A 72,089-nucleotide genomic window follows, 5' to 3' on the forward strand; every position below is an offset into this window, starting at 1 on the left:
ACGGCAAAGGCATTGTCTTCATTATTGCTGGTTTCTCAACAGGAACTAAACACTTTGAGTCACATTGATAGCCATCATAATATATAGTAAATATAAGTTAATTGCATTACAAACGTATATGTTTAACATTCTATGGTAGTGCTTTTTCCATTGATTCCTATAAAATCCATTTATGGTCTTCATAGTACTGAATTCCAGTCTCTGAGTATTGTGGTAGATCCATGGGTGTAAACATGATAAATGCTACCACACGAACAACACCAAAAGTGGAAATGCCACATTTACCACTACTTAGTAGTTGCCACATTTCATTGAAAAAATGTATACAAGAAAAGAATTGTTGCATGTAGGCAGTTCTTATCTCAAATAATAAAAACCAAAAACTCCAAAGGGCTTGTGCTATATTAATAAAATACAAAGGTAAATTTCAGCGTTTACCTATAGCAATGACGTAAATTGCATCAGTAATAATCATATTTCTTATTTTAAAAGGGTGTATATTTGTAAGTACTCAAGTGAATGCTACCTATTCCACCTTATAAAATTTGCATTTAGCTTATATATGACAATTTTTAGCAATACTACAGAAATATAATCAGAGATCTTTAACAATACTACAGAAATCTAATCACAGGTTTTTCTGGCAACAAAGAACTCTATGAACCAGGAACATGGTAGGGAATTCATCATAAACTGCAGTCTTGTGTATACCTAACAATTACTTAAGGTATTTGATATTTCACAGAGCTGGTAAAAAGGTTTGCTTCCTTTCTTTCTCTCATTTGTTTCATTCTATCCCTGAATGAAGCCAGCTCCCCAGAAGTCAAAACTTGGCAGGGCATACACATAATCTTTTATCTTGTCTCAATTTTCAGAAATGCTCTTTTTACATTAATAGTTAATACTATATCCTCTGTTTTTTACAGAAAGCAGAATGAATCAGAATGATTGCAAAACTACAGTCAAAGATATATTATTTATTTATTTATTTATTTTTGATTAATATTAAATCATAGCTGTGTACATTAATGCGATCATGGGGCACCATACACTGGTTTTATAAACAGTTTGACACATTTTCTTCACACTGATTAACATAGCCTTCCTGGCATTTTCTTAGTTATTGTGTTAAAACAATTATATTCTACATTTACTAAGTTTCACATGTACCCTTGTAAGATGCACCGCAGGTATAATCCCACCAATCACCCTCCCTCTGCCCATCCTCCCCCCTCCCTCCCCTCCCTCTCCCCCTTCCCCATATTCTTAGGTTATAACTGGGTTATAGCTTTCATGTGAAAGCCATAAATTAGTTTCATAGTAGGTCCGAGTACATTGGATACTTTTTCTTCCATTTTTGAGATACTTTACTAAGAAGAATATGTTCCAGCTTCATCCATGTAAACATGAGAGAGGTAAAGTCTCCATCTTTCTTTAAGGCTGCATAATATTCCATGGTATACATGTACCACAATTTATTAATGCATTCGTGGATGGATGGGCACTTGGGCTTTTTCCATGACTTAGCAATTATGAATTGGGCTGCAATAAACATTCTGGTACAAATATCTTTGTTATAATGTGATTTTTGGTCTTCTGGGTATATACCTAGTAGAGGAATTATAGGATTGAATGGCAGATCTATTTTTAGATCTCTAAGGGTTCTCCAAACATCTTTTCAAAAAGAATGTATTAGTTTGCATTCCTACCAGCAGTGTAGAAGTGTTCCCTTTTCTTCACATCCATGCCAAGATCTCTGGTCTTGGGATTTTGTGATATGGGCTAATCTTACTGAAGTTGCTGGCACAAAACAGAGAAGTAGATGTCTGGAAAAGAATAGAGAACCAAGAGATGAATCCAGCTACTTACCATTATCTGATCTTTGACAAGCCAATTAAAAATGTTCAGTGGGGAAAATATTTCCTGTTTAACAAATGGTGCTGGGTGAACTGGCTGGCGACCTGTACAAGACTGAAACTGGACCTACACCTTTTACCATTAACTAAGATAGACTCTCCCTGGATTAAAGATGTAAACTTAAGACATGAAACTATAAAAATACTAGAAGAGAGTGCAGGGAAAACCCTTGAAGAAATCAGTCTGGGCGAGTATTTTATGAGGAGGCCCTCCCACCCCACCCCGGCAATTGAAGCAGCTTCAAAAATACACTACTGGGACGTGATCAAACTAAAAAGCTTCTGCACAGCCAAGAACACAGTACATAAAGCAAGCAGACAGCCCTCAGAATGGGAGAAGATATTGGCAGGTATGTCTCCGACAAAGGTTTAATAACCAGAATCCACAGATAACTCAAATGTATAAGCAAGAAAAGATCAAGTGATCCCATCACAGGCTGGGTAAGGGACTTGAAGAGAAACTTCTCTGAAGAAGACAGGCGCACGGCCTACAGACATATGAAAAATGCTCATTGTCTTTAATCATCAGAGAAATGCAAATCAAAATTACCTTGAGATACCATCTAACTCCAAAGATATTTTTAAAAATTTTATTCCATGAGCCTATTAGAAAGATTGATAAGATGTTTATATTTCTTTAAGTGTAATAATGTAAAGTATATATATACTACCAAACCCAGGGCCTAGAATACAGTGGGCACTCATTAAATGGTAGCCTTTATAATTTCCAAAAGTTTCTCTTAAGATTTATAGTCAGAAAAATATTTGAGTCTTCTAAGAAATTTGTTTGCTTTTTAATAAATCAAAAAACAGTTATATTCTCACATGTTTACCTATTTTGTATAACTGAGAAACTCAAAACCAAATTTATTGCTTTACTTCAATAATTATCTTATTCTACATGTATTTCTAGTCACTTCATAGTGGTAAACAATTAGCTGTCTTATTTTATGTGGGTTTCAACATTTTGATTTACTTTAATTGGTTTTGGGAAGGAGGTGAAAATAATTAAAACAGAATAATAACAAGAAATAATGCTGGAAGGACTCAATCTAGACATAGACATTAGGAAACTTCAAATATTAATAAATATAGACTATTTATGCCTTAAAAATAAAACCAATGTATACTTTATTTTTTTTAGAGTTGAATATTTAAAATATAAAAGGAAAAATAGCCTAGATAACATTTATTCCCCATTTACAAACCAAAACACAAAAGTTTAACAAAATTAAACATGATTCCAAAATTAGAATATTTCTAAAGAGAATTCTGAGAGAAGCAAGATTTTACTGTGGCTAAAACTTTATGTCATGTTTTAACACTTGAAAACAGTGTGATACATGAGTATATTATAGGAATTCAACACAACTGTCTCTGATCCTACTGTTTGCTCTGCTAGGTGACCTTTGCAGTTACTCCTTTCTGCCTCTTTCCCAATGTGTAAAATCTTAGAAATAGAACAATTTTGCCATTGCTAGTTGTAAGGATTTATAATAATTAATGCAGCTAGCTTAAGATAAGACTAGTATCTATTGAATATGCCATAATTGGTACCTGTTAAAAACAATACCACCACCAATGATACATGCTTGTGCTAGCATAGGCTGGGTGAGGGGATAAAGTGGGAATGGTTAATGGGTGCAAAAATATATGATAGAATAAACTATTTATAGCACAACGAAGTGACTATAATCAACAATAAGTTAGGGTATATATATATATTTTTTCATTATTATTATTTTTTTTATGGTTGGGGATTCATTGAGGGTACAATAAGCCAGGTTACACTGATTGCAATTGTTAGGTAAAGTCCCTCTTGCAATCATGTCTTGCCCCCATAAAGTGTGACACACACTAAGGTCCCACCCCCCTCCCTCCATCCCTCTTTCTGCTTTCCCCCCCATAACCTTAATTGTCATTAATTGTCTTCATATCAAAATTGAGTACACAGGATTCATGCTTCTCCATTCTTGTGATGCTTTACTAAGAATAAAGTCTTCCACTTCCATCCAGGTTAATACGAAGGATGTAAAGTCTCCATTTTTTTTAATGGCTGAATAGTATTCCATGGTATACATATACCACAGCTTGTTAATCCATTCCTGGTTGGTGGGCATTTAGGCTGTTTCCACATATTGGCGATTGTAAATTGAGCTGCAATAAACAGTGTAGTACAGGTGTCCTTATGATAAAAGGATTTTTTTTCCTTCTGGGTAGATGCCCAGTAATGGGATTGCAGGATCAAATGGGAGGTCTAGCTTGAGTGCTTTGAGGTTTCTCCATACTTCCTTCCAGAAAGGTTGTACTAGTTTGCAGTCCCACCAGCAGTGTAAAAGTGTTCCCTTCTCTCCACATCCACGCCAGCATCTGCAGTTTTGAGATTTTGTGATGTGGGCCATTCTCATTGGGGTTAGATGATATCTCAGGGTTGTTTTGATTTGCCTTTCTCTAATATATAGAGATGATGAACATTTTTTCATGTGTTTGTTAGCCATTCGTCTGTCGTCTTTAGAGAAAGTTCTATTCATGTCTCTTGCCCATTGATATATGGGATTGTTGGCCTTTTTCATGTGGATTAATTTGAGTTCTCTATAGATCCTAGTTATCAAGCTTTTGTCTGGTTGAAAATATGCAAATATCCTTTCCCATTGTGTAGGTTGTCTCTTTGCTTTGGTTATTGTCTCCTTAGCTGTACAGAAGCTTTTCAGTTTAATGAAGTCCCATTTGTTTATTTTTGTTGTTGTTGCAATTGCCATGGCAGTCTTCTTCATAAAGTCTTTCCCCAGGCCAATATCTTCCAGTGTTTTTCCTATGCTTTCTTTGAGGATTTTTATTGTTTCATGCCTTAAATTTAAGTCCTTTATCCATGTTGAATCAATTTTTGTGAGTGGGGAAAGGTGTGGGTCCAGTTTCAGTCTTTTACATGTAGACATCCAGTTCTCCCAACACCATTTATTGAATAGGGAGTCTTTCCCCCAAGGTATGTTCTTGTTTGGTTTATCGAAGATTAGGTGGTTGTAAGATGTTAGTTTCATTTCTTGGTTTTCTATTCGATTCCAAGTGTCTATGTCTCTGTTTTTGTGCCAGTACCATGCTGTCTTGAGCACTATGGCTTTGTAGTACAGACTAAAATCTGGTATGCTGATGCCCCCAGCTTTATTTTTGTTACTAAGAACTGCCTTAGCTATACGGGGTTTTTTCCGGTTCCATACAAAACGCAGAATCATTTTTTCCAAATCTTGAAAGTATAATGTTGGTACTTTGATAGGAATGGCGTTGAATAGGTAGATTGCTTTGGGAAGTATAGACATTTTAACAATGTTGATTCTTCCCATCCATGAGCATGGTATGTTCTTCCATTTGTTAATATCCTCTGCTATTTCCTTTCTGAGGATTTCATAGTTTTCTTTATAGAGGTCCTTCACCTCCTTCGTTAGGTATATTCCTAGGTATTTCATTTTCTTTGAAACTATGGTGAAGGGAGTTGTGTCCTTAATTAGCTTCTCATCTTGACAGTTATTTGAGTATACAAAGGCTACTGATTGTGGACATTGATTTTATATCCTGAAACATTACTGTATTTTTTGATGACTTCTAGGAGTCTTGTGGTTGAGTCTTTGGGGTTCTCTAAGTATAAGATCATGTCGTCAGCAAAGAGGGAGAGTTTGACCTCCTCTGCTCCCATTTGGATTCCCTTTATTTCCTTGTGTTGCCTAATTGCATTGGCTAGAACTTCCAGCACTATGTTGAATAGTAAAGGTGACAGAGGACAACCTTGTCTGGTTCCAGTTCTAAGAGGAAAAGCTTTCAGTTTTACTCCATTCAGTAAAATATTGGCTGTGGGTTTGTCATAGATAGCTTCAATCAGTTTTAGAAATGTGCCACCTATGCCTATACTCTTCAGTGTTCTAATTAGAAAAGGATGCTGGATTTTATCAAATGCTTTTTCTGCATCTATTGAGAGGATCATGTGATCTTTATTTTTGCCTCTGTTAATATGGTGGATAATGTTTATGGACTTGCGTATGTTAAACCAGCCTTGCATCCCTGGGATGAAGCCTACTTGATCATGATGAATGACTTTTTTGATGATAAGCTGTAATCTATTGGCTAGGATTTTGTTGAGAATTTTTGCATCTATATTCATGAGTGAAAGTGGTCTGAAATTCTCCTTTTTGTTTGGGTCTTTTCCTGGTTTTGGTATCAGGGTGATGTTTGCTTCATAGAATGTGTTGGGGAAGATTCCTTCTTCCTCAATTTTTTGGAATAATTTCTGCAGTACAGGAATCAGCTCTTCTTTGAAGGTTTGATAGAATTTTGGAGTGAAGCCATCTGGACCAGGGAATTTTTTGGTTGGAAGATTTTTTATTGTTTCTTTGATCTCCATGCTTGAAATTGGTCTGTTTAGGAGGTCTATTTCTTCCTGGCTAAGTCTAGGGAGAGGGTGTGATTCCAAATATTGATCCATTTCCTTCACATTGTCAAATTTCTGGGCATAGAGTTTCTGGTAGTATTCAGAGATGATCTCTTGTATCTCTGTGGGATCAGTTGTTATTTTCCCTTTATCATTTCTGATTGAGGTTACTAGAGATTTTACTTTTCTATTCCTCGTTAGTCTGGCCAATGGTTTATCTATTTTATGTATTTTTTCAAAAAACCAACTCCTTGTTTCATTAATTTTCTGAATGATTCTTTTGTTTTCAATTTCATTGATCTCTGATTTGATTTTGGATATTTCTTTTCTTCTACTGAGTTTAGGCTTAGATTGTTCTTCTTTTTCCAATTCCATAATATCTCTTGTAAGATTGTTGATGCGCTCTCTTTCTGTTTTTCGAATGTAGGCATCTAAAGCGATGAATTTTCCTCTCAAAACTGCTTTTGCAGTATCCCACAGGTTTTGGTAGCTTGTGTCTTCATTGTTGTCATGCTCAAGGAAGTTAATGATTTCCCATTTTATTTCTTCCTGCACCCATCTGTTATTCAACAGAATATTGTTTCATTTCCATGCCTTTGGGAGGGGTCGAGTATTTTTATTAGAGTTGAGTTCCACCTTTAGTGCCTTATGGTCTGAGAAGATACAAGGTAAAATTTCAATTCTTTTGATTCTGTTGATATTTGTTTTGTGTCCCAGGACATGATCAATTTTGGAGAATGTTCCATGGGGTGATGAGAAGAATGTATATTCTTTATCTTTGGGGTGGAGTGTTCTATATGCGTCTATCAAGCACAGTTGTTCTAGGGTCTCATTTAAATCTCTTATATCTTTGTTTAATTTCTGTTTAGAGGATCTGTCCAGCTCTGTAAGAGGAGTGTTAAAGTCCCGTGTTATTATGGTATTATCAGATATCATATTGCTCAGACTGAGTAAGGTCTGCTTCAAGAATCTGGGAGCATTTAAATTGGGTGCATAAATATTTAGAATTGAAATGTCTTCTTGTTGTAGTTTTCCCTTGACCAATATAAAGTGACCATCTTTGTCTTTTTTGACTTTAGTTGCTTTAAATCCACATGTATCTGAAAATAAGATTGCAACTCCTCTTTTCTTCTGAATTCCATTTGCCTGAAAAATTGTCTTCCAACCCTTGACTGGGAGTTTTAATTTGTCTTTTGAAGCCAGGTGTGTTTCTTGCAGACAGCAAATGGATGGCTTGTGTTTTTTAACCCAGTCAGCCAATCTATGTCTCTTCAGTGGGGAATTCAAGCCATCAACATTTATGAGATAATTGATAAGTGTGGTAGTATTCTATTCGTCTTATTTGGTGAGAGTCCATTGCTTAGTTTTATCTTTTGCATCCGTGTGGAGGTTAGGTTCTGTCCTTTAATTTCTGAGTTCTTACTTTGCTGCTGATCCATTGTTGTGGTCAGTGTGCAGGACAGGTTGAAATATTTCCTGTAGAGCTGGTCTTGTTGTGGTGAATTTCCTCAATGTTTGTATATCCGTAAATGATTTGATTTCTCCGTCAATTTTGAAGCTTAGCTTAGCAGGGTACAAAATTCTGGGCTGAAAATTGTTCTGTTTAAGTAGATTAAAAGTAGATGACCATTGTCTTCTTGCTTGGAAAGTTTCATTAGAGAAGTCTGTGGTCACTCTGATGGATTTTCCCCTGTAGGTCAACTGGCGCTTACTCCTGGCAGCTTGCAGAATCTTTTCTTTTGTCTTGACTTTGGACAGGTTCATCACAATGTGTCTTGGAGAAGCTCGGTTAGAGTTGAGGCGACCTGGGGTCCGATATCCCTCTCAAAGCTGTGTCAGAATCTTTGGTGATATTTGGGAAATTTTCTTTTATAATATTCTCTAGTTTGGCTTCCATTCCTTTGGGGCATTCTTCTTCCCCTTCTGGAATTCCTATAACTCGTATGTTGGAACGCTTCATAAAGTCCCTTAATTCTGACAGTGAACGTTCTGCTTTCTCTCTCTTCTTTTCTGCCTCTTTTACTGTCTGAGTTATCTCAAGAACTTTGTCTTCTACCTCTGAAATTCTTTCTTCTGCATGGTCTAACCTGTTGCTGATACTTTCCATTGCATCTTTAAGTTCCCTAATTGACTGTTTCAGTTCCTTCAGCTCTGCTATATCCTTTTTATATTCTTCATATCATTCATCTCTTATTTGATTCTGTTTTTGGATTTCCTTTTGGTTATTTTCCACTTTAGTAGCAATTTCCTTCATTGTTTCCATCATTTCTTTCATTGTTTTCAACATGTGTATTCTGAATTCCCTTTCTGTCATTCCTAACATTTCTTTACAGGTGGAATCATCTGAAGTAGCTACCTCATGGTCCCTTGGCGGGGTTGTTCTAGACTGGTTCTTCATGTTGCCTGGAGTTTTCTGCTGATTCTTCCTCATGAGTGATTTCTTTTATCTGTTTCCTTGCCCTAATTTTCCTTTCACTTCCTCTTGCTCTTTAAGTTCTTGTGCCTGTGGACTAAGGGTTACAGGACCATAAGAGTGAGAAGGTTGAAGAGCAAAAAAGGGATGAAAGAAAGGAGGACCAAGTGATAAGAAAAAAAAGAAAAATAGAGGAAGGAGAGCGGATGGGTATAAGGAATATTGACAAAAAGAAGAGAGGCACAGAAAGAGGGAGACAGAGCAATATAGGTGTACAGTAGGGTACTTTGACATAACCTTAAAAAACCCCACCTTCTGGGGGTACCCCATTGGGTGGTTCCCTTGAGGTCAGCAGCTCTTTGCTAACCTGATCAGAGAGAGTACCCCACATCCACGAAGTAGAGAGGAAAGACAAAAATGCTATAAATCAAACCAAAACAAGCAAACAGAAAACTTTACGGGGATAAAATTGGGTGAAAAACCAAATAATAGCGGTAGAAACACTAGCAAAAATGAAGTTCTAGTTATTAAAAAAGGCAGCAATGGGAAATTATAATTAAACTAGAAAAATTGAGAAAGAAAAAGGATCAGTATGGAAAAGGTTGAAATTAAAAAACGAAAGAACAGGGCGGCGCCTGTGGCTCAGTGAGCAGGGCACCGGCCCCATATGCCGAGGGTGGCGGGTTCAAACCCAGCCCCGGCCAAACTGCAACAAAAAAATAGCCGGGCATTGTGGCAGGCGCCTGTAGTCCCAGCTAGTCGGGAGGCTGAGGCAGGAGAATTGCCTAAGCCCAGGAGTTGGAGGTTGCTGTGAGCTGTGTGACGCCATGGCACTCTACCGAGGGCAATAAAGTGAAACTCTGTCTCTACAAAAAAAAAAAAAAAAAAAAAACAAAAATGAAAGAACATCAACAACGTCAAAATAAGCAAACAAACAAACAAAAAAAAACAACCAAACAAACAAACAAACAAACAAAAAACACAACCAAAAACAAAGCAGTATGTATATGTTTTTGAATATTGTCTGGGCAATATGTGGTCTTCTGGGGTTTGAGATGTTAATCACAGTTCTGATACGACTGGAGGCTGCTGATTTCTCAAACCCCAGGAGGTAGACACCCTAAATCTCTCTTCAGCCCACTTAAAAGGCACTTTGAACTTGTAAACTTGCTGAGCAGAAGCTTTCCCAGGAAAGTGCTTGTTGCTGGAATCACTGCTGAAGTGGCTATCCACTTACCCAGTGTGCCAAAACCAGTCTCACTCTGCCCCTGAGGGTTAGGGCTGCAAGGCGGCTCAGACCCCACCCTTAGGCTACTTGGTGGCTGGGTTACCAGCTCCCACCCGATTCCAGCTCTGCAACCCTGAGGGCGGAGCTTGCCGGGGCAGATCACTCACAATGGCTCCCTGTGACCCACAGCCAAACACTATTAGCTCCGTCTGACTCAGCGGCTCAGACTGGGGCCCTAGACAACAGCCAAAGTTCTCCGCACTCCCGCTCAGGCTCTCCTCAAGGCAGTTCAACTCAGTGCCAAGTCCAAAGACACCAAAACAGTTCACAGGTAAGGCCTTTCTGGTTTGCAGTCTCGCTGCTACTGAACTTACAGTTGCGGGCGGGTTTAGACGGATTCAACACACACGACCACTTGCCGTTTTTCCACTGTTTTAGTCCTCCTCCTGGGGTCCAGAAGTCTCTCGCTGACTCCCTGTATCCTCATAGGGGTGATGATAGGCAGATCCCACCAGCCAGAGATGCCTGGAGTCCTATGTCCCCAGACTCATGGTACCCAGATGCAAGGAAGCTGTTACTCGGCCGCCATCTTGCTCCACCTCTAGGGATATATATTTTTAAATAATGAAAAGAGTGGAATAGCGAATATTCTCTTCTCCTCACTGGGTTCTTGGTCTCAGGAATCAAAGAATGGATTCACCAACTACACTCAAGCAGAAGCAGCAGAGTAATAGTTTATTAGAGGATAGTAAAGCTTCTAGTACCATGGAAAGGGTCTGAACACTGTTGCCAGCTGCCTTGTCCCCTGCCCAAACCTTGCTGGCAAATATTGATTGGGTCCTTCAAACCAAGGTGGCTTACATTGATTGGTTTCTTTAAACTGTAACTGACTGGCCTCTGTTGATTGGTCCTCTCTTGGGCCAGGGTGCTTTGTTCACCCAATCCCCTGGGAGGAGTCCCTCCCCCTCTTGGCACGCCTTTCTCAGCAACAGCCAGTGACCAATGGATTCACAGGGTGCCCGAGAGGAGTCCCTCCCCCTTCTTCTCCTGCCATTTCCCAGTGCCTGCTTAAAGCCTTTTGGTTTCTATCACTAGCTCAAAGGAATGTTAAATGCCTGAGGTGGAGAATACCCCAGTTACCCTGACGTGACTAATTCACACCCTATGCCCCTATCAAAACATAACATGTACCCTAAAAAGATATACCAATAATAATAATAATGATAGTATGTAGGACACAAGCCCTCAAAGGACCTTCCGTGATTGAACTGGGCAAGCAGATTAACATCAGAGCAAAGCAAGCTGGTTCTTCCTTCTCAGGTGATACTGGCTTGACTGGCTTTCTCTCTGATCAAGCTAGATGCTAACATGGAAGCGTGATCCTACTTTTAATGGCCAAAATTGTTAAATATTAATTTCTGCTTGTTCGAAATATCAAAAGTGACTTAATACTAAGAAAATAACATCATATTATTGACATAAAGCTACAGTTCACTTTTTTTGGTAAGAAAGAGAAGAAAATAATTACTTATAATAATCATGACTAAACATGTTTTTCAGGCTGTGGGGTTGTTTCCTGTAACACCCTGGAATAATTATTTACTTTGTCCCAAATCCATCCTTGGTTAATTGCATACAATTTCTGTTGATCACCTTCGAGGTATGCTTAAATTCTACAAGCTGAAATTAAACCATAGCACAGTGTTTTTCAACCTTTTTTTTTTTTAATCTCACAGCATACTTGAACCTGTAGTTAAACTTCCGCAGCACACTTAAATTATGTTGATAAAAAAAAAAAAAAGTAAAAAAAAATACTGTTTTCAACTTCTTTCAAAAATAATTTAATTAATATTCTTTAAAAGTTTTCATGGCATACCTAAGACCCTGTCATGACACAACAGTGTGCCATGGCACACCAGTTGAAAATCACTGCATACCACAACACACAGGTTGGATCAGGGAGTTGTTCCTATTGGAGACCAGATTGTGACACAGTGGTGGACAATAGTATAACTACACATGAACTGCCCTTTGATCTTTGAGTTCCTGGTGCCACAATTGTAATTGTTTTTGTGTAAAAGTTACTGAGAGCATGATTCTCAATTTTTCAAGACTGTATAGACTTTTTAACATAATAATTTGATTTTGGCACTTGGCATTTTTCTAACTTCTTGGATTGGTAAAAATAAAGTCAGTAGAGAATGTAGAGTTAATGTTTACTGATTTTGGCCCCTTAACTTTAGTTTTTCTTAGGGAAATATAAAAACAAACAAATAGAAAACTTTACCTGTTAATTGGTGCTCTCTATGAAAATAAAAACAAACAGAATCCATTATACATACTGCCCAGACTCACATTACCCAGGAAGGTAAAGGGAGTATTTTAGTGCAGTGTGCCTGAAAAGTCTAGAAAAATACATGTTTGACTCTGACAAGACACCAAGTCCTGGCTGCCCTTGACATGCTGGAGGAAGGTCCCCTACCTGGAGTGGGCCAACGCAAGTCCTAGCATGGAGGCAGAGAAGTACAAAGTAGAAACAAAAACATAATTAATCTATTCTGCAAGAATCTGGAAACCGTTTCCTCAGACAAATCTTTGCAGAAAATGTTAAAACGAATAGGCTAAAAGAAAGGGAGAAGCAGACCACTGTAAAATCCTCCCAGTTTTGTGAGTGCTCTCTCTCTTATGCAGTCATTTTTATAAGCCCAAGAGAAACGGAAGGGAAACAGCAAGGGCTTTGGAGTCTGGAAGAATTGGGAAGGAATCCTACCTGCATTCCTTTTTGTCTGTGTGACTTTAGTCAAGTGACGCAACCTCTCTGAGCTTCTGTGGGCTGATCTCTGAAATGAGGGATCACTGTTCTTGCAGGTTCCTCCGCCACCTACTGTTAGAGAATTATGGTCCTTTCCATTAGAGCATAAAGCGTGGCAGTGATGATAGGCTCAGTGTCAACTCTCTGTGAGCTCTCTGAGAGCAGGGGCTGTGCTCTTTTGATGTTAGATTGCACTCTTATAGTGGGCACTTGGGCCCTTTGTGTTGAACAGAGGAATGAAGTAATTTTTTTGAGGATTACATGAGATAATTTACACATAGGATTCCTAGAACCTTCCTTACTTCTGTCTCCCCAGTCAAATCCACTCAAATGCCTGAAGTTCTGCTTTTGCTTTGATATTTGCAGGACAAGGTTTAGTTAATAGATGTTTTGTAAATATGTAAAGAAACTGAAAATCCAAATATCAGGTGCTACATATGCATATTTGGATAAAATGCCAATTTCCATTTATTTATTTGAGTATATTGTGCATGCGCGCTTAGGCTATGGCCAAGGAACTATGAGCAGAGGACAGGTGGTTTATTTTGACATAAATAGTCGTCTCTATTTCTATGGTGAGGCTGAACTGATTATCAACAATTGAGATGGATTACATGGATTTATGCCAATTTGGAGCCCCTTTACTGCATCCCAGACAAGAATTGTGTCTGAGCAGGCAGTGGAAAGTGAGGACTGGTGGGCAGCTTATTTCATTTTATCCAATCAACTCCATATTTCAGCTGTATGTGATTTTCTGTCCAAATTATGTAGTTGATTGCTTCAATTTTTTACTTCCTTACGCATGTCTAGACACATCATTAGAATTGACAAAGAAGATGAGAGAATTTAAGAGGCATGCCCATCTCTACAACACAGGGCCTGTGAGAAGGACAGACTTAGGAACTGACTTTCTAAAAACAATTCATATGAAAGAAACTATAAAATTTACTTAAGGAAAACTGCTTAGTTCACCAATAAGTTAATATGGGACAGACTTGACAAATGCAGCTATGTCTTATCGCTGTCACTTTCATGGTAGGCTTAAGGAAAGTTCCAATACCCTTCAAGGAGCCTTTTAGTTTAGTGTGTCGTTTTAAAGACTTGTCTAGGTAAAATATACCAAAAATCTTTTTTTTTTTTTTTTTGTCCTCCAGTCAGTGTAACTTTATTGAAGACCCAGGGCTATGGGGCTTGGGCAGGAGGCTGCCCTGTGGAGAAAGGAGGGGTCTTCTTTGACCTTCTTCTTGGGGTGCAGATGGCTGGTGTGGCCGCACTTCTTCTTAGAGCAGTTGACAGCACAGGGGTGCAGGTGAGCATAACGCTTGTGGCCGATCATCTTATCGCAGTTCTGGGCAAACTGGCCGAGGGAAGGCTCAATGATACTGCCTCTCAGATGAAGCACCAGGTGTGGAGTGGACTCTTTCTGGATATTGTAATCTGAGAGTACGGCCATCCTTGGGCTGTTGGCCTGCAAATATCAGATGCTGCTGGTTAGGTGAGATGCCTCCTTATCCTGGATTTTTGATGGTGTCCCTGAGCTTGACCTCAAGGGTGATGGTCCTGCCCTCCAGGGTCTTCACAAAGATCTGCAGTTCTGCATCTGCCATAGCCACCAGCTACATCACCTCGTTCTAGCCCCCAGATCTTAATGGTTGTTCCATGATATGACCTTAAAGGTCCACAGGGAGTGTGCACAGTTAGTATTGTTCAGAATAGTGTTGTTACTGCCGTTTTCTTGCCTCACAAATACACTGCTCTTTCTGAATCTATCACTCTCAGCTACACTCTTTTAAAGGTCTGAAAGGAAGGATAAAAATTAAAAATATATAAACCCAAATAAAATACCTCTTAAATAATTATTTTACGCATAGACCTCTTAAGAGTGCAAAACACAGGTTATTGCTGACAACCACAAATGCTATTTTAGTTTTGACATATAAGGTTGATGCCACTGTCCTATTTGTGGTGTGTGTGTGTGTGTGCATGCACATTCATTTGTTTTCTTTTTAAATTGTAGGATGAAACTGGCAGAATTAAGGGCCCATATGGTAGTAATCTCTATCTTGCACTCATTGGCACACTAGTTCAAATAGATACACTTATTTTGTAGAGATCACTTGTATCATATGACATGTGAATTCTAACTCTTTTAAACATAGATCAATGTATTAAGATCACCTCTTTTACTCACTGTACTAATTCATGCTCATAATTTAAGATTTACTTTAAAAATATTTCTTGGCAAATAAAATATGTAGAATAAAAGTTTGGAACACTGGACTCTTTCAAGTCCAATATTTTATAACTACATGGGAGGAGGAGGCATTTTCTAATAGAATTAGAAGCATTCCTGAATGGTATCATTCAGAAGCATTTACTGAGTAAATGCTCTTTCCTAGACAGTGGTACTGTGCTGCCAGTTTTAGGAAATAGAAAGCAAAAAAGATGCTTTCCTAGCTCCAGCCTATTGTGAGTGATACAACTGGAGGGGTCATTCTTACACTGTATGCTTGAAAAAGATCAGCCTAATGCTGCCCATCAGTGCCCCATAGAGGTAAATTCTTCACTCGAGGTAAGGATTAACGAGGCTGGTGGATTATCAGTGACTTTAGAGATGAATCATGGGAGTGGGTTAAGAGGGAACAAGAAGGTACATGGTAGTCTGGTAGTGAGTTGCCAGTCCATAGCCCTCCTGATCTGAAATTGTCAAAAGGGAGGCTTCCCTGTGTCCTAGGAAGTATTTACAGCCACGACAGAGAAGAGTTACCATGATGTGGACTTTCTGAAAAGAAAGCAGAAGACTTCTGGATTTCTTGCTATGCCTTTTAGTGCTCCTTTCATACTCTGTTCCATGTTTACACGTGACGTTTTCTTGTACACAGGAATTTAATGTATTTTACCACCCACTAGATTTATATAAAAACAAAAGAAGTAAAAACAACTTGCAAAATCCCAACTACATTGCAAGTGTTCCTGCATGTAGGAACACTTTCCTTCATTCTTTGTTGGTCTTTGTTAGAACACAGAGCAGTTTTTCACAATAGTTTTTTTTTTTTTTTATTAATTACAAAGTCTGGATAGTCTTGTTGTCAACTATGCTGGTCCAAAAGTTTTGAATTTGTCAAATTTGGGTCACCTAATCAAAATCAGGTGAGTCTTCCTATTGTATAACCCACTTATTAATGTATTGTATTATCTGATGATATATGTATTTAAACAAACTTGGGAAGAGAGAGAAAATATTAGAAAATTGCATTGACTGGGAAAATTTCAAAGGCTGAAATCTGAAGATTAAAATAACATCCCTTATAAAAAGCAAAAGACACTGTATGGAGAATAATTTCTTATTCTCTGTCTTTCCCATAAAGAAGAAATAGATTAATTCTATAGGAGAAGGAATGTAGGTAAGAATTCTTGGAGAGCAACTTCCTTTAGAAGGCCAAAAGACAGCGGAACTGGTAAGTGTGGAAATTTCTATAATTTCTTTTTGGCTTTTCAATTAATGTTGACACCCTCCTGATTGTTGGTATAACAGTATCCCTGCTTGAAAGACTAGATGACTCTTGCTTTGGGACCTATTATTACTTCCTTCATCACAGAAAATTTGTTTTATATGTTTAGAGACTTGAATAGGTTGACTAACATTTTCTTTCTGTCTTTCCTCCTCCCTCCCTTCCTTCCTTCCTTTATTTTTTGAGAGAGAGTCTCACTTAGTACACCGGGGTAGAGTGCCATGGCATTGTAGCTCACAGAAACCTCAAACTTTTGGGCTTAAGTGATCCTCTTGCCTTCAGCTTCCTGAGTAGCTGGGATTACAGGTGCCCACCACAACAACCCGCTATGTTTTTTAGAGAACAGGGTCTTGCTCAGAGTGGTCTCAAACTCCTGACCTCAAGCAGTCTTCCTGCCTTGGCCTCTCAGCATGCTAAGATTACAGGCATGAGCCACTGTGCCTGGCTGACCAACTTCTTCAACTCTCTGTTTCTTCTGAAGCAAAATGAGGATAATCATAGCTCCTACATTTCAGATTGTTGTGAGGATTAAGGACAATAATTATAAGGCTCTAACTTAGCAGGAGCCCTGTTTTATAGTAAGCAATCCACAAATGTGAATTATTATCTTATTATTAATAGAGGTGACATTGCTGACTCATCATCGACAGGACATGCTTCCCTAATTTTTCTAACATGAGCTTGCACTTGTCCTCCTTTAGAACACTGGCATACATTGTGAATCTACTGACTGGAGGAAATGGACAAGTTCTACAGGCAAAGAAAGCAAAACTCACTTCTCAGAGGTTAAGAACTGGGGTTTGACCTATTGCATTATCAAAACTCAGACAATAAATAGCACCTCAGAATGTGGTTGTATTTAGGAATTTCATAAAAAGTAGGGTGAGAATTACTGAATTTTTTTTTGTTTCTGATTTTCAAGGGGATATTTATGTGAAAATACCAGTTAGGTGGCTAAATAGCAAATATGCCAGTAGATAATTTATTTTTTTCCCACTTTCTGGAGGTAATTTCTCTCAAACACTTCAAAATTATCTGAAAGTTTTTGGAATAATAATAATAAAAAGACCTCTAAAGAAGGCAGGTTTAAGGCTTTTTGAAGTAATATAATCATGGTGATGAAAATGATAAAAATGAACCAGTTCATGTGCTGCCTACAACAAATTGGCCTTCAATAGAGAAAAAATAGATTAGGAGTAAGAGGATGGAAAAAGATATACCATGATAATTCTAACCAAAGCAAAGCTGGAGTGGCTAGACTAATATCAGACAAAGTAAAAGCTCACAGCAAAGAATATTATCAAGGATAAAGAAGGCCATTCCATGTTGGCACAAAGGTCAATTTATCAAAAGAACATAGCAATCTTAACTAGAGCAGGACCTCCTAGTTGATGATCTCCGTACATTGACTGTTTTCTTAGATTGACCTAATTTTCATAGACCCAACATGTACCATGTGTACATATCAGTACAGCAGGCCTGGTTCCTTATGTTGACCACCTCCGTATATTGACTAGATTGTTACACTCCTTTGGGTAGTCAACTTAAAGAGGTTCTACTGTATTTATACTTCTAAGAAGACAGCTTAAAAATAAACTGGGGAGAATATAATTACAAGGAGAAATAGACAAATCCAAAATTATAATCAGAGATTTTGATATCCAAACTCAATAAGTGATAGAACAATTAGGCAGAAGATAAGGATTTAGAAGGTAAGCATACAAGACTTAAACATTATCAATCAACCTGATCTGATTAACATGTATAGAACATTCCATCTAACAATAGCAGAATAAATATTCAAGGACACATGTATAGTTTATGAAGATGGATCATATTCTGAGCCGTGAAACAAGTCCCAATATGTGTAAGATGATAAAAGTCACACAAAGCATCTTCTCTGACCTTAAGAGAATGAAGTTAGAAATTAATAACAAAAAGGTCTCTAGCAAATCCTCAGATATTTGGAAACTAAATATTATATTGGTCAAAGAAGGAATCAAAGAGAAATTTAAAAATATTTTGAACTAAGTAAAAATAGAAAAACAACATATCAAAATTTGTGGGATATGTCAAAAACAGCAATTAGAGGGAAATTTATAGCACTAAATAGCTCTTTTGGAAAAGAAGAATGGTTTCACATTAATGATCTTAGCTTTTATCTTTAGAAAGTAGAAAAATAAGAGCAAATAAAACCCAAAGTAAGCAGAAGAAATAAATAAAGACCTAAGAGGAAATCAATAAAGTAGAAACAGAAAAATCAATGAAACCAAAACATGATTCTTGAGAAGATCAATAAAAAGGGTATACCTCTTGCCAGACTTCTTACGGGAAAGAAGATCACAGACAAATTATCACTATTAAGAATGAGACAGGTGATATGAGTAGAGATATTAGACAGAAATTAATTCAACAATTTAGATGACAAGATCTTTAAAAGACACTACTGAACTTCACTTAAGAAATATATGTACCAAGAACAAAATGAATTTTCAGTTAAGCATCTTCCCACAAAGAAAACTTTGTCCCAGATGTCTTCTGTGGTGAGTTCTCTCAAACATTTTATGAACTACTATCCATTCTACAAAAAATAACACCCCCTACCCACCCCCAAATAAACTGAAGAGGAATGAACCTTTCCCAAGTCATTTTATACAGGTCGGTCTTATCCTAGTACCAAATCTGGAAGAGGATATTATAAGAGAAGAAAACGATAGATTAATATGACTCAAGAATATGGATGAAAAATGCTTAAATCTAAAAATATATTTAAGGATACTATATCTTGACTAAATGGGGTGTATTTCAAGAATGTTAGGTTGGTTTTTACACTTGAAAACCAGTTAATATGCTTAACTTTATCAGTAGACTAAAGAAAACAATCATATGATCATTTTAATATATACACAAAAAGCATTTAATAAAATTCGACACTCATGATAAAAACTCTTCAGCAAACTAGAAAATGGAAGGGATGTCCTGGTCCTAAAAGATGGAATGATGAAATGTTCCCCTAACATTTCAAACAAGCGAGGGTTGTTTGTTCTCTCTGTTGTTTTTGAATGACTAACAAGTGCAGTAAGGCGTGAAAAAGAAATAAAAGGCATCCAGATTAGAAAACTGTCATTATGTAAAGCTGTCTTTTTCGCAGATGAAACGATCATCTATGTAGAGGATCCTATGGAATCTATAAAAAGATACTAGAATTAATCAGTGAGATGAGTAAAGTTGCAGAATATGAGATCAATATTCAATAATCAGTTATATTTTTGTGTACTAATGTGACAGGTTGAATAACATGCCCCATTCCCAAGATGTCCAGATTCATGGGACCTGTGAATATGCTGCCTTACATGGCAAAAGAAAATGTGCAGATATGACTAAGTTAAGGATTTTGAAAATAGGGAGAATATTCTGGCTTATCCAGGTGGGCTAATGTAACCACAGTGATCTCATAAGAAATGTGGAGAGTTAGAGAAGGATATAGGTTAAATGAAGCAGCAGAAGTTGGAGAGATTCAGACCACAAGGGAACAAATGCAGGAGGTTTCTGGAAGCTTGAAAAGTAAAAAAAAAAAAAAAAAAAAAAAGATTCTCTTCTGGAGAGCCTCTAGGAGGAATGCAGCCCTACTGATTCATTTTAGATTTCTGACCATAAGGACTATAGGACAATAAATTTGTATTGCTTTAAGCCACTGTGTTTGATGTAATTGTTACAGCAAAGAGTGGAAACTAGTATAACTAGCAACTAGTAATAGATTGAAATTAAAAACACAACCATTTATAAAAGCATCAAAATATGAAAGATTCGTACACTAAAAATACAAAACATGTTTGAGAGAAATTAAAGACCTAAATGAATGGCAAGATATACCACATTTTTTTATTATTAAATCATAGCTGTGTACATTAATGCGATCATGGGGTATGATACACTGGTTTTATAGACCGTTTGACACATTTTCATCACACTGGTTGACATAGCCTTCCTGGCATTTTCTTAGTTATTGTGTTTAGACAATTTTATTCTACATTTACTAAATTTCACATGTACTCTTGTAAAATGCACCGCAGGTGTAATCCCCCCAATCACCCTCCCTCTGCCCATTCTCCCCCCTCCCTCCACTCCCTCTCCCCCTTCCCCATATTCTTAGGTTATAACTGGGTTATAGCTTTCATATGAAAGCCATAAATTGGTTTCATAGTAGGGCTGAGTACATTGGATACTTTTTCTTCCATTCTTGAGATACTTTACTAAGAAGAATATGTTCCAGCTCCATCCATGTAAACATGAAAGAGGTAAAGTCTCCATCTTTCTTTAAGGCTGCATAATATTCCATGGTGTACATATACCACAATTTATTAATCCGTTGTTAGATCGATGGGGACTTGGGCTTTTTCCATGACTTAGCAATTATGAATTGGGCTGCAATAAACATTCTGGTACAAATACCTTTGTTATAATGTGATTTTTGGTCTTCTGGGTATATACCTAGTAGAGAAATTATAGGATTGAATGGCAGGTCTATTTTTAGATCTCTAAGTGTTCTCCAAACTTCTTTCCAAAAGGAATGTATTAATTTGCATTCCTACCAGCAGTGTAGAAGTGTTCCCTTTTCTCCACATCCATGCCAAGATCTTTGGTCTTGGGATTTTGTGATATGGGCTAATCTTACTGGAGTTAGATGATATCTCAAAGTAGTTTTGATTTGCATTTCTCTGATGATTAAAGATGATGAGCATTTTTTCATACGTCTGTAGGCCATGTACCTGTCTTCTTCAGAGACGTTTCTCTTCAAGTCCCTTGCCCAGCCTGTGATGGGATCACTTAATTCATTTCTTGCTTATACGTTTGAGTTCTCTGTGGATTCTGGTTATTAAACCTTTGTCGGAGACATAACCTGCAAATATCTTCTCCCATTCTGAGGGCTGTTTGCTTGCTTTACTTACTGTGTTCTTGGCTGTGCAGAAGCTTTTTAGTTTGATCAGATCCCAGTAGTGTATTTTTGAAGCTGCTTCAATTGCCCGGGGGGTCCTCCTCATAAAATACTCGCCCAGACCGATTTCTTCAAGGGTTTTCCCCGTACTCTCTTCTAGTATTTTTATAGTTTCATGTCTTAAGTTTAAATCTTTAATTCAGTGAGAGTCTATCTTAGTTAATGGTGAAAGGTGTGGGTCCAGTTTCAGTCTTCTACAGGTTGCCAGCTAGTCCGCCCAGCACCATTTGTTAAATAGGGAATCTTTTCCCCACTGAATGTTTTTAATTGGCTTGTCAAAGATCAAATAACAGTAAGTAGCTTGGTTCATCTCTTGGTTCTCTATTCTGTTCCAGACATCTACTTCTCTGTTTTTGTGCCAGTACCATGCTGTTTTGATCACTGTCGATTTATAGTATAGTCTGAGGTCTGATAGTGTAATTCCTCCTGCTTTGTTTTTATTTCTGAGTAATGTCTTGGCTATTTGAGGTTTTTTCTGATTCCATATAAAATGAAGTATCATTTTTTTCAAGATCTTTAAAGTATGACAGTGGAGCTTTAATAGGGATTGCATTAAAATTGTATATTGCTTTGGATAGTATGGACATTTTAACAATGTTGATTCTTCCCAGCCATGAACATGGTATGTTTTTCAATTTGTTAACATTTTCAGCTATTTCTTTTCTTAGAGTTTCATCGTTCTCTTTATAGAGACCTTTCACGTCCTTTGTTAGATAAACTCCCAAATATTTCATCTTCTTTGGTACTCCTATGAATGGAATAGAGTCCATAACTATTTTTTCAGCTTGACTATTGTTGGAAGATATACCAGATTTATGGATTGAAAGACTCACTGCTTTCTTTTTTTTTTTTTTTTGAGACAGAGCCTCAAGCTGTTGCCCTGGGTAGAGTGCTGTGGCATCATAGCTCACAGCAACCTCCAACTCCTGGGCTCAAGGGAGTCTCCTGCCTTCACCTCCCAAGTAGCTGGGACTACAGGCACCCACCACAACGCCCGGCTATTTCTTGGTTGTAGCCATCATTGTTGTTTGGTGGGCCCGGGCTGGATTTGAACCCGCCAGCCCAGGCGTATGTGGCTGGTGCCTTAGCCGCTTGAGCCACAGGCGCTGAGCCAGAACACTTCTTCTTTTTTTTTTGCAGTTTTTGGCTGGGGCTGGGTTTGAACCCGCCACCTCAGGCATATGGGGCTAGCGCCCCACCGCTTTGAGCCACATACGCTGCCCCAAGACTCACTGCTTTTAAGAAATCAGTTCGGAGAGGGTGGAGCAAGATGGCAGCCGAGTAACAGCTTCCTTGCATCTGGGCACCGTGAGTCTGGGGATATAGGACTCCAGGCATCTCTGGCTGGTGGGATCTGCCTATCATCACCCCTGAGAGGATACAGGGAGTCAGCGAGAGACTTCTGGACCCCAAGAGGAGGACTAAAACAGTGGAAAACCGGCAAGTGGTCGCGTGTGTTCAATCCGCCTAAACCCGCCCGCAACTGTAAGTTCAGTAGCAGCGAGACTGCAAACCAGAAAGGCCTTACCTGTGAACTGTTTTGGTGTCTTTGGACTTGGCACTCAGCTGAACTGCCTTGGGGAGAGCCTGAGCGGGAGTGCGGAGAACTTTGGCCTTTGTCTAGGGCCCCAGTCTGAGCCGCTGAGCCAGACGGAGCTAATAGAGTTTGGCTCTGGGTCACAGGCAGACATTGTGAGCGATCTGCCCTGGCAAGCTCCGCCCTCAGGGTCGCAGAGCTGGAATTGGGTGGGAGCTGGTAACCCAGCGACCAAGTAGCCTAAGGGCGGGGTCTGAGCCGCCTTGCAGCCCTAACCCTCGGGGGCAGAGGGAGACCAGTTTTGACACACAGGGTAAGTGGATAGCCACTTCAGCAGTGATTCCAGCAACAAGCACTTCCCTGAGAAAGCTTCTGCTCAGTAAGTGAACAAGTTCAAAGTGCCTTTTAAGTGGGCTGAAGAGAGATTTAGGGTGTCTACCTGCTGGGGTTCGAGAAACTAGCAGCCTCCAGTCGTATCAGAACTGTGATTAACATCTCATACCCCAGAAGACCACGTGTTGCCCAGACAATATTCAATTCCATATACATACTGCTTTGTTTTTGGTTGCGTGTGTGTTTTTTTTTGTTTGTTTGGTTTTTTTTTTTTTTGGTTTGGTTGTTTTTTTTTGTTTATTTTGACGTTCTAGATTGTTGTTTTGTTTTTTAAGTTCAACCTTTTCCATACAGATCCTTTTTCTTTCTCAATTTTTCTAGTTTAATTATAATTTCCCATTGCTGCCTATTTCAATAATCAGAACTTCATTTTTGTTAGTGTTTCTACCACTATTATTTGGTTTTTCCAGCCAATTTTATCCCGTAAGGTTTTCTGTTTGCTTGTTTTGGTTTGATCTATAGCATTTTTGTCTTTCCTCTCTACTTGGTGGAGGTGGGGTACTGTGTCTGATCAGGTTAGCAAAGAGCTGCTGACCTCAAGGGAACCACCCCACTTGGCACCCCCAGAAGGTGTTTTTTTCTTTTTAAGGTTGTATCAAAGTACCCTACTGTACACCTATATTGCTCTGTCTCCCTCTTTCTGTGCCTCTCTTCTTTTTGTCAATATTCCTTTCACCCAACCACTCTCCTTTCTCTATTTTTCTTTTTTTTCATTTTTTTTTTTTTTCTTATCACTCGGTCCTCATTTCTTTCATCGCTTTTTTGCTCTTAAACCTTCTCACCCTTCTGGTCCTGTAACCCTTAGTCCACAGGCATAAGAACTTAAAGAGCAAGAGGAATTGAAAGGATAATTAGGGCAAGTAAACAGATAAAAGAAATCACCCATGAGGAAGAATCAGCAGAAAACTCCAGGCAACATGAAGAACCAGTCCAGAACTACCCCGCCAAGGGACCATGAGGTAGCTACTGCAGAGGATTCCACCTATACAGAAATGTTAGGAATGACAGAAAGGGAATTTAAAATACACATGTTGAAAACAATGAAGGAAATGATGGAAACAATGAAGGAAACTGTTAATAAAGTGGAAAATAACCAAAAGGAAATTCAAAAACAGAATCAAATAAGAGATGAACGATATGAAGAATATAAAAAGGATATAGCAGAGCTGAAGGAAATGAAACAGTCAATCAGGGAACTTAAAGATGCAATGGAAAGTATCAGCAACAGGTTAGACCATGCAGAAGAAAGAATTTCAGAGGTAGAAGACAAAGTTTTTGAGATAACTCAGATAGTAAAAGAGGCAGAAAAGAAGAGAGAGAAAGCAGAACGTTCACTGTCAGAATTATGGGACTTTATGAAGCGTTCCAACATACGAGTTATAGGAATTCCAGAAGGGGAAGAAGAATGCCCCAGAGGAATGGAAGCCATACTAGAGAATATTATAAAAGAAAATTTCCCAAATATCACCAAAGATTCTGACACACTGCTTTCAGAGGGATATCGGACCCCAGGTCGCCTCAACTCTAACCGAGCTTCTCCAAGACACATTGTGATGAACCTGTCCAAAGTCAAGACCAAAGAAAAGATTCTGCAAGCTGCCAGGAGTAAGCGCCAGTTGACCTACAGGGGCAAATCCATCAGATTGACCGCAGACTTCTCTAATGAAACTTTCCAAGCAAGAAGACAATGGTCATCTACCTTTAATCTACTTAAACAGAACAATTTTCAGCCCAGAATTCTGTATCCTGCTAAGCTAAGCTTCAAAATTGACGGAGAAATCAAATCATTTACGAATATACAAACATTCAGGAAATTCGCCACAACAAGACCAGCTCTACAGGAAATACTTCAACCTGTTCTGCACACTGACCACCACAATGGATCAGCAGCAAAGTAAGAACTCAGAAATTAAAGGACAGAACCTAACCTCCACACTGATGCAAAAGATAAAACTAAGCAATGGACTCTCACAAAATAAGACGAATAGAATACTACCACACTTGTCAATTATCTCAATAAATGTTAATGGCTTGAATTCCCCACTGAAGAGACATAGATTGGCTGACTGGATTAAAAAACACAAGCCATCCATTTGCTGTCTGCAAGAAACACACCTGGCTTCAAAAGACAAATTAAAGCTCCGAGTCAAGGGTTGGAAGACAATTTTTCAGGCAAATGGAATTCAGAAGAAAAGAGGAGTTGCAATCTTATTTTCAGACACATGTGGATTTAAAGCAACTAAAGTCAAAAAAGACAAAGATGGTCACTTTATATTGGTCAAGGGAAAAATACAACAAGAAGACATTTCAATTCTAAATATTTATGCACCCAATTTAAATGCTCCCAGATTCTTGAAGCAGACCTTACTCAGTCTGAGCAATATGATATCTGATAATACCATCATAACAGGGGACTTTAACACTCCTCTTACAGAGCTGGACAGATCCTCTAAACAGAAATTAAACAAGGATATAAGAGACTTAAATGAGACTCTAGAACAACTGTGCTTGATAGACGCATATAGAACACTCCACCCCAAAGATAAAGAATATACATTCTTCTCATCACCCCATGGAACATTCTCCAAAATTGATCATATCCTGGGACACAAAACAAATATCAACAGAATCAAAAGAATTGAAATTTTACCTTGTATCTTCTCAGACCATAAGGCATTAAAGGTGGAACTCAACTCTAACAAAAATGCTCGACCCCACCCAAAGGCATGGAAACTAAACAATCTTCTGTTGAATAACAAATGGGTGCAGGAAGAAATAAAACAGGAAATCATTAACTTCCTTGAGCATAACAACAATGAAGACACAAGCTACCAAAACCTGTGGGATACTGCAAAAGCAGTTTTGAGAGGAAAATTCATCGCTTTAGATGCCTACATTTGAAAAACTGAAAGAGAGCACATCAACAATCTCACAAGAGATCTTATGGAATTGGAAAAAGAAGAACAATCTAAGCCTAAACTCAGTAGAAGAAAAGAAATATCCAAAATCAAATCAGAGATCAATGAAATTGAAAACAAAAGAATCATTCAGAAAATTAATGAAACAAGGAGTTGGTTTTTTGAAAAAATAAATAAAATAGATAAACCATTGGCCAGACTAACGAGGAATAGAAAAGTAAAATCTCTAGTAATCTCAATCAGAAATGATAAAGGGGAAATAACAACTGATCCCACAGAGATACAAGAGATCATCTCTGAATACTACCAGAAACTCTATGCCCAGAAATTTGACAATGTGAAAGAAATGGATCAATATTTGGAATCACACCCTCTCCCTAGACTCAGCCAGGAAGAAATAGAGCTCCTGAACAGACCAATTTCAAGCACTGAGATCAAAGAAACAATAAAAAATCTTCCAACCAAAAAATGCCCTGGTCCAGATGGCTTCACTCCAGAATTCTATCAAACCTTCAAGGAAGAGCTTATTCCTGTACTGCAGAAATTATTCCAGAAAATTGAGGAAGAAGGAATCTTCCCCAACACATTCTATGAAGCAAACATCACCCTGATACCAAAACCAGGAAAAGACCCAAACAAAAAGGAGAATTTCAGACCAATCTCACTCATGAACATAGACGCAAAAATTCTCAACAAAATCCTAGCCAATAGATTACAGCTTATCATCAAAAAAGTCATTCATCATGATCAAGTAGGCTTCATCCCAGGGATGCAAGGCTGGTTTAACATACGCAAGTCTATAAACGTTATCCACCATATTAACAGAGGCAAAAATAAAGATCACATGATCCTCTCAATAGATGCAGAAAAAGCATTTGATAAAATCCAGCGTCCTTTTCTAATTAGAACTCTGAAGAGTATAGGCATAGGTGGCACATTTCTAAAACTGATTGAAGCTATCTATGACAAACCCACAGCCAATATTTTACTGAATGGAGTAAAACTGAAAGCTTTTCCCCTTAGAACTGGAACCAGACAAGGTTGTCCTCTGTCACCTTTACTATTCAACATAGTGCTGGAAGTTCTAGCCAATACAATTAGGCAAGACAAGGAAATAAAGGGAATCCAAATGGGAGCAGAGGAGGTCAAACTCTCCCTCTTTGCTGACGACATGATCTTATACTTAGAGAACCCCAAAGACTCAACCACAAGACTCCTAGAAGTCATCAAAAAATACAGTCATGTTTCAGGATATAAAATCAATGTCCACAAGTCAGTAGCCTTTGTGTACACCAATAACAGTCAAGATGAGAAGCTAATTAAGGACACAACTCCCTTCACCATAGTCTCAAAGAAAATCAAATACCTAGGAATATACCTAACAAAGGAGGTGAAGGACCTGTATAAAGAAAACTATGAAATCCTCAGAAAGGAAATAGCAGAGGATATTAACAAATGGAAGAACATACCATGCTCATGGATGGGAAGAATCAACATTGTTAAAATGTCCATACTTCCCAAAGCAATCTACCTATTCAATGCCATTCCTATCAAAATACCAACATCATACTTTCAAGATTTGGAAAAAATGATTCTGCGTTTTGTATGGAACTGGAAAAAACCCCGTATAGCTAAGGCAGTTCTCTGTAATAAAAATAAAGCTGGGGGCATCAGCATACCAGATTTTAGTCTGTACTACAAAGCCATAGTGCTCAAGACAGCATGGTACTGGCACAAAAACAGAGACATAGACACTTGGAATCGAATGGAAAACCAAGAAATGAAACTAACATCTTACAACCACCTAATCTTTGATAAACCAAACAAGAACATACCTTGGGGGAAAGACTCCCTATTCAATAAATGGTGTTGGGAGAACTGGATGTCTACATGTAAAATACTGAAACTGGACCCACACCTTTCCCCACTCACAAAAATTGATTCAAGATGGATAAAGGACTTAAACTTAAGGCATGAAACAATAAAAACCCTCCAAGAAAGCATAGGAAAAACACTGGAAGATATTGGCCTGGGGAAAGACTTCATGAAGAAGACTGCCATGGCAATTGAAACAACAACAAAAATAAACAAATGGGACTTCATTAAACTGAAAAGCTTCTGTACAGCTAAGGAGACAATAACCAAAGCAAAGAGACAACCTACACAATGGGAAAGGATATTTGCATATTTTCAATCAGACAAAAGCTTGATAACTAGGATCTATAGAGAACTCAAATTAATCCACATGAAAAAAGCCAACAATCCCTTATATCAATGGGCAAGAGACATGAATAGAACTTTCTCTAAAGACGACAGACGAATGGCTAACAAACACATGAAAAAATGTTCATCATCTCTATATATTAGAGAAAGGCAAATCAAAACAACCCTGAGATATCATCTAACCCCAGTGAGAATGGCCCACATCACAAAATCTCAAAACTGCAGATGCTGGCGTGGATGTGGAGAGAAGGGAACACTTTTACACTGCTGGTGGGACTGCAAACTAGTACAACCTTTCTGGAAGGAAGTATGGAGAATGCTCAAAGCACTCAAGCTAGACCTCCCATTTGATCCTGCAATCCCATTACTGGGCATCTACCCAGAAGGAAAGAAATCCTTTTATCATAAGGACACTTGTACTAGACTGTTTATTGCAGCTCAATTTACAGTCGCCAAAATGTGGAAACAGCCTAAATGCCCACCAACCCAGGAATGGATTAACAAGCTGTGGTATATGTATACCATGGAATACTATTCAGCCATTAAAAAAAATGGAGACTTTACATCCTTCGTATTAACCTGGATGGACGTGGAAGATATTATTCTTAGTAAAGCATCACAAGAATGGAGAAGCATGAATCCTATGTACTCAATTTTGATATGAGGACAATTAATGACAATTATGGTTATGGGGGGGGAAACAGAAAGAGGGAAGGAGGGAGGTGGGTGGGGCCTTGGTGTGTGTCACACTTTATGGGGGCAAGACATGATTGCAAGAGGGACTTTACCTAACAATTGCAATCAGTGTAACCTGGCTTATTGTACCCTCAATGAATCCCCAATAATAAAAAAAAAAAAAAAAGGAAAACAAGAAAAAAAAAAAAAAAAAAAAAAAGAAATCAGTTCACCTCAAATTAATCTCCAGATTCAATGGAATCCCAATCAAAATTCCATTAGAAAATTTTATAGAAATTGAAAATCTTATTCTAATATTTGTATGAAAGTGCAAAGGACACATTATAGCTCAAATACTCCTTAAAAAGCGTAACAAATTGGAGGACTTGTACTACCTGATTTCAAGACTTATTATAAGTCTACAAAAGTAAAGTTAATGCGGTATCGATGTCAAGTAAAATGGTTGAATGAAACAAAATTAGTAATTGAGAAGTAGAATGTAGAACCACTTATAACCATTTAAAAATTTTTTTTTGCCATTTTAACTTTTTAAAATATGTAAAGGCTATTCAGTGGTGAAAGGAGAGATTTCAACAAATGATTCTGGAACAATTGATTATCTACATGCAAAAAATATATAAACTTTGATTCATACTTTGCAGTCTTTACAAAAATTAACTTGAAATGGACCACACACTTAAATTTAAACCTAGTCCTCTATACTGCTAGAAGACAACATAGGAGAAAATATTTCAAGACCCTTGGGTTATGCAAAATTTTCTTAGATATGACACTAAAAGTCATATGTATCAAAAGTATGATTTATATTTGAAAGATTAATTTTAGTTTATAAAGCAAAATTTATATGATTTATAATGAATTATGATTTATAAAGACAAATTAATAAATTGGACTTCATCAAAATTAAGAAGTACTGCTCTTTAAAAAGCTCAGTTAAGAGAATGACAGACATGCCTCCCTCTGGGAGAAAATAACTTGCAAATCACATATTGTATAAAAGTTTTATATCCAGGACATATAAAGAACCCCTAAAACTCACCAACAAGAAAAATTATCCAATTAAGATGTGCAGAAAAAGGAGGGATACTTGATCAAGGAAGAGAGTTGATGACAAACAAGGGTATGAAATTATGCTCAACATCTGTAGTCATTAGCAAGATACAAAATAAAACCATACTTTTCACTTACTAGAATGTGTAAAATTGAAAACACCTATCATACCAATTGTTAACAAGGATGTGAAGTAACCAATTTGGTCATTAATGGAGGAATAGGATGGTGGTGGAGGACAAATGTGGGGTCTCTGTAAGAGTTCAGTAGCCAGAAGGAAAAGCATAAAGAAGAAACAAGATGAGAGAGAAACATGTCTTCAGTCATAAATAGGGATGGGTTTCCTGGCACTGTCTTTCAGTAGCTTTTGATTGCAAGTTTTTATCTGTGGGTCACCTGCATCAGAAGGTATAGGGTTTAAGGGCTAGAATAATGGGTTTAAAGCTGGTTTTAAATTTTATGCCCTCAGAGTAATTAAAGTTATTCATCCTAGTCTACAGAAGGGCGAGGCTGATGTCAATGGCTTCTCTGATTTTTTTTAGTTTTGAACATTTGACAGATACAATATGATTTCTTCATCTTTCTTTCAAAGAGGGGATTCTCTCTTAAATATTTAATTACATTTATTACGATAGGAGAAACAGTGGAAATAGAAAAGGGAACAAGAAGGCAAGGGGACACATGAATTACAAATATTTAAAAGACATATGTGCATTGTGAAATGTGCCATAGAGTTGCAAACTATGCATTGGGAGAATATCGTGCAGATGACTGAAGTTCAAGTGTCTTACATTTATAGTATTCCTGGGGTCAGAGGATGCACGTTTTACACCACGTTTCTTTACTCAGAAAGAAGAGCTTGAAAATATCCAAGGCCTTCATTATCTATAAAATTTTGAAATTAAAAAAATGGTAAATGTTATAAAATGTCTTTTTTTTTTCCTTTGGGTAAATACCTGGTAGTGATTGCTGAGCCAAATAGTAGGTCTACTTTTAGTTCTTTGAGGTATCTCCATGCTGCTTTGCATAGAGGTTATATTAGTTTGCAGTCCTACAAACAGCGTGTAAGTGTTCTTTTCTCTCTACATCCACGCCATCATTTCTTATTTTGGGACTTTTGCACAAAAGCTGTTTTCACTGGAGTTACATGATATTTCAATGTGGTTTTGATTGGAAATTCCCTGATGATTAGAGATGTTGAGCATTTTTTTTCATATGTTTGTTGGCCTTTAGTCTACCTTCTTTTGCCAGTTCATGTCTTTTGCCAATTTTTTAACGGAGTTGTTTTATTTTTTCTTGCTAATTTGCTTGAGTTTTTTTTTAATTTTGTTAATTAAATCATAGCTGTGTACATTAATGCGATCATGGGGCACCATACACTGACCATTTGACATACTTTCATCACACTGGTTGACATAGCCTTCCTGGCATTTTTTAGTTATTGTGTTAAGACATTTATATTCTACATTTACTAAGTTTCACATGTACCCTTGTAAGATGCACCGCAGGTGTAATCCCACCAATCACCCTCCCTCTGCCCATCCTCCCCCCTCCCTCCCCTCCTCTCTCCCTTCCCCATATTCTTAGATTATAACTGGGTTATAGCTTTCATATGAAAGCCATAAATTAGTTTCATAGTAGGGCTGAGTACATTGGATACTTTTTCTTCCATTCTTGAGATACTTTACTAAGAAGAATATGTTCCAGCTCCATCCATGTAAACATGAAAGAGGTAAAGTCTCCATTTTTCTTTAAGGCTGCATAATATTCCATGGTGTACATATACCACAATTTATTAATCCATTTGTGGATCGATGAGCTTTGTTTGAGTTTTTTGTAAATTATTGTTATCAGCCCTTTAGCAGATATAAAACATGAAAATATTTTCTCCCATTCTACAGGTTGTCTATTAACTCTATTATTGATCATGTTCATAGCTGTGCAGAAAAAGTTTATAGCAACTCTATTTATAGTAACTAAAGGCTAGAAATAACTCCAGTGTCTTTCAAGAAGTGGATGGATGAGCAAACTGTAATATATCCACACAATGGGATCCTACTCAGCAGTTAGAAAGGTAAGGGACAAAGTTGATAAATTTAACATGGATAAATCTCAAAGGAATTATGCCTAGTAGAAGAACTTATTCTCAAATGGTTATATACTGTTTGATTTCCTTTACATGATAACAACTGAAAAAGATCAGTAGTCGTTAGTTGGGAGATGACATGACTACCCAGGGGAAGCATGAGAGAGTTTCGGGGATAGAGTTTTGATATGGTTTTATATTCTGATTGTTGTGGTGGTTTCATTAATCCATATATGTGTTTAAACCCATAGAACTGTACACCAAAAAGAAAAAAGAAAAGAAATATTTTACTGTATACTAGTTTTAAAATAGAAAGAAAAACAATGAATAAAATACTTCCAGAGTTCAAAAAAAGATAAAGGTTAAAAAAAGTATTTCTACTATTAGTTTTAGCTTTGGCTTAACAGACAGGAATTCAGTGCTTACAATTTCACAGAAAGAAGGTGAAGTTGTAGGAAAATCTCGGCTCTTTTTTATCATCCAGACATGTTGCTGCTCTAGAGACTCATCTAAGTCTGCAATGAACATTTTGTAGCAATGTTTTAGAAAGGTCTCAGAAATGGAGACCTTTCATGTGGAGACCTTTTAATGAATAAAATAACCTCATACCTTGGCATGTTGAAAAATATTTTTATTATAATATTACTTTATTTTTTTTATTAAATCATAGCTGTGTACATTGATATGATCATGGAGCATCATTCACTAGCTTTACAAACCATTTGACACACTTTCATCACACTAGTTAACATAGCCTTCCTGGCATTCTCTCAGTTACTGTGCCAAGACACTTACATTCCACATTTACCAATAATATTACTTTAAATGTACAAATATAAAACTACATATGCATTCCTTATGCTTTAGCTATTAAACAGATATGACAAAATTAATATTTGAATTAAATACCAATAAGACTTTAAAACTAATAAAATTTAAATTGATACCATTAATTTCATGTAATGAATGAGGCCATACTGCTAAAATTGCTTTCTGTAATGAGAATTTTCAGACCCTAGGTGCACAGGTCTCAGTTGAGCTATATTCTGTAATAGTGATGTGACCCGCTTTATGTTGTCCTAAAGGTGACATGGTCTGGTGGGCACCATGTGGGATTTAAGGCAAACAGAGCTCAGTTTAAGTCTCTTCTCTGATTTTGTAAGCAGTATGACTTGGGACAAGTTAACTTCTTATCCTCATTATTCTCATCTGTGAAATGGGTGGGGATGAGATGGAACATACCTGCATTTCAGGCATTGTTTTGAAGATTTAAATAATTTGGGGGCGGTGCCTGTGGCTCAAAGGAGTAGGGTACCAGCCCTATATGCCAGAGGTGGCAGGTCAAACCCAGCCCTGGACAAAAACTGCCATAAAAAAAGAAAAAAGAAATAATTTGGGATCTTGGCACATGGACAGTATTCTATAAATATTAGTCTCTTTTTTTCCTCCTAGTTTATTTAGTTTTTGAAACATTCTCTGTAAGTTTGGATTTCCAAAGGGAAGTATAGCCTATCAAATTATATTAAAAACTAACTAGCTAAGAATTAATTTTAGGATCACAGAATATTCAAAACTCACCTCCTCCCATACAGTATCATTTTTCCTTTTTTGTTGTGGTTGCTTTTTTTTCTCTCCATTCATAATGTCCTTCCAAACATTACCAATGTTCAAATCTAACTCCAAATCCAATGTCCAGATCGAGTGCAGTGCAGTCCAGACAATGGACTTGGCTAGAAACGATCACTCCATTCTTTTGACACCCAAAGCACTTTATCTCTACCCCTCATGGGATGCTCACATTTGAGTAGGGCTGTTGGATACACAATGGAAGAGCCCTGAAGATGGGCTTGAAGAACTTATTTCCCATGGCACAGTCCAATTGGGACTGTGGGAGACAACTGCAGACAGACTCACCTGATGGGAGTGGCCCAGCTAAGCCCTCTCCACTTTTGGGTGAGAGGGCAAAGTCATAGCTGTGAAAAGGTCTTTTGTTGGGAGGATTATGGGCCTCCCAATCAGCCCTATCAGCCAGTCGCAGATGTACCCACACAGCAGTCCTGTCAGCAGCCTAATTTCTTCACAGGAGAGGAAATGATAGATAGGTGTGTGATGAGGTGGGGCTATGTTTTGTAGATCCTGGGTTGGAAGGACCTGTGTTTTGGAAGCCTCTTTACTGAAAAGTGAGTACTGATTCATTGCTAATTTGTACAGGAAGTTGAGTCAGCTTGTAAGCCAGCCTCTGAGGAGTTGTGAGAGAGTTTTGTACAGTAGGTTCCAGGGAGAAAGATGAGGTCAACTGAAGAGGGAAGTTGTCAGGCCAAAGGTGTGGTCTCTGCTGCCTATGGTGGGGACAACCAAAGACAGATAAACTAATGTGCACACACAAAAAGACCCAGAGGTATCATTTGAATTAGAACAGGCCATTCCCCATGCAGAAGCCCTGCCCTTGTCTTACTTGATCTTGGTGTTTGGAAACCCAGTAGTTAACTGAGAGTAAATGTTCCCTCTTCATAATAGATAGATGAGAATGTGTTCACATCTCTCCAAATAACCCAATCATGAAAATAACCCAGTGAGCTGTTGAAAAAATACGAATTTCCAGCTCCATCTCTGACCTGCAGAATCAGAGGCGTCTGGAGAGAGGCTGGTCTGGAATTTATTTTTCTTTTCCAAGATCCCCAGGTAACTCTTACCATTAGGCCAGTTTAAGATGTCCTGGGGTGAAGGGAAGGACTCAGGACAGGAAATGAAAGGTTTGAGTTTGGCTCAGCACCCATAGCACAGTGATTCCAGTGCCGGTCACATACACCAAGGCTGGCTGGTTTGAACTCAGCCCAGGCCAGCTAAACAACAAAGACAACCGCAACAACGATAACAACAACAACAAAATAGCTGAGTGTTGTGGTGGGCATCTGTAGTCCCAGCTACTTGGGAGGCTGAGGCCAGAGAATCGCTTAAGCCCATGAGTTTGAGGTTGCTGTGAGCTGTGACGCCATGGCACCCTACCAAGGGTGACATAGTGAGACTCTGTCTTAAAAGAAAAAAAAAAAGGTTTGAATTTGAATCTGGGCTTTAATGCTCACTCATTCAGAAGTCTTATGTGAGCACCATCACTTCTCTGAACCCCACTTTCCTCAGATGGACAGGGGTGCGCCTTCCTGCCTACTTTACTGGCTCATGAAGCCCAAATAACTTAATGTGTGTGGGAACACATGGTAAGCTCAGCCTGTCAATAAGCCAACTCCAGGGCTCAAGAGATCCTCCTCTCTCAGCTTCCTGAGTAGCCCCTCTTTATTTTCCATAACATTCTTTGTCTAATATTAGTATAGCTATTCTAGCTTTCTTTGATTGAATATTTGCATGAAATATTTTTCTCCATCTTTTTAGTTGTAACTTACCCAGCATTTATATTTAAAGCCACTTTTTATCACTGACAATACTGTCAGCCCTCTGTATCTGTGAGTTCTGTATAGTGGGTCCAACTAGTATGGATCAAAAATATTCAGGAAGAAAAGGATGGTTGCATCTGTACTGAATATGTACAGGCTGTTTTTTTTGACATTATTCCCTAAACAATACAATATAACTACTATTATTTACATTATATTAGGTATCATAAGTAATCTAGAGATGATTTAAAGTATACAGCAGGATGTATATAGTTTATACACAAATAATATGCCATTTTATATAAGGGATCATGGCATTCATATTAATGTAAATGCCATCCATGGATTTGGGTATCTGGGAGAATGTTCTGGAAGTAATTCCCCACAGATACTGAGGGATGACTGCATGTAGTTGGGTCTTACTTTTTTTTAATATAATTTGACAATCTCTGTCATTCAACTGGTATGTTTGGACCAGAGTTGGTAAATTTTTCTGTAAAAGGGCAGAGAATAAATATTTTGAGTTTTCTGAGTGATATAGTCTTTGCTGTGGGTGCTCAGTTCTGTAACTGCAGTGTAAAAACAGCCATTGACAATAAACATGCAAATGAAGAGGCATGGCTACCCTCAGTTCTGTAACTGCAGTGTAAAAACAGCCATTGACAATAAATATGCAAATAAGAGGCATGGCTACCCGTGGTCCATGGTGGGTCACTATTGGCCCCTGTAGGCCAGAGTGGGCCCTTGGGTCAGAGTTTGCTGATTCTTTGGTTAGACCTTTCAAATTGTGTTCTTTTATACCCTTAGTCAGCTTGCTCAAAGTCACCTGTGCTTTCTACTAGCAGACAGCTAATCACTTTACTCCAAAAATATGTAAACATAAGTCACTATCGCTCAGCTGTTTTTTCCTCTCCCTCTTTTTACATGCATCCAGTTTTGCCTTTGTTAGATAAAAGTAATCTGTTGAATGATTTACTCCATATACTAGTAAAATAGTACGCTAACAATTAAGTATTTATCTTTGAATTATTTCCTGTCAATACCCTTTTCACTTCTTTAAAAATTTAGAAGCAATTTGAGAGTCAGAGTTTGGGAATAAGACTGGTGCTTAGTTAAACTCATTTTTCTACTTATGTTTAATTGTTTCATGGTTCATTGGATTGATTATTATATTCATATATTTCTAAATTACTAATGAATACAACAAAGAACAAATATTTTGAACTTAGGCGCTCTACCAAGTGCTGGAGAGATAAACATGAGTAAGATTTAAACTTTCCTTTTAAAGAGAGATTATTCTTTCCTCAGCCTCATTCCAGCTTCATATATTTTTTGTTGCTTTATTGCTGCTGAAAATAATAAAAATGCACACATTTTTTCACTTGTACAGTATCCACCTGTAACATATTAATTAATTCATTTATTTGCTATTAGTTAATTAACTCATTACAAGCACTAATATGAATTCTCAGAAGAAAAATTGCTCAATTAGAGCAGATTATGTATTTACAATTTTTTTTCCAAAATTATCCATTGCACTAAATCTGTGTTTTATTTTATTAAATGCTGTTTGTCCTATGCTGTATTTTAAACTCACACTTAAAAGATTCATTAAGAATCTACTTATTTGATTGGACTTGCCTAGATCCTCTTGAAAACCACCACCACTACCACTACCACACAAACCTCTGTTGTGTCCAAGAGACAATAAGAAAATTTGAATGAATTCTAATTAAAAAGAAAACATTCACTGGGAGGGAGACAAGATGGCGGACTGAAGCCAGCTTTCAACAAAGGCTCCCGTCCAGAAGGAGAGTTAAGGGACAGGAATTTAGTAAGTATCCTGGTGGACTTGAGCCTCACCAAGAGAGAAGGCTGAAGAACGCACATCAACACCGCTGAGGCAAGTTGTGATCACAAGGACGCAAACAAAAGGTACAAAATCCACCACCAAGCGGACGGGAGTCCCCCTCCCCCATGAGACCGGCTCTGGAGCCCCACAATTTAACAAGCGGGCAGTAATTAAAGGCCCTCCCACTACACTCCACGGGAAAGACCTTCTAAAAACTGGACCTACCTCCCCTACTGGGGTGCCGTGGCGTTCTCCTGCCGGACATAGGGCTGAATAAAACTTTGGGAATCCTTTGCCGGCAACCCGGAATCCCCGGCGCTCCCCTCCCGCCCACTGAGGTCTGGAGGCCTGTCCCCCAGGACTTCGGATCCTTGGGTGATTTCTCAAGGGGAGTGGACAGTCCCCGAGTTGCGACTGGTAGCATTGACTCTGAGGCCCGCGAGTGAGGAGAGGGCACCGGGCTGAGGGGGAGTCACGCCTCGCGGCACTTCCCTGCGGTGCAGTGCACCAACTCTCCCCGGGCATACGGGGCCCAAGACTGAATAAGACTCTGGCCTCCCCGCTGAGAGCTGAGAACCCCTACTCTCACTCGGGGTCTGAGGGCCTATCCCCCAGGAGTTCGGCTCCTTGGGTGATTTCTCGAGGGGAGTGCACAGTGCCTGAGCTGCGTGAGGTCAGCGCTGACTCTGGGATACGTGAGCGAGGAGAGGGCACTCTGCTGAGGGGAAATCAAGCCTTGGCGGCACTTCCCTGCGGTGCAGTGCAGGAGCCCTCCCCGGGCACAAGACTGAATAAGACTCTGGCCTCCCCGCTGAGAGCTGAGAGCCCCTACTCTCACTCGGGGTCTGAGGGCCTATCCCTCCGGAGTTCGTCTCCTTGGGTGATTTCTCGAGGGGAGTGCACAGTGCCTGAGCTGCGTCAGGTCAGCGCTGACTCTGGGACACGTGAGCAAGGAGAGGGCACTCCGCTGAGGGGAAATCAAGCCTTGGCGGCACTTCCCTGCGGTGCAGTGCAGGAGCCCTCCCCGGACCGTAGTATTGCGTGAAACTGAATGAAACTCTAGCTTCCCCCCGCCCCACTCCCAATCCGGGTCTGGGGGCCCATCCCCCAAGAGTTCTGATTCTTGGGGGATCTCTTAAGGGGTGTGGACCCAGCACAAACTGCGGCCGCTCAGTGCTGACTCTGGGGCGCGGGACAGAGGAGAAAAGGGTCGCCTGAGTGCCCACACCAGAGCAGCAGTTCCCTGGAGGTAGATCAACAGCCGTTTTTTCTTTAACGGCAGAACGCTCACTTCTGGATATTCTGAGGCCACACCCCCTGTCTCCCTGGGCAACCAGAGGAGGCCACCGGTGTCACGGCTCACAAACCCAGAAGCCTCCAGGGCGGGGCCGACCCAGAGAGGTGTTCAGACGCAATTCTCCAGCAGCAAAGACGTTTGAACTCAAAACAGCCCGTCTCCTGTAGGCGATGACAGGAACAGAGACAGAACCTCACAAAGTTGTCTGTTCTGTTCTGTTCTGTTAGCAGCATCCATCAGGGACGGGGCTAAGCCTGAGTGAACACCTCCTTCCCATCACCTGCATCAAACACTCAAAGATGTCAGGCCCCATCTCCTCCTGCTAGATAGCGGCAGTCTGCGGGGGCCTGGCAGACTTCCTCGCGATTCAGGCAGGTGCAAACCCCTGGAGTGTCTGTTCACTGCAGGCAACTGGGTTAGCCATCTGCAGAGATACCAGTGACTGGGTCCGACGGAGGGGCAAAGTGGGGAAGGAGACGTCAACCTTCCCAGACTGCTCTGTTTGCGGGGTGGCTCCTCCTGATTCCACGCTGCACTGGGGTGAGCTGTCTCAGAGGAGTCACCAGGCCCCTGTGATCCAGTTCCCAGAGACCTCTTGAACCCTTCCACCTGAGACAAGTGCCGATTGAGACAGTTGATTCGGACCTTTTGAACTGGGCTAATAGACTGAGGACTTTTCAGGTGGTGCCCTGGGTGTGCGATTGTAGGAAGGTTTGATTCTCCTTTTCCAACTGGGGCCAGAGGTGGGCAGGCGGGGTGACTTAATTGCTGATTTTTTCACACAGCTGAGACTTCAAGCCAGAGTAGAAGTTGCAATAGGATCGAACAGAAACCAGCTGAAAACAAGACAGAACCACTTTGCTCCACCACACCAGACAGGGCCCCAGTTTCTCAGGCCACAACACTGTACGGGCCCTCGATAAAACCCCAGGGGAAAAACCAAAGGGAGTAAACCATGGGGCGGAATCAGCGGAAAAACTCTGGTAACATGAATAACCAGAATAGATCAACCCCCCCAAGAAAAGATACGGCAGATGTGATTGAAGATCCCATTCATAAACAACTGGCTGAGATGTCAGAAGTCGAATTCAGAATTTGGTTTGTAGACAAGATTAATAAAATGGAATTAGGAATTCGAGGAGAAATTCAAAAGTTGTCTCAAGAATTTAACGAATTTAAAGACAAAACCACCAAAGACTTAGACACACTGAAACAAGAACTTACAGCCCTCAAAGATATGAAAAATACAGTAGAATCCCTCAGTAACAGAATGGAGCAAGCAGAAGAAAGGATTTCTGACATTGAAGATAAAGTCTTCGAACGCTCCCAATCTCTCAAAGACGAAGAGAAATGGAGAGCAAAAACGGATCACTCACTCAGAGAGCTCTCAGATAATTCGAAAAAACATAACATAAGGGTTATAGGAATTTCGGAGGCTGATGATGTGGCAGCCAAGGGCACAGAGGCCCTTCTACATGAAATTATGAAAGAAAATTTTCCAGACATGCCTAGAGAATCTGAAATTCAGATAGCAGACAGCTTCAGAACCCCAGCACGATTCAACCCCAAAAAGCCATCTCCCAGACATATCATAATTAGCTTCACTAAAGTTAACATGAAAGAGAAGATTCTCAAAGCAGCCCGGCGAAAGAAAACTATAACGTACAAAGGTAAGAATATTAGAATAACTGCAGATCTCTCTGCTGAAACTTTTCAAGCAAGAAGAGGCTGGTCATCAACTTTTAATCTCCTAAAGCAAAAAAACTTTCAACCCAGGATCTTGTATCCAGCTAAACTGAGTTTCATCTATGATGGAGAAATTAAATACTTCAATGACATTCATATGTTGAAAAAATTTGCCATAAGTAAACCAGCTCTTCAGGATGTTCTCAGACCTATCCTCCACAATGACCAACCCAATCCTATACCACAAAAGTAAACTCACTCAGAAACTTCGGATCAAACTCCAACTTCCACACTGGCGAAAGGATTAAAAATGTCCACTGGACCTTTGAAAAACTCGATACCCAAAATTCCACCAGACTTATCCTTACTCTCCATCAATGTGAATGGCTTAAACTGTCCTCTAAAGAGGCATAGGTTAGCTGACTGGATACAAAAACTTAAGCCAGATATTTGTTGCATACAAGAGTCACATCTCAACTTAAAAGACAAATACAGACTCAGGGTGAAAGGATGGTCATCCATATTTCAGGCAAATGGTAATCAGAAAAAAGCAGGTGTTGCAATTTTATTTGCAGATACAGTAGGCTTTAAACCATCAAAAGTAAGGAAGGACAAGAATGGTCACTTCATATTTGTTAAGGGTAATACTCAATATGATGAGATCTCAATTATTAATATCTATGCACCCAACCAGAATGCACCTCAATTTATAAGAGAAACTCTAACAGACATGAGTAACTTGATTTCCTCCAGCTCCATAATCGTTGGAGATTTCAACACTCCCTTGGCAGTGTTGGATCGATCCTCCAGAAAGAAGCTGAGCAAAGAAATCTTAGATTTAAACCTAACCATCCAGTATTTAGATTTAGCAGACATCTACAGAACATTTCATCCCAACAAAACTGAATACACATACTTCTCATCAGCCCACGGAACTTACTCCAAAATTGATCACATTTTAGGTCACAAGTCTAACCTCAGTAAATTTAAAGGAATAGAAATTATTCCATGCATCTTCTCGGACCATCATGGAATAAAACTTGAATTGAGTAACAACAGGAATCTGCATACCCATACAAAAACATGGAAGTTAAATAACCTTATGCTGAATGATAGCTGGGTCAGAGACGAGATTAAGAAAGAAATCACCAATTTTTTGGAACAAAATGACAATGAAGACACAAGCTATCAGAACCTCTGGGACACTGCAAAGGCAGTTCTAAGAGGGAAATTTATAGCACTGCAAGCCTTCCTCAAGAGAACGGAAAGAGAGGAAGTTAACAACTTAATGGGACATCTCACGCAACTGGAAAAGGAAGAACATTCCAACCCCAAACCCAGTAGAAGAAAAGAAATAACCAAAATTAGAGCAGAATTAAATGAAATTGAAAACAAAAGAATAATACAACAGATCAATAAATCAAAAAGCTGGTTTTTTGAAAAGGTCAATAAAATAGATAAACCTCTGGCCAACCTAATCAGGAAAAAAAGAGTAAAATCTCTAATATCATCAATCAGAAACAACAAAGACAAAATAACCACAGACTCATCAGAAATCCAAAAAATCCTTAATGAATATTACAAGAAACTTTATTCTCAGAAATATGAAAATCTGAAGGAAATAGACCGGTACTTGGAAGCACGCCACCTTCCAAGACTTAACCAGAATCAAGTGGAAATGTTGAACAGACCCATAACAAGTTCAGAAATAGCATCAACTATACAAAACCTCCCTAAAAAGAAAAGCCCGGGACCAGATGGTTTCACGTCAGAATTCTACCAAACCTTTAAAGAGGAATTAGTACCTATATTACTCAACCTGTTCCAAAATGTAGAAAAAGAAGGAAGACTACCCAACACGTTCTATGAAGCAAATATCACCCTGATCCCCAAACCAGGAAAAGACCCAACAAGAAAAGAAAATTATAGACCAATATCACTAATGAATATAGATGCAAAAATATTCAACAAGATCCTAACAAACAGAATCCAGCAACACATCAAACAAATTATACATCATGACCAAGTTGGTTTTATCCCAGGGTCTCAAGGCTGGTTCAATATACGTAAATCTATAAATGTAATTCAGCACATAAACAAATTAAAAAACAAAGACCATATGATTCTCTCAATTGATGCAGAAAAAGCTTTTGATAATATCCAGCATCCCTTCATGATCAGAACACTCAAGAAAATTGGTCTAGAAGGGACTTTTCTTAAACTGATAGAGGCTATCTACAGCAAACCCACAGCCAATATCATATTGAATGGAGTTAAATTGGAATCATTTCCACTCAGATCAGGAACCAGACAAGGCTGCCCATTGTCTCCATTGCTTTTCAACATTGTAATGGAAGTTTTAGCCACCGCAATTAGGGAAGAAAAGGCGATCAAGGGTATCCATATAGGGTCAGAAGAGATCAAACTCTCGCTCTTCGCAGATGATATGATTGTGTATCTGGAAAACACTAGGGACTCTACTACAAAACTCCTAGAAGTGATCAAGGAATACAGCAGCGTCTCAGGTTACAAAATCAACATTCATAAATCGGTAGCCTTTATATACACCAACAACAGTCAAATTGAAAAAGCAGTTAAGGACTCTATCCCATTCACAGTAGTGCCAAAGAAGATGAAATATTTGGGAATTTACCTAACAAAAGACGTGAAAGATCTCTATAAAGAGAACTATGAAACTCTAAGAAAAGAAATAGCTGAAAATGTTAACAAATGGAAAAACATACCATGCTCATGGCTAGGAAGAATCAACATTATCAAAATGTCCATACTACCCAAAGCAATATATACTTTCAACGCACTCCCTATTAAAGCTCCACTGTCATATTTTAAAGATCTTGAAAAAACATTACTTCGTTTTATATGGAATCAGAAAAAACCTCGAATAGCCAAGACATTACTCAGAAATAAAAACAAAACAGGAGGAATCACACTACCAGACCTCAGACTTTACTACAAATCGATAGTGATCAAAACAGCATGGTATTGGCACAAAAACAGAGAAGTAGATATCTGGAATAGAATAGAGAACCAAGAGATGAATCCAGCTACTTACCGCTATTTGATTTTTGACAAGCCAATTAAAAACATTCAGTGGGGAAAAGATTCCCTATTTAACAAATGGTGCTGGGTGAACTGGCTGGCAACCTGCAGAAGACTGAAATTAGACCCACACCTTTCACCATTAACTAAGATAGACTCTCATTGGATTAAAGATTTAAACTTAAGACATGAAACTATAAAAATACTAGAGGAGAATGCAGGGAAAACCCTTGAAGAAATTGGTCTGGGTGAGTATTTCATGAGGAGAACCCCCCGGGCAATTGAAGCAGCTTCAAAAATACACTACTGGGACTTGATCAAACTAAAAAGCTTCTGCACAGCTAAGAACACAGTAAGCAGAGCAAGCAGACAGCCCTCAGAATGGGAGAAAATATTTGCAGGGTATAACTCTGACAAAGGTTTAATAACCAGAATCCACAGAGAACTCAAACGCATCAGCAAGAAAAAAACAAGGGATCCCATCGCAGGCTGGGCAAGGGATTTGAAGAGAAACTTCTCTGAAGAAGACAGGCGCACGGCCTTCAGACATATGAAAAAATGCTCATCATCTTTAATCATCAGAGAAATGCAAATCAAAACTACTTTGAGATATCATCTAACTCCAATGAGACTAGCCTATATCACAAAATCTCAAGACCAGAGATGTTGGCGTGGATGCGGAGAAAAGGGAACACTTCTGCACTGCTGGTGGGAATGCAAATTAATACATTCCTTTTGGAGGGATATATGGAGAACACTCAGAGATCTAAAAATAGATCTGCCATTCAATCCTGTAATTCCTCTGCTGGGCATATACCCAGAAGACCAAAAATCACAACATAACAAAGATATTTGTACCAGAATGTTTATTGCAGCCCAATTCATAATTGCTAAGTCATGGAAAAAGCCGAAGTGCCCATCGATCCACGAATGGATTAATAAATTGTGGTATATGTATACCATGGAATACTATGCAGCCTTAAAGAAAGATGGAGACTTTACCTCTTTCATGTTTACATGGATGGAGCTGGAACATATTCTTCTTAGTAAAGTATCCCAAGAATGGAAGAAAAAATATCCAATGTACACAGCCCTACTATGAAACTAATTTGGGACTCTCACATGAAAGCTATAACCCAACTACAACTTAACAATAGGGGGAAGTGGGAAAGGGGGGGGTGGGTAGAGGGAGGGGAATCGGTGGGATCACACCTGTGGTGCATATTACAGGGGTATTTGCGAAACTTGGTAAATGTAGAATATAAATGTTTTGGCACAGTAACTGAGATAACGCCGGAAAGGCTATGTTAACCACTGGGATAAAAATGTGTCAAATGGTTTATGAAGTGAGTGTATGATGCCCCATAATCATATCATTGTATACACTTATGATTTAATAAAAAAATTAAAAAAAAAAAAAAAATAAAAAAATAAAAAGAAAACATTGCTAGGAATTAGAAAAATCAATCTTTATTTACTATTTTTAAGATGCTGACAAGCAGTAGTATTGGTCACAGAAAATATGTTATGCTTTCTCATGTTAAAAAATGAAAGCTTAAGAACTAATGGAGTTCACAAAAGATAAATAGAATATTAGTATAAACCAAAAATTTCTTTCAAGATTCTTGTCTATCTGGCCAAAATTCTGCCCAGCTTTATTGAAAAGCAAATTTACCCAGGGTATGAGAATTACTAAATAGAATAGACATAGGATAGCTCCAAACAGTCAACTGAATTTCTGGATGAGCAGCTCCTGGGAGATTTGGACACATCTAAGAAATGGTATCACTTATTATTTTATTTTATTTTATTTTTTTGTTTGGGATTCATTGAAGGTAAAAGAATTAGTTTACACTGATTGCATTTGTTAGGTAGAGTACCTCTAATAATTGTGTCCCACCACCAAGAGGTGTGCCATACACCGTCACCCCCAAACCCTCTCCCTCCTTCCCTCTCCCCACTCCCTCATTCCCCTACCCCCCAGCATGTGTTAGATCATCTACTGCCTTCATATTAGAATTAAGTATATTGGATTCTTGCTTCTCCATTCTTGTGATTCTTTACTAAGAAGAATGTGTTCCAACTCAATCCAGGTTAGTACAAAAGATATAAAGTCTCCATTTCTTTTAGTGGCTGAATAGTATTCCATAGTATACATATACCACAGCTTGTTAATCCATTCCTGGGTTGGTGGGCATTTAGGCTGTTTTTACATTTTGGTGATTGCAAATTGAGCTGCAATGAACAGTCCAGTGCAAAGTCCTTATGACAAAAGGATTTTTTTTCTTCTGGGTAGATGCCTAGTAATGGGATTGCAGGATCAAATAGGAGGTCTAGCTTGAGTGCTTTGAAGAGTCTCCATACTTCCTTCCAAAAGGTTGTATTAGTTTGCACTCCCACCAGCAGTGTAGAAGTGTTGAATGAATTCTAATTTGGCCCCTGTAGGACAGACTGGCCCCTTGGGTCCAGTTCTCTCCACATCCACACCAGCAACTGCAGTTTTGAGAATTTGTGATGTGGACCATTCTCACTGGGGTTAGGTGATATCTCAGGGTGGTTTTGATTTGCATTTCTCTGGTGATTAGGGACAATGAGTATTTTTTCATATGCTTGTTAGCCATTCCTCTGTCCTCATCAGCGAAGGTTCTATCATGTCTCTTGCCCAGGGATATATGGGATTGCTGGATCTTTTTTTGTTGATTGAGTTCTTTGTAGACATCACTTTTTTTTTTTTTTTTAAGGAGAATGTACTTTTTGAGATGATAGTCTCTGTTTCATGAAAACTCTGAGCATTCTTGACCAGTCATAATTCAGACAAATCAATCTGACAGGCACAGTGACATAACCCAGGAATGCTTATTCTACTCTGCAAAGTTGCCTAGGTCTTTAGCCTTGACCCCATCTCTTCCTCTTTTTTTTTGCTAACGTCTCTTTTTCCTCAGCATACAAGTCTTCTCAACTTACTTCCACATTAAAAACAAGGCAAAACAAAGAATCCTTAAAAACTCCCTTTAAGGCTGTGATTCTTGCTCTAGCCACCTATTCACATACTTCCTAAACAGCACCTCCCATTTAATATTTTCCAGTAATTATTTTACTTTACTTCCCAAGGTATTTTACACTGTTGACCACAACTTGATTTCCCAAATGCCTTTGTCTTTCTTGGCTACATAAAACATACTCTCTGGGTTTTCTTCCTACTTCTTTGATTTCTCCTCCACTGGGTTTCTCTAACATATTTTAAGTCTATTTGCCTTTAAAAAATATAAGAGTTGCACTTCCAAAGACTAGAGGGGAAAAGTAACTTTATAGTGGAGAACTGGAGAAACATTACTTTACTTGAAGGTTAATATCCCCGTGATGTCAGGAGGATATTAGATACCCCCTGATATGTTGTGATGAGAAAGAGTGTTCACCTTTGCGGTATTCTTTCAAAAAACCCATAATCCTACTCTAACAGTGAGAAAACTACATCAGGTTAATCCAAATTGAGCAATATATTACAAAATACCTGGCTGGTATGCTTCAAAAATATTAAGGTCATGAAAAACAAAGGAATATTGAGAAAGTGTCAAAGACGTGGAAACTGAAGAGATGCATCATTTAATGCAGTGTGGTATCCTGAAATTGATCTTGGTACACAAAAAGAACTCTAATGGAAAAACTGGTAAAAACAAAAAATATCTAGAGCTTAATTAATAGCAATGAACCAATTTTGGTTTCTTCAACTTGGAAAATGTACCAGAGTAATGTCAGATGATAATGTTAAGGAAAATTAAAATTGGATAAAAGGTATATGGGAAAATCTTTGTACTATCTTTGAAACTTTTCTGCAAATCTGAAACTTACTTGAAATCACATGTTTATCATTTAAAAAATGTAGGCGTTTTAGGCTCCTATTGCATTTTCATCGTGTGTTTACAAGTTCCTTATTTACATAGTAAATGCTGGAATAGGGTTGATGCAAGGCTACTGGTAGCGGATAAACCAGGGGCTAATCTAAGACCAAATATTTTGGGAAAAGTTTCAGAGCCTGGAGAGATTAAGAAGAAGTCATGCTCAAAGCCAGCAGCAGGATGGGGATACAAGTTCAGAGCCAGGCAAAGTCAGAATGTGAACAACAACAGGTTGGAAATAAATGAGAGGAGATAAATGCTACTGCTAGGAAAGTCTCTGAAATGTCTATGGCAATACTAGTAGGGCAGTAGGACTGTCCCTTAAGCATATTGTCAGCTAGTAGTTAAAGCCTATTGGGTCAGAAGTAGATGAAGAGTTTTAGTTTATAAATCATATTTTGCAAGGGGAGGACGTTGGGGGATGGGTGTGCTCCCACTTAATGGGTGCAATGTAAGGGTATACGATGCACCTCCCTCCTATGGGCAGTCCACAACTACAACAGGGACTCTACCTAATAAATGCAGACTTCGTAACCTAAATGCTTATGCCCTAACATCAATCTAAAATAAAATAAAAAAACTAAGTCGTATTTTGCATATATCTTGTGCTCCCCAGCTCATCCTTGCAGCAGTTCGGTGAGGGACTATTTATACAGCATGTCCATTTTGCAGATAAGCAAGCTGCAAAACCAAGAGACAGGGAGCGAAACATGCTCCAATTTTTAGCCGTGTTTATCACTGATTTTTCTTTAATTAAAAATGAACCTTCTCCACTCTTTAAAGTGTTGTGATTTCTTCTCATCTTTAAGGTTTCTTTGTTTAAACTTGCAGGTTTGGCTAAATCAAGATGTGTGACAAAAAAAGCTGCTGGCTTCCAGGTCTTAATTTATGCTTCTGTGTTTGGTGCTGAGTAAGACCTGACTGACCTGATCAAACTACTGAAGAGTTTCAAGAGAACTGCTGGAAATACTGAGAGATAGGAGTCCATTTTGCTGGAACACCATGCTACTGAAGGATATTGAGTATCCATATTACCTTAGTGTATTCTGAATTTTTTGGGTTGAATCTGTCAGAGTAGCAACTCCTAGTTAAGAAATGTTCAACTCATGTTTACAGTTTTTGGCTGGGGCTGGGTTTGAACCTGCCACCCCCAGCATATGGGGCCAGCACCCTACTTCTTTAAGCCACAGGCACCACCCTCAACTCAAGTTTAGAAGAAAATGTGACCATTAAGATCTTTAACTTGTTAAAATGTTCCTTGAAAATTTCAAATAGTCCAACTGACCAGGTTTCCTTATATGTTTTAGTCTAGAGCTACCAGCTTTTCCAGGTAATATATTTTTTCACAAATAAGGTGTGCTTTAGGAGATTAAAGCTTTCAAGCTTATTAAATTCATTATAAATATTTCTGACTAGACCCTTTAGTTTTTTTAAAAACATATATGATTTAGTTAATTTCAACATACTCTAAATTCTACAGTGCAAACTCATGAAATATTTTTTCCTCTCTTGGATTTAAGAAACATTATTATTTTTATTTATATTAAACATTATTATTGTTGACTTTTACTACAGGTGTTTTTTTTCACTTATAGCAATGGTCCATGTTCACATACCAATCAGAGAAACAAAAACACACACACACACAAGATACAAAGTGGTACAGGGTACATGTCTGATGATGGACAGCAACAGCAAGAGCTACAGACAGGAGGGAGAGCTCAGTGTGCATTAGAAGTAGTTAAGAGAGACTTAGCAGGCAAAACCAAAACAAACAATGAGTCAAGCAGGGCCTTAAAAATTAAAGGGTCTTGGAGAAGGAGTAAGTAAGGATTAAGTTAGCAGAATGGAGGAAGGAATAATTAAACTCTATACTGATAGAGAGCAAGACTTTCTTATGAATTTATGACCTATCTCTCAGGAAGAGTATTTTTTAAAAATTATTCCTATGAAGAGAGTGAGAGAGTCATTCCTTAAAAATTAATTGGGAGTGCAGTGGCTGACATCTGCAATCATGGCACTCTGTGAGGCTGAGGTGTGTGGATCACCTGAGCTCAGGAGTTCAAGACCAGCCTGAGCAAGAGCGAGATCCCCCACTTCTATAAATAGCCAGGTATTGTGGTGGGTGCCTGTAGTCCCAGCTACTCATGAAGCTGAGGCAAGAGGATTGCTTGAGTCCAAGACTTTGAGGTTTCTGTGAGTTATGATGTGCGGCACTCTACCAAGGGTGACGAAGTGAGACTCTGTCTCAAAAAAAAAATAAAAAAAATAAATAAAAATTATTCCTGTAAGGAGAGTGAGAGAAAAGAGAGTGTAGTTTGAAAGTGCGGGAGAATTTGTATGTAAGCATGTCTGTGAGCCACCCTTTCCCATCTCTGGGTCTCCTCTTCAAGCAACCAGCAGACAATTACTGTCCTCCTGTCTGTCATTCATTACCTCTTACCCAGGATTTTCAGGAACTTGATTGTATGCCTCAGGAAAAGCCTTCTTAGTCTGTATGAGACCCAGACAGACAGACCACTAGGAAAGACATTCTTTTTCTTTGGTCCTCAAGGAAGCCCTTGCATAGTGTGATTTACACAGGCACGGTGACCTTGTTCTCTGAGCCAGTAAACTAAGAAAGAATTAGAATAGTATGAGTTCCTCATTTATTTCTTGTTCATTATTACATGATTATACTGCTTTACAAAACTATGTGATGGGGATGGATTATAAAATGATCTAAACTCACAGGGACCAACAAGGATCTGATTTGTGGTCAAGCTCTGAAAGAAAAGCTCGTCTTTTACTGACACACTACATGTATAAACAAAAATTCTAGTTCTTCTGACAGTTATTGTTGGGAGTATAGCTTCTGTTCCAATTATCCAGGAATTCAGAATCCCTTTTGAAAATAATATTAATAGCATTTTGGTGTCCTGATGTTATCATGCTTTGAAGAATTCAAAGGTTTGTATTTTTCCTAGGTTTTTTAAATAAATGTATATTATTAGTATCTTCATACTTTGATAATATTCATTAGAATTTCATAACAAACACAATTTTAACAGTCTTTAAACTATTCAACCTAAGGATCTTGAAAGGTAAACATGATTTTGTATTATTAAGTGAGTTCAATAGATATGCTGTTGTGCCTTCTCTTCAAATTAATTGAGTCAGTCTAGATTTTATGACTTTATACCATTTAGATATGAGAATTCCAAGGATACAGGTAGCAAAAAGATAATAAGACCATATATATCATTAATAATTAAGACATTTTTGAAGTATTTTTTTTTGTACCTGCTTACCCCATTCTGAAGAGAAATTAAGTGTTGAATACATCTAGTTATAGGCTCCAGATCTCAGAAGACTTCATACATTATTTTACCAAATATTTAAGCTAATTCTCTGAGTTTTTCTTCATCAAAGAAATGTAGATTGAAGTACATTAAAGGAAAAATACATAGTTTTCATGTAAGTATGAAATTAAAATATGAGTCAATGTATTTTTCTAAGATTTAAAAACAATTTTAGTAAAATTTATAAAAGTGTCCAAATGAAGAAAACACTTCTGGTGTTTGAACTACCTGAAATTTAGCCAAAATGAAAACATTTCAGGTTTAATGAAATCAAACGTTGGCACAGTTCTTTGCCTGGGTAAAATGAGAACTATTAATACACAAAAAATTAGAGAGCAATTATTTCAGCTACCCCTGAGTGAGCCATAGTTATTTTATTTAATAGGAAATTTTTGTCTCTGTATTGTCTCTTGCTGAAGGACTGCCAGGAACCATTCGGGTGTGTTTACTGAACTAGCATGAGAAATAAGCCAAAAGGGATTTAAAAAATAGGATGATAAGGAAAATGTCTGATCTTCAATGTGCAAGTCGGCTGGGAAAAATATTTTTCATATTGCCAAGCATTTGTTGACATCCAAGTAAGTAGACTTGATAAAAGGTTTTTCTTGAGAAGAATTGGCATTCACATCTTATGAATATTAAAATGTCGAGGTCCTCTTCTATACTTTCATCCATAGTGCATTTTTCCTTTGTAGTGTTTAGTACAACTTATTAAACATTTATTTATGTGTGCTTTTGTTGAGCTCTGAGGGAAAATACTGAATCTCTGGTTCTTGACTAAGTTTCTAAGACCCAGCATAATGGCTGGCACCTTATTAGAGCACAGCGCAGAGTCATTGTGTGAATGAATGATGCAAATAAGCCAAACATTCTGCAGGGAGAATTATTGATTATTTTAGTCATCAAAATATTTTTTGAGTTAACAGGCAAGACAATAAGGTTTGAGGTTGCTCATTCTTGAATAATTTCCAATTATTGTCTTTGGCAATTTAGGGAGATCAAAAAATTAAATGGTGCTTTGTTTAATAGGCATAAAATGCTGCTTAATATATACTACTACTGAAGTCTGAGAACATTGCGGGAAAAAGTTTGCAGGCAACCAATTCTCACAATTATGTTATCAATAATGTTATAATTAACTCCTTAAAAAAATAAAACCTGAAAATTCACCTCAGGAAGATCTCTGTTTATACGTTTTCATGAACCAATACCTGTTTCAGTACTAATTTTTTTTTTGTCTCACTTATAAGCTGTATGACCTTGATAAGCCTCTAAACCCTGTGGGAACTACGATCTCCTCTGTCATAAACTGTTTACCTCATGAGATCACGCTGAGGCTCAAACAAGAAAAGATGTGTGAAAAACCAATATAAATATGAAGGATAATTACAGTTATTATTAGAAACAATTATGGTCATTAGGTTAAATGAGGGTCCTGGGAAAAAGAGCAATTTGGGGACTCACAAAATAATTTTTAACTTGTATAGATTATCAGGGAACTAGAAGAAGCTTAATAACAAAGCATAAAAATGTGGAGCATCGTCTGTGATGATAAGAACTAACCCTTCACATGCTTCCGAATCTTTTTTTAAACTACTTTCATGATTGATGTGAACTTATGGATGACAGAAAGCTCTCAGGAAGAAACTGCTTCAGGGCTGCATTTTTGATTAAAGGTATGGCCTCAAGCCATATTCTTTACAGGAATCAAAATGAAGAAAGAAAATCATCACATCTTGTTGAACCTGGCAGCCCTTTGATGAATTCTGGTTATCTCTCTTCACCTAGCCATGTAAAAATAATATCTCTGACTGTGATTACAAAAGGATAGATGTAAATGACTAGATCAGGGCTTTGTGAGAGAATAGCCTCCTTCTACACATCCATCATCTAATATGGTAGCTCCAAGGTATGTTGAGTCTTGACCACTTGATATATGGTTAGTCTGAATTGCAACGTGTACTAAAGTATAAAGTACACACTGGATTTTGAAGACTTAGTATTACGAAAAAGAATGCAAAATCTTGATTAATTTCATACAATGATTGTAAGTTGAACTAATAATATTTTAGATATATTGAGTTAAGTAAAATGTATTATTAAAATAAATTTCTCTCTCTCTCTCTCTTTTTTTTTTTGAGACAGAGTCTCACTATGTCGCCCTCAGTATCATGCCGTGTCGTCACAGCTCACAGCAATCTCAAACTGTTGGGCTTTAGAGATTCTCTTGCCTTAGCCTCCCAAGTAGCTGGGACCACAGGCACCCGCCACAACACCCAGCTTTTTTTTTTTGTTGTTGCAGTTGTCATTGTTCAGCTGGCCAGCCTCAGGGTGTGTGGCTGGCACCATAACCACTGTGCTATGGGTGCCGAGCCAAAATTAATTTCTCTTTTATTTCTACTTTTGGAATGTGTCTACTAAAACATTTAAAGTTACCTCTGTGGCTCACATTGTGTTTCTATTGGATAGCATTCCCTGAGACCCTTTCTAGTGTGTTTTAAAAGCTCAAATCCTTGCCTTGATGGATTTTGGGATCTGTTTCCTTTCTCCACATCTACAGTCCCCATTTCTTTCTTCCAAAAGGCATTAACTAAGCTGCCAAAGAAGGCATCAGAGTTGTTTACCTGGAAAATCAGAACCCAATCATTCTTTGCTCCTGTTCTAATAGGTTTTCTTCATTCATTTCCTTCCCACCACTCCCCTCCTTGTTGGAGAGGATACAAACTTTGGTCTGAAAGGACTTGAACAGTTTTTATAAAAATGCCTCCAGTTGACAAATAGAAGGAAACAATAAGATGGTTTTTCTTTGCTAGTCAGTAACTTTCAGTTTTGTTTGAAATGACCTGTCTGTGCTTATATATGTAATAAACATGATTTATTAGTACTTGTCAGGGACTTATTCCTTCTTTCACTAGACATTCTGTGTTAAGTGCCTTGTCTGACCACAGATCTGTGTCAAGAAGAAAGGCTCATGACAGAAATGGATTAAATACCTTTTTCTTCCCCCATGTCTCTCTAGCACTTAATAGTAAAAAGCAATAAATTCAAAGAGGAATAGAGATTTGTGGTATTTTATTTAAAAGTTAACAGATAGAAGAAAAATATTCTAGATGATTTAGAATTCCTAAAAGTGAAACTCTTAATTCATAAGGTTTTCTGCAGACAACATCCCCAGAATGGTAGTAGGCACTGGTAATATAAACAAAACTCCCTTTCCTGATTCAAGTTATATTCTAATGTGAGGAGATGGGTAACAAAGTGTTAGAGTACAATTTTCAAGAGGGCAGTATGATGACTCTCTTGCAATTGTAAAATGGAGATTTCAATAGTAGTATTCAGTTCATTAATTAATAAGAGAACCAGTAAGATGTTAAAACAGGTTTAAAGATCACTTGAGAAGTTAAATATTTAGTTAATTTTTAGGGCCTACTTGCTGGGTTAGATACAAAAGTGGTTAATGACTAACAGGGACATAAACCATAAACTTTGGTTTTATCTGTTCCACCAAAGAGAAGTTATTTGCATCTCAACTAGACACAAATCTATTCTACAAGTTAACTTACGCCCTATAGAATTTTAAAATAGCCTAGCAAAGAGAGAAGTAAATTTCAGAACTACGAAAGAACACCCAGTAATCTCTTTTATTTTGGATAATTTTCTGACAAAAGTAGCTAAGTGATATTCAAAATATTTTGGATGGTAATAAATGTTTTAGAGAAAAAGAAGATAAGCAGATAAGGGTACACGTGTGTGTGTGCGTGTATGTGTGAATGCGTGCTCAATCTAAATTAAGAAGTCAGAAAAAACCTCTGAGAAATTGAGCATCAAAAAAAAAATCTGAAGGAAGTAAGAAAATAACAAGTACATCTGGTAAAAAGGATATCAAGGTAGATGGAATAGCGAGTTCCTTTTCTGGGAGAGGAAGATTGGCATGGTTATGATGCATCAACTGTTGCCCTGATGTACCCATAACAATTATAAATACAAAAGAAATAAATTGAAAAATAACAAAGGCCAGTCTAGATGGAATGCAGTGAGTGTCTGTGTCTGGGAGAGTTATCAGAGCCATGTCAGAGAATGAATGGTAGGGAGTGAGCCAGATCATGCAGAACATTATTAATCCCTGTACGGACTGAGTGTCTCTTTGAGGAGACGGGGGAAAAACAGTTGAGCCTTTGAGCAGAGTATTGATCTGATATTTCCAAATTAATAGATCACTCTGGCTATTGTGTTGAGAATAGACTAAAGAGAGCTCACAGTGGTGAGAAATAGGGTATCTTGAATCATGGGGGAGGTTGTGAGGAGTGAGATTGAATTTTGGATGTATTTCTAAGGAAGAGACCAAAAGGTTTGTGGGTGAACCACATATGGGGTGTGGTAGAAACCAAGGAGTCAAGAATGATACCAAGGTTTTTGGCTTGGGTACCTGGAAGGATAGAGTTGCCACTAATTGACATTGGAGGAAATGTCCCAGAGCCAAATAAGGATTCTGAAAAATCAATTGGCCAGTGATTTGGTTTATTCTAAGGAATATAAAGTATAGATTAACCTATTTTGCCGAAATCAAAGTCTTAAGAAAGTTTCTGTTGCTGTTTTTTTTTTAATTTCAGATTAATGTGGGGGTACTATAATTAGGGTACATAGCATATTTAGGGAAGGTTGAAGTCCGAGTTGTAGTTGTGTCCTTCACTTAGGAAGTGTCTGATATCCCTGTGCAATGTTCTGTTAGGTGGGAGTTTATCCAATCCCTGTCTCTCTCTTCCTACTTGAATTTGAGTTTTTCCTCTCACATGAGCATGTAGCTATTAATCTACTAGTTTTAATTTAGTACTAAGCACTTGTGATGCTTGTTTTCCATTCTGGTGTGATACTTCATTTAGGAGGACGTTCTCCACATATATCCAGATTGTTACAAAAGATAGGAAATCTCAATCTTTTAGTGGCTGAATAGTATTCCATGGTATACATATACCACACTTTATTAATCTATTTATATTTTGAAGGGTGCTTGGGTTGTTTCCACATCTTTGTGATTGTGAAGTGTGCTGCTCTAAACATTCAAGTGTAAATGTCCTTAATGGTAAAATATCTTTTTTTTTTTTTCCTTTGGGTAGATACGTAGTAATGGGATTGCAGGATCAAATAGAAGGTCTACTTTTTGTTCTTTGAGGAATCTTCATACTCTTTCCACAGAGGCTGTATTAGCCTGTGGCCCCACCAATAGCGCATACGTGATCTTTTCTTTCCACACCCACACCAGCATCTACTGCTTTGAGCTCTTCTGATGTGGGCCATTCTCACTGGGGATAGGTGATATCTCAAAGTAGTTTTGATTTGTATTTCTCTGACCATTAGGGACAATGAGCATTTTTTCATTTGTTTTTTGGCCATTAGTCTATCCTCATGAGAAATTCTGTGGTCCACAAAAAAGACAGTTTGGGGCTATACATCTGGCAAGAGACTAGGAGAATATTTCAAAGGGGTAGAGAAAAAAAATTACAACAGGAAGTTTTCCCAAATAAACCTCTAAGAAAACAGAGGTCAGGGCTTACAGTCAGGAAGAAAACTGATTTAAGTTTAGTCAAGCTAAAGGAATGTTACTGCCATCTTGGTCAGGTATTATGGTACATGCTTAGCCAGCCAGCTCTTGGGAAGGGGGGATCTATATCTCTTTTCATTTGATTTCTGAAGTTTTGATCTTCTTTATGAAGGTATCCTCCCTATCTCAAATTTATCAATGTTTTCCTAACATTTCTTGTTACAATTTTAAATAGTACTTTTGGAATATACATAAAAGTAATCTAACTACTTAGCATTAACTCACTAATAGCATTTTGGTGTATCTCTTTTACTATTGGCATATATTATTGTGTGTGTAGAAAAGTGTGTTCATATTGAATAAATGGTTTTATATCCTGCTTTTTATGTTAAATTTGTAGATGTATAACAAAATAATCTGGAAATATGGGTCATAAAATGCTATTATTTGAACATGTATCACCATTAGTTCACATGCTTTCAATTGTCAACCAGAAAACCCAAATATAGCCAACCAAAACAATAAAGGAAATTACTATCTTTTATAACAGTGCTACTCAAAATACCAGTTTGCAAACTGTTTGTTACCAGTCTGTGATAAGAAACTTGCTCCAGAATGGAATTCAAACACCATTTAGTTCAGTGGATAAATAAACACAGTTTTGCCAGTGTTTTTGTTTGTTTTGGTAGTGAGACTCTCAGTGAAGGAAATGGTGCTCTGCTTTATTCTGGCCATGCTGTATCCCTGAGACCTGTTAATGTAAATTCATGACAGCTGCTACTACATGGACCGACTTTGAGCAAGCAGTACAGGTGTACAAAGAGGTGGGGTTGCTAGGTCTACAGGTCTCACTGCTCAGCATCGTCCAGGACTTAGTTCTTGGATCTTTTTGTGCAGACATGCTCAGCCTTTTGGCTTGAACCTATAGACTGGCTTCTCTCAAAGTCACAAGCTGGCTTCAGCATATGCAGATGGAAAACTACAGAGGCAAAGAGAAAACATGTTTTGTGTCCTTTTTAAGAGCAAAGAATATATCAAGCAAACTCAGTCTCATGTTTCATTGACCAAAATTGTATCATGTGCCTGTGCCTAAACCTATCACTGGTGAAGAGAGAATGGTCTTACATCACTTATGATCCACAAGGCTCGGGAAATTCTCAGCTTCCCCGCAAACGCGTGACTACTAGCAGGTCCAATTGCTAACAGTTACTCCTTGACGGGCCTTCTACAGATTGGGGATAATACTACCTGCCTTAAAGGCTTACTGTAGGAAACTCAATGGTGTTATGTATATAGAGCATTTAGCAGAGGGTTTGGCATTGAATACATACTCCCTAAGTGTTAACTATTAATATTCTAAGTGGTATTTTTTTTTTTTTTTTGGCCGGGGCTGGGCTTGAACCCGCCACCTCCGGCATATGGGACCGGCGCCCTACCCGTTGAGCCACAGGCGCCGCTTGCTTTGTTTTTCATTGTAGTTTTGCTTAGACAGTTCTTCCTTAGGTTCCACCAGACTAGACACTTACTTAGTAATGTTTTCCTATTTCCTTATTTGTTTGAAAGTTTAGATTGTGAGTTTTTATTTAGTAAGGTTCTCTCTGCAGAAGTCTTGGGAAGACTGGGCTGAGAATGACTTTTTACAGAGAAGACCCTCATGTGTTTGCCCTAGTTTTTAACCTTCTGGGAACCATGAGTTAATTTTCCTGATTGGAGTATCTGCTACCAGGTAGAGAGTATACCTTTGAACCCCAAATCCGAATAAGGGCTAGTCTCTGAAGGTTAGCTGACAGAGGTTCCCAGTTTGGTGGGGATCTCAATACCATATCCCTGCCTTTGCCCTTGACCTGATGATCTCTCTGAGGCCATGAAAACCCAAGGCAATGCTTCATAGAAGCTGTGACTTCAGTGCCTGATTTTATTATGGTGTCGAGTCCTTCCCGTACCCCCTACTTCCCCATAGAATCATTTTTTGGTGTTTGTAGTAGGATTTTGTGAGATACATAGTCATTTATGTGGATGTGGGTACAAATGAGTGCTGTCCCTCTATTGTATAGGGCTAATATTTGTTCCACTGTTTTTCTTCATGACATTTAACTTTGCAATTGATCTGATACATTTTAGCATATGGTATCAGGTAAGAATTTGATCTGATGTATTTTTTCCCAAGCAATTATCTATTGAAATAGAACCACTTATAATTCCTAATTTGCCATATGCTAAATTATATGCAATTAGGTCTATTCCTGGATTTCCTTCTGCACTATTAATCTATCTCCGTATTTGACAGCAAGCAACACACTTGAAGTATTTTCTAAATTATGGCTTCATATTATTTTTATTATTTATTACACACATTTTCAAAACTTTAATGTTTTATCACTCATTTTATTCTTCCAGATACGTTTTAGACTATGTTATGAAGTATATATTAAGACATAAATTAATTTTTACATCATTGATATCTTCATAATAGCTAGTCCAGCATTATGTTAGGACTATATTTATTCAAGCATATACAACATTTAAACTAAGTGGTTACTTTACAGAAATTAAATGAGTGTTTAAAGTAACAACGATGGTAGAGAAGATTTAAAAGAATAAATAATAATGACTATCCTAACAGGTATAAGATAATATTTCACTGTGCTTTTGATATGCACTTCTCTCATGATTAGTGACATTGAGCACCTCTTCACTTTGGCCATTTGTGTCTTTTGATAAATGTTTATTCAGTTCCTTTGCCTATTGTTAAATTGAGTCTTTTTGGTTTTTTTTTTTTTTTTGGTTGTTGTTTTTACTATTCATTTGTGTGAGTTTCTTATATATTTTGGAAATTAATCCTTCGCTAAATACAGTAGGATCTCTATAAGTTGACCACCCACAGGACTGTAACAAACTAGTTAACATGCAGAGGTGGTCAACACAAGGAACTAGGCCTGCTGTACTGATAGGTACATGTGGTGCACATCCAGTCTATGAAAACTGGGTCGACTTCAGGAAGTAGTCAGTGTAGGGAGGTGGTCACCTATGGGGGTTCTACCCTACATGGTTTGCAAATATTTTCTCCCATCCTGTGGATTGCCTTTTTATTCTGTTGATTGTTTCCTTTGCTGTGTAGAAGCATTTCAATTTGATGTCGCCCCACTTGCTTGTTTTTACTTTTGTTGCAGTGCTTTTGGAGTCACATATAAAAATTCACTGCCGAAGCCACTAGCAAAAAGCTTTGTCCCTAATTTTTTTCTAGGAGTTTTATGGTTCCAGATCTTATATTTAAATTTTTACTCTAATTTAATTTTTATACATGATATAAAAAAGAGGGTCCAAAAATAGTATGAGGGTGTCTTAAAAAATTAAAAATGGAACTGCCAAATCATCTACCAATCTCACTTCTGGGTATACATCTAAGGGACATGAAATCAGTATCCTGAAGAGATAACTGCACTCCTACATTCATTGCAGCATTATCCATGATAACCAGGATATGGAAAAACCTCAATGTCTATTGGCAGATGAATAGATAAAGAAAATATTATCTATTTATCTATTTATCATTTGTGGCTTAGTTTATTTGTGCTGCTATCACAAAATACCCAATACTGGGGGAACTTATAAAGAACAGAGATTTGTTTCAGAAAGTTCTGGAGGCTGAGAAGTTCCAGATCAGGACACTGACAGGCTTGGTATCTGATGAGGGCCTCGTTTGCTGCTTCTAACGTGGCATTTTGTAGCTGAATCCTCCAGAGGAGTTAAATGATGTGTCCTCACATAGAGCAAGGCTGAAGGGCAAACGGCATAAGCTAGTGCCTTCCACCTCTTTTACAAAGCACTGATCCATTCATGAGGGCATGAGGGGACCTTAGAAAAAGGCTCTGCCACCCAGGAGTATCCAGCCTTTTTCTTTTTCCAGTCACATGTTGGAAGAATACACATTCAAACTATAGACCCAAACACAGACACACATAAGATGGAATATTGTTTGGCCATAAAAAGAAGGAAATCCTGTCACTTGAAACAACATGTATGAACCTGTGGACGTTATGCCAGGTGAAAGAAGCCGGGCACAGAAAGGTCCATACTGTATGGTCTCATTTACATGTGGAATCTGGAATAGTTGAACTCGGAGAAATAGAGGACTCAGAGCCCCTGTTGGTAACCAAGGGCTGGAGGTGAGGGGAAAATGTGGAGACATTGATCAAAGGGTATAAATTTCCAGTTATAAGATGAATAAGTTCTAGAGACCTAATGTACAGCATGAGTGGTAACGAATGTATTAATTTGATTGTGGTAATCATTACACAATGTATATGCACATCAAATCATTATAATGTGTACCTTAAATATATATAATCTTTATCAATTAAATATTTTAAAATAAAAAATTCTCAAAAAACCTCAAAAAAGAATATTTAATGGGTTTTCTTTGTTGGCTAATATAAGTGTTATTTTTGATTTAGGGTAAAGATTAAAGAGGAAAAGAGAGGAGAAGAGGAAGGGTGAAGTCAAGGAAAGGTTATCTATCATATTGAAAGTAGTTTGGTAAGTCAAAATTGATTAATCGCTTCCAAATCCCACTTTGACTATCAATTCTAAATTATGGTACCAACAAAAATTCTTATAAAAGCAAACCTGTAGGCAATACCTTTGACTGGCACAAGTATTGCAGTCTTTCCTTTTCCTGATTATTCTCTGTAGGAGATAAGGACCATGAAAGTGTCTGAACAATTGTCAATCTGCTTAGATGATTCCTGTCAGAATCATCATGAATTCACCAGGATTCAACAGTGTCATGAACTGGTGAGAGTTCTTCAGTATATCACCAATGATAGGGATCTTCGTAGGGAGTACAGGATATTGGTCTAATGATCCAATTATGAATTGGATATTGAAAACCTCTAAGGGCCTTCCGGTAGTTAATGTGTTCTAAGTTATTTTTGGAAGAGAGATTATGTGGATGGTCCTGACTGTTAACTCATGAATGAGGGTTGTAGGGACCTCTGCCGCAGCTCACGATCCTTCCCAGGCTGCCCAGGAGCTTTCAGGAGCACCAGGCCCACACCTGTTGTTGCTTTCCTCTCACGACAAAAGCCGTAAGGCTACGTTCCCTCATTGTGCTGCAGAAGTCCAACTAGTGGTTGCTAAACATTTCTGTTGTGGCTCTGAAAGTTCTTCAGTGGTTCTTTGCTGTGTTTGATATTAAGGGGAATCTGTATTGCTCTATGAAGGGTACAATACAAGAGAGACTAAAGGTGTTCTGAGCTATATTCCACACTGGCTTTGCCCTGATAACTCCTCCTTCTTTGCTTATTAAGATAGCAAGATCCTTAAAACGGAGACTTTCCAAAAGAAAGAAAAACATTTTCATCTTACTGTACTACAGAATAAGACGAAAAACGGAATCAACCTGGACATCTCTTTTTTTCTATTTATGTCCTGTCAGTTCTTAAAAATCCATTTCCTGTGCCCCCCGTGACATATTTGCAGCTGCTCTGCTCCTGTGTGTCTGTTCCTCCCTGACTCTTAGAGCTCTCAGCTGCACGACTTCATCAGAGCAGGAGTCACAGGCAATCCTCATCATGGATTTTGTTTGTAAATGGCCATTTGCTGGAAATTCTTTGTGGCATTTTTGTGGTCATTCACAGAGATGAGTAGCGGCAGAAGAAATTGAGTCTCCTGATGATGGTGTTCCTAGGGAAGGTCAGACCAGGACATGCTCTGCCTTCTCGATTCTCCTCTCATATTGTAAACAAGTATCCTTTTCATGGTCTATTTAGGAACATGCTTTGGAATTTTTATATTTTTGTTGTTAATTTTGTTATTTAAAATGGTCACCAAGTGTAGTGTGTAGGTGCTGTCTAGGAAAGTTGTTATGTGCCTTACCAAGAAAATACATCTACTAAATGAGCTTTACACAGGCATGAATTATGATGTAATTGGCCGTGAATTCAATGATCATGAATTAACAATGTATTTTAAGTGTGTTGTCTTTAACCAAATACACACATAAAACAAAGTTATGTATTGATCAGTCGATAATAATGTTGTGACCAAAAGCTTTTAGGAACCTAACCCTGTGTTTACCTTAGGAATAATGGTTTACTGCTCATTCAGGGTTTGGGGCACCTTTACAGAACTACTACGAATAATGAGAATTGACTGCATGCAAGTTATGTATCTCCAGGGATCTTGGGAATGATAAATCTCAACACATATTTATTTAGTGAAACAGTCAGTGTCCACTAAACATTATCCATGTTAATGGAAACCACTAATATGGTAGGAGGTGCGGATCAGGGAAGAGCTTCTGTTAGGCCAGAGTCTTGGGGTTATGTCTGTTGGTCAGGGAGGTTTCTATGTGTGGGAAAGGACTGACCTGTGAGCATAGCCAGGACCTTGGATGGTGAGGTGGACATGACTCTGGAATGAATGGGCCAGGTTCATAGTTGCACTTTGTCACTATTTCAGTGTGTCATTTGAGAAAGCAATCTTACCTCTCTACACCTTAGTTTCATTATAAGCAAAAGGAGGCAACCTGGCTAGTTTCATGTCTAAGGCCCAGTGAACTTAGAATGTGTAAAGAGGGAACTGGAGTTTTTTGGGATACAGAAAAAAAAAAAAAAAAAAAAAGCTTAAATGGCATATCATTGTTTTTCCATGAGGTCTGAATGCAGAAAGAAATACAAATAACCAAAAGTATTTTAGCGTCTGGATTTTGCCTTTAACATATTGCCATTTTGTTGAAACAATCTGATGGTCCATTCTGAGGAACATGTGCTCTATAGTTATACCTTTTGACATAGAAAAGACCGTTTCTGCAAACCTACGGGCATCTGAGTGGTGTTTTGATTCACATTCATCTTAAAGTTTGTAGTTCAGGTCAAATGAAATATTTTCAAAGCTCAGTATGTAGTCCCAAAACAGCAATAAATCAATCAGAAAGTTATGTGCTCATTCGTACATGGCTTCAAATTACTGATTTAGCCAGCTGAGGGCATGCATTATGGTTTTTTAGCATATGATTTTTTATTTCTGGTGTTCTGATCATCCAGTAATTAGTGGATACAGATGAAATTACATGCTGCTGCCATTGCCTCAGATGGTCAGGTTTTCAGGATGCCAACTCCCAGCTCCTTTGGAGTTGACATAAATATTATGGAAGCAAAAAATTATAGTCATTTGCAGGGAAATCATGTGTTTAATTGCCAAGTGAAGCAAAGGAAAAATAGCAGAAGCATGCATCATGTATCAGTTAATGTGAGTGCATTATTGCATGTTGCAAAGGGGTCTAAAAAGACTTTTCAATAGCAAAATGAAAACAAAACTATTCTAAAAAATGCCATCTGTGAAGCCTCCAGATATGTCTGACTGGCTCATTTCCTTTCAAAAATAGTCCCTGCATTCCAAAAGATGTTAATAATGAATGGAAATAACCACGGGGTAAAAATGGACTGTGGTTGATGGAGTGTGAGACTTAATGTAAGGAGTTGATATTTAAATAAACATGGAAAGGAATATCCCATAGACACATTTTGTGGAGATATTTCAATGTTTGCTGTAGATGGCACTTTAACACAACTTAAGACTCCTCAGATACTGCACACAGGTGGATTATTTCGGTAATTTCAAACTCGAGATTTACTTAAACATTTATTTCTCATCTAATATTATTTTGCAAAAAAAATTATAGATTTCTCCCATTTCCCTTTTTTGTTATTTGGCAGACCTTTCATCATAAGAAAGGTAATTGATAATTCTGTAAAATTTTATAGGAGGCCAAAAATCAATGTAACTTGGAAATATCATTATTATATTTATGCATTGGATGGGCAACTAATCACCACAGAAAACTTAGGGTAATAATATACCATGTTTTCTTATTTTTTTTTAAATTACACAAAAAATGGAAATGGAAATTTCATCTATTATTCTGAAAGCATAGATAAAGCTCTCATGGGTTCTGCAGAGTATACTGCTAAGCAGGGTATAAGAGTCAAGGTCAAGAATTCTGGAGTCAGATTGTCTGGTTTTAATCTGCCATTTACCCAAATATGTCTTTGGGCAAGTTTTACATTTTTATATATAACTCAGTTTTATTATCCACAAAATGGAGATAATATCTACCTCATATGTTGCTGTGAGAATTAAATGAGACATTATACATGAAACAATTAGTCTAATACCTGGCATAGAGTAGGTGCTAAAAGGGAAGATAGTAAATATCTTAGACTTGTGGGCCATGTGGGGTCTGTCACAACCAACAACTCTGCTGTTGCAATGCAAAAGCAGCCATAGGTGTTATCCAAACAGTGAACATACATAAAAGGATGAAAACAGGCTGCAGTTAGAATTGGCCCTGGGGTTGTAGTTTGTAGAGTTTTTTTCTGCAAAATTTTCTAGGAGTTCTCAGAAGGATTAAGCTTTGGATCCCCACAGCAGTAACTTGCTCATTTATATCCTCTGTATTTACCTCCCTAACCTTACTCCTCTGTTGTTGGTGACTTCTGGGATTATCTCCCACGTAGACTACTTTACTCAAATTCTTATCTCAGTGTCTACTTCTGGGAAGGCCAAGCCCCTTTTACAAAGCTACTCCTCAGGTCAGGCCTTTGTGTAGTCTTCAGGAAATGGAAGTCACTTTCTTGAGTCAGCCATCCCAGGAAATTTAAGAAAATCTGGGGGTTGAGGTTTTGGAGCACATCCCCTAGTTAACTAAGGTCAAGTTTTGTCATAGCCTGATTGAGCAACTGCTCCCCTGGCCTTTGAGAAAAGGGATTATTTACCCAAGAGCTGTGGGGCCTGACTAGTAGGTACCTGCAGAGCCAGGAGAACATGCTGGGGAATGGAACATGATGAGGCTACAGATAATTGATGTGGGGATATTCTCTAATGACTCGGGATTTAACCTCCCGTCCAAGTCACCTGGAGCCAGTCCTCTTCTCTTACTGCAATGTCTCCTTAAACCTTGAGCACATCTACGGCCCATGGTGAGTGCAGTGGATATCCTGGAATTGTCTCGACAGATTACTGAGGAATGGCTCAGAGAAGTGGGCAAGTTAGAAAAGATTATGTAAAACCAGAGAACCACGATCTCCCATTTCTTTAATGGTAACTCCAGTATTTATCATTTCATTTCATTGCAACGAAGAAGCACTTGCTCTAAGCATGGGACACTGTTAAGTTTCTGAAGTCCAAGGTCTTTTCATCTTAAGAATAGTCCAGAATACTTTTACTTCAGCAAGCGTTTTTCCTCTGTTGTTCTAATTAATTCAGTTACTTTGTTTCTTGCTTTCTGGAATTTTTCTTGAATCCATAACCAGAGTCACTGAATACAGCTAAAGTATTGTCAGAACAACACAGAGAATGTAAACTTAACTTCAGAAAGTGTTAATTCACGCCCAAGTCCTCTTTCCCAGTTGGAATCGTCCATCACAGGACGACGGTGGTGTAGGTTGCATGATTTTCTGTTTGTCTTCCTTGTCCTGTCATAAGGCTCCTTGAACTTATTTTTATTTTAAAATATCATATATTTATATGTTTAGTTTGGGTGCAACTTAAATATTTATACTGTAAATTCAGAATTGTTTAATTTTATACTTAGTTACCTCAGTGGCTGTTTTATTAGAGGCAATTAATAAATATTTATGAAATGATAGTTGGTAAAATGAATAAAAATAGAAATAACCCGTGGTTGAAATGGTATAATTCAGAATCTAGTACTTTTTTTTTTTAAGTAGGAAATTAATTTTATTTTTAAATCCAAGGGGCCAGAACAAATAATGAAAACTCCTACCCTCAGAAGGCAAATTAGGTGGCCGATGTTGGGGAAGAGGATGGCAGCAAAGGTTGGGCAGGACCACGTCCAGCACGGCAAACAGAGAGGATCTTCACTCTGGAGCAGCTTCCATCAAATACTCAGCCAATACTCATTCTCTGGAGCACTTTCGGCAGAGAAAAAAACCAAGAAGATTTTTTAGCGGTTTCTCCCTATAAAATTACAGATCTTGAAATTAATGAACAAATTGAAAACAATCTCATATGTACAAATAAATTCAAAGATGCTTTAGGACTAAATCCACAATATGATACTATTTTGAAGGAAAGAAAAAACATGTTTCAATATATAAGTTTGAGAGAAACCTTAAAGAATACGCAACAGTAATTATTACAGATTGAGAAATCAAAGAGGCATTCAGTTTCTCTGTTAAACATTTCTGAACTGTTTTTATTTTTACTAATGAGCATGCTTTACTTTAACAATTAAAAAGATAAAAAATAACCTTCTGGTGGCAATAACTTGTTAAAATCACCCTTGGAGCTTGTTCCAAAATAATCACGAGTGTATATGCATGCGTCATGACGTATGTGGCTGACCGGAAGGCATCCAGGAGTGGCTGTCTGTACTTACTGCCTTCCATGGTAGCATATGGACACCCCTCCTCCAGCTGTGTGTATATGTAGACCCTGTTTTCTGTGAGTCAACATGTATTTTCTTAAGTACACGTAGGCATACTTTGCATGAAAGAAGTCAGAAAGTATAAAATACTAACGGTTGTCATCTCCACATTCTTGAAAAATGTTTTCTTCATTGATTGTATATTCACTTCAATTTCTCCCGACTGAGAGGAAAGTGTTTTCACTGGTCACTGATTCTCTTAGCGTGTGTGGGTCCTGCAATCACCGGGTGCTGGTGCTGCAATAGAAGAAGAAACATAAATCCCTGACTCTCCTCTCCCAACTTCATTTGGGGACAGTTGTGTGATAATCAGACCACTTGACCCACCAGAACCTGTAAGCCTCTGACTGGGAAAACCTGTGATTGCCATGAACACGAACAGAATATGCACCATTGAAGCTGTGGCTGCCACCCACCACGTGGCCACCACTATGTCTGCTGGCTTTCAAAAAGTCCTTTTGACACTACTAAAACTTCTTTTGGATCTAATAGTTGTTACTGATGTTTGTGGTAACTCTATAATTTTAAGTTTTAAAAAACAGAAAATACTCATTAGTTAAAATTTTTTTTTTTGTAGAGACAGAGTCTCACTGTACCGCCCTCGGGTAGAGTGCCGTGGCGTCACACGGCTCACAGCAACCTCTAACTCTTGGGCTTACGTGATTCTCTTGCCTCAGCCTCCCAAGCAGCTGGGACTACAGGAGCCTGCCACAACGCCCGGCTATTTTTTTGTTGCAGTTTGGCCGGGGCTGGGTTTGAACCCGCCACCCTCGGCATATGGGGCCGGCACCCTACTCACTGAGCCACAGGCGCCACCCAATTAAAAATCTTTTAAAAGTAAAAGTTAAGATAAAATGTGTTTCATAAAATGAGATACTATTAAAACATTTATCCATGAGTGGTGGTGCATACCTGTAGGCCCTGCTGCTTGGGAGACTGAGGCAGGAGGATTGCTTGGGCCCAAGAGTTTGAGGTTGCTGTGAGCCATGATTATATCACTGCTCTCCAGGCTGGATGGTGGAGTAAGATTGTATCTATAAAATCAAACGAACAAAAAAAAGAAACAAACAAAGAAACAACTTTGGACAAGTTTTACCTTCATTTGGATCAAGTATATGCCTTGTGGATGGAAATGGCTAATAGAAGAGAAATACTTGCTGGAGCTAAGTGCTGACCACAAACCAATACATGTCTTTATAACTAAATCATAGGTGAATTCACCTAATTAAAAATCATAGGTAAATCAATTTCAACTACATTGACCTTCCTTCTTCCAAGATGAAATTGTCAAACAAGAGACCCACAGCCTCATTATTAAATTGAGCACTAAATATAGTTATTGAACTTGGGTTCAGGGCTTTGAAATGCAAGATTCTGAAATTTACTCATAAATTAAGGCAAAATAGATAATGTTTGAATCAGATGTAATTAGGACAAACTCATTTTTCTCCAATCAATGTTTATTTTTACCTCAGTGAGGAAAAATTGTGAACTACGCAGCCATGATCCATAGTTTGGTTGTTCTTTCCCTGTGGGTGACTTAAACCTCAGTAGGAGAATATTTGAATGTGAGGTACTTGCCCCCACATTGAAATCACCTGAGAATTTTAAATATCCTGGTTCCTTGAGTTCCACCTCCAGAGATACTTACATAATTGAAGTAGGAGTCAGCCCAAGAATTGAAATTTATAATAGGTGTAGCTCTCCAGTTGATTCTAACATGCAGCCCAAGGTGAGACCTACCGCCAGGTTATAGGACGGATGTAAAATACATTCTGTAATACTTCTTCAACTAACTGACAAGGCGAGTACCAAAGACATAGAAAACTTGGTGTTCGAGTGTCTCCTTGATCCCTTCGTAGGATTTTGGGTTTTCCAGGGCCATTTTCAGACCTTATCTCAGAGCTATTCATGCTCTTGGAGTTCCCACCCACCTAATATCAAGCTTATTAAAACACAGCCACATCCTACATTAACTATAATTGATAAATAGTTACATGCGTCAGATTGTAGCAAAATTAATGTATTCACTTTTTCAATGTTAATTTTAAAAATTAATTTCCTGTTGCTATATTCTGCCAGGTTAGCGTCTGAGCAGCGCAGATGAAGATCTTTGCCTTTGCCACTTCACGCGCAGATACAGTTCTTTGCCCAGCAGCTACTAACAGGATGGTGACAGGGACAGTAAATGACGCTCTGTGTGTGGCAGGCAGTGATGACAGAAGAGCTCTCACCATAAAAGCTGCGAGGCGTGTCTCCCAGTGGCTGCCACCAGTCACCTGTCAGTGGCACACCACTTGTCAAAAGAGCTCCTTCTGGAGCTCCTTCTGGAGATGTGGGAAGGTTGCTGTCAGGGTCCTTGCTCACTTTGATCTTCAGTCCTAAAGCTGCTCAGGAAGCAGCAGCTGGGTAAGGAGGGGGGGTTCCAATGACCACAGCCTCATACAACAAGATAGACTGTCTAATCCCACGATCACTGAAGCTAATGGAGGCGAGATTGACCTTCCTCTGGCTGTTATAGCTCAGTCTGGGTGACACTTTTCCTTTCAAACCTATATCTGATCATCATTTGAACTTGCTTTCAATCATGTTAATGTGCTGGAGAACAGGTAGTTTCCTAAAGAAGAACCCCTAAAAGTTAATGAGTATATGAAGAGATACTCAAAATCAGTTGTAATCAGAGATAAAATCACATTCAAACAATAAGAGTACCCTTTACAGCGGTGATTCCCTACCCTGGCTGTGCGCTAAAATGACCTAGAAAAATTTTTCAAAACCCAACATTTAGGCCCTATCCTGAGAGATTCAGATCTAAACATTTTGGATGGGGCTTGGAAACTGACTTTATTGAAAAGTTCTTTAGGTGTTTCTCCCTGTATTTCGTGCCCCGAACTGAAGGCCTGTTGCACTGGCAGACAGTGCAAAGCTGAGTAAATGCTGGCCAGGGTGACAGTGATTCTAGAACCTGGCACTAAAGTACTTCATTCAAGGTAAAGTCATACATATCTATGGCCTAGAAATCCTGCTACTATGTGGGCATTTTCTTTCACATACTCTTTAGATAAGTATGCCAAAGAATTTTTTCCTCAGCTCCATCAGGTTACTTGGACAAGGCGTTGGTCAAAACATCATTTGCAGTGACTGGACACTGGAGACAACATACATATCTACCTGGGAAGAGTAGATGGTTCAGTGGAGTGTTGTACTAGTAACGGATTAATTCACGGAGTGCCCTATTAATGGGTCTTAAAAAGCATAAGGAAAACAAAGAATCTAAAGCAATCATACTCATTTTGCAAAACCTCATACAAAATGCTTCAGTAGGTGTGAGGTGCAGGAGAAAGGGAGTGAGGTATGAGGATGAAGGCAAGGAAATAAAAGAACAGCCATGCAAGGACCAGTGATGATACTGCACTACAAACCGAGGGTCAGGTTAACACACCCTCCACACCTACCTTCAAAGAATACTATTCAGCTATTTAAAAAAATGGAGACTTTACATCCTTCCTATTAACCTGGATGGAAGTGGAAGACATTATTCTTAGTAAAGCATCACAAGAATGGAGAAGCATGAATCCTATGTACTCAATTTTGATATGAGAACAATTAATGACAATTATGGTTATGGGGAGGAAAAGCAGAAAGGGACGGAGGGAGGGGGTGGGGCCTTGGTGTGTGTCACACTTTATGGGGGCAAGACATGATTGCAAGAGGGACTTTGCCTAACAATTGCAATCAGTGTAACCTGGCTTATTGTACCCTCAATGAACCCCCAACAATAAAAAAAAAAAAAAAGAAAGAAATGAAGTAAATTTGTGAGGACAGCAACAGTAGTGAGAAGGGAACATATGGGGAGATTTGCCCCCAGACCACCCAGCTGAGCTAAGCACGGGGGAGATAAGAAGAGTGCGCTTGGCCTCCAAGCAGGAGTCTGAGTCCATCTGCACAAGGCTGAAAAGTCTGGGCCGGACTTGATGACAGTGGGTTCAAGTGGAAGGGCAGGTCTTGGAAGAGGCTTTCAGGGAAGTTTTTAGAAGTAGGTCTTTCGTGGATGGGTCAGTTGTGTATGAACAGGAAAGGAAGGGCATCACAGGGAAACACCCCAGGGACGGGACACGGGGGTGGTCTCCAGGCACTAAGAAATGGTCCTGGCTTGACTTGAAGGTGCACGCGGTATGTGTGTGGTTGTGGGGAGTTGCCAAAAACACAGTGGAGCAGATGAGAAAGGTTCTCTGGGCTTTGAAAGGCAAGCAAAGGAGTCAGAAACTCAACCCAGGGGCAAGTGGAAAGCTGTTGAGAAAGGGTGGACCATGAAGATTGTAGGCAGCAAAGTTTGATCAGGAAATACTTGACCACCCAAGGGACTGTAACAAACTGGTTAACACATGGAGGTGGCCAACGTAAAGAACTAGATTTACTGTACGTTGAGTATGAGGTCGGACAATGAAGTTCTCAAACTCATCCTATAAAAAGTGCTACATACCTCCCTGCTGCATATCACTATGGTCACCTTAAAGTACTTCTCTTGACCATCTGGGGACAATAGTGATATTCAGCAATGAGGTATGTAGCACTTTTTCTAGAATGAGTTCAGAAACTTAATTGTCCAACCTTGCATATGTTTTGGCTTTGCCCCTTAGCTGTGTGACCTCAGCTGTTTAACCTCACTGGGCCTTGGTTTTCTTGCCTATAAAGTTGGGAAAATACCTTCTAGGATTGTTCTGAGGATTAAATAAGCTAATATTCATTTGTAAAAGGTTTAAAACACTTGCCTGCCACTTAGTAAGTACTATTTAAATGTTTATTCAATAAATAAGTCTCTTGAGATACAAATGTCTTTTCTTTCTACTTAAGGATTAGTACTGGCGAGTTCTCATTATGAGGGCTGGCAGGCAAGCATGGTGTGTTAGGGGATGGGCTTTGCAGCCTCCATTTGGATACAGGGCCTGGAAGCCACTAAGAGACTGAGTCATATTTTTAGGAACTATAGCCAGAACACCCAAACCTGTGAGAATTCTTGCGTCTTGATTTTCTTCTCTCCTCAGCAAGCTCTTTTTGTGCAGCCAACCTGGATTTTATGATGAGCACACTTACCTGGAGAAGGCAAGTGTCTCCACCCTCTGAGACAGAGGCATCCCTGCTCAGCAGGCCTGGGACACTGTCCACGTCTGACCCTGCAGGGGGCGTGGGCTTTGGGCGAGTCAGTAGGTGCACAGAGCCTGGCTCTCTGAGGAGGAGGGAAGCCGTGACCTGAGGTCATTTCACACTGTGCCAGGTGAGGAATGCTTTTGGTTTTCCCCTAATTTTCATAGTATCTTTATTACTAAAATGAGTGGTGAAAAAAAAATTCCTCAATTACACTTCCTAGCCCCTTATGGATGT

The 72,089-nt window shown here is 38.4% G+C and overlaps 1 pseudogene; it reads right to left on the reverse strand.

Annotated features, from left to right (window-relative positions):
- Nucleotides 1-13,951: 13,951 nt before the first annotated feature.
- LOC128571717 (ubiquitin-60S ribosomal protein L40-like) lies at nucleotides 13,952-32,725 on the reverse strand (annotated as a pseudogene).
- Nucleotides 32,726-72,089: the final 39,364 nt, after the last annotated feature.

The sequence above is a fragment of the Nycticebus coucang genome, chromosome 19 (genome assembly GCF_027406575.1).
Source record: "Nycticebus coucang isolate mNycCou1 chromosome 19, mNycCou1.pri, whole genome shotgun sequence".
NCBI classification, from domain to species: Eukaryota; Metazoa; Chordata; class Mammalia; order Primates; family Lorisidae; genus Nycticebus; species Nycticebus coucang.